At 37.2% G+C, this 60,948-nt stretch overlaps 1 protein-coding gene across 2 annotated transcripts; it reads left to right on the top strand.

Moving 5' to 3' along the window:
- Window positions 1-287: 287 nt before the first annotated feature.
- On the top strand, window positions 288-36,544 carry togaram1.L (TOG array regulator of axonemal microtubules 1 L homeolog). 2 transcript variants are annotated; one of them, XM_018230500.2, is made up of 18 exons: window positions 288-455; window positions 895-2,521; window positions 10,678-10,804; window positions 12,595-12,842; window positions 13,687-13,913; window positions 16,641-16,732; window positions 18,715-18,873; window positions 19,414-19,500; window positions 22,325-22,479; window positions 24,395-24,548; window positions 24,966-25,052; window positions 28,085-28,223; window positions 30,250-30,355; window positions 31,031-31,266; window positions 32,384-32,542; window positions 34,144-34,270; window positions 34,884-34,999; window positions 35,099-36,544. In XM_018230500.2, exons 2-18 carry the CDS (start codon window positions 1,283-1,285, stop codon window positions 35,124-35,126), a joined length of 3,486 nt encoding a protein of 1,161 aa, XP_018085989.1. In that variant the 5' UTR covers window positions 288-455; window positions 895-1,282; the 3' UTR covers window positions 35,127-36,544. The 2 variants fall into 2 exon arrangements, with proteins under 2 accessions (XP_018085989.1, XP_018085990.1); XM_018230501.2 differs by having other exon boundaries at window positions 289-455; window positions 28,088-28,223.
- The last annotated feature ends 24,404 nt before the right edge of the window (window positions 36,545-60,948 follow it).

Here is a 60,948-nt window from a genome sequence, read left to right as displayed (position 1 = left end):
CTACTTCAGTATATTTCACGATGTAATATTATACTTTATCATTTTGGTATTTGAGGTTCTGTGTCGAGGTTCTGTGTCTGGGGTCATGGCTAGCAACCAACACAAATAAAGGATTTTTTTTGGTTCTCTGAGAGATAACAGAAGAAGGAGCTACTAGCAAAAAAAAAACGCTACGGGACGCATATTAGGGCATCCTGCAGCGAAATACCTGTCCTGCATGCGATGCCTTAGCTGCGCAGTATCGTCACTCCCCCAAGATAACTACGTGCCGCGTCACTGCACTAACGTACGTGTAGTCGTGAAGCCACAGTCTCGCGAGATGAGACTTGTGACGTCGGTATTAGCTCTCCGGCTGGAACCAAGGAGCTGGATACTAACAGCAGCGAGTGCTGCAACTGGGGTCCGGGCTGTGTGAAGAAAATTGTGACTATCTGTAAAAGCGGAGCTGTATAATGGTACGTAACTTCGTTTTTTCTAACACGCACTCGCTGTGCTTTTATACCATATACTTTTTATTCTCCTGTAATAACTATAAATTGTATTTGTTTCACTGTGCTGACTTTTTCCCATAGCGAATCAATACACTGATTTTCTGTGTATGCCGTAAATTTTATTTGTGTACGCGTTTTCTTACGTCTATGCTGAACAATAACAGCACTGCTACAGGGACATCATAATATTGCACAACCCTTGAAATACAAATTAATGTATAGAGTAGAAATAAATTCTAAGAATCGAATTCTGCCTCGGACACAAATGCAGTATATAAATATGAATGAGAATATTAATATTCTAGGCTTAGACTAGTAGGAGACATGAGTAGTAATTAGTATAAGCAATGTAGGATTGCTTCATTCCAATGATTCCAATGATTTTAATGTTTTCTTTTCACAGTGTGATTCTCCTTCTGCCAGAAAAGAAATGGATTCTTAATAATCAACTCCAATATAAGGTATAATCTGGAAAAAAAAACTGGCCTGCTCAACTTCCCACAGATCATTCTCAGACTGTAGAGAAGAAAGCATTCATTCTGGACTACTGGACGATGTCTTTCGATTTCTAAATGTGGCAGGACGCTGAAATCGATCCCATTGTCACTACGTAATTAACGGAGTCTGAAATATTTAGCAAATTGCACAGCTGTCAACAAAAGATTATGTAAAATGACAGTGATCAAAGAGGTAGCCGTTTTGGCTGCCTCAACTTTGAATTATATCATGGATCTTTGAGTCTTCCATCAGTTTCAACTATTTCCAGGCCGGATTAGATCTGTTCCAATGATATGGAAGTTCATATGTCACGTGTGGCATCTTTTGCCACTCCTGCGGATATAACACCAATGCATACTGGGTCTGCACGGAGGAGGTCATATACCTTAGACAGTTCTTGTCGGGATATCCATAGCGACATTGTTGGGAAAAGTGGCAATTCTCAAACTAGACCATACTCTCATAAAGAACCTAGTTCAACGGTCAAATCCGCACTTCTAAAGGAAAGTTCACCAAAGGAAAGCAATCTTAACTTTGGAGTCATCCCACAAGAACTTCATTCACGACTTCTTGACATGAAGGATTACAAGTCCAGAACACATGCAGTAGAGGAGCTTAAGCTCCTTATTCAAGATAGTGACTTCAGCGCAATATCACATTCTAATGTAGTTTCACTCATCAACTTTTTATGTACTTTGCTGGATGATAAAAATTTCACTATTGTACTTGTCACATTGGATGTTCTTAATTATTTAGTATTCAACCTTGGCCATGGGGTGAATGACTTTCTCCAACCTGTTATAGCTTCCACGGTCAAACTTCTCGGAGACAGCAAAATAGCTGTAAAGCAAGAATACATGAAAGTGTACATGAGACTCATGAAAGTAGTTGGACCTCAGAAAATATTAAAAATATTACTAGATCATTTAAAACACAAAAATTCCAGGGTAAGAGAAGAAGTGGTTAATATTTGTATTATTTCACTCTTGACCTACCCAAGTGAAGATTTCAATTTAGCATATCTGGCTTGTGAAATTGCTCCATGTTTAATAGATAGCAAGAGAAAAGTTCGCCATGCTGCCTTGGAAGCTTTTGCAGTCCTGGCTGCCACAATGGGCCCTGGAAAATGTAATCTTTTTAAGGCTGTAGATGAAGTAGAGTTGCAAGAAAATGGTGAGGGGCTCATGAATGCTGTCCAGGCCCGATTGGCACGAAAATCTCTACCCAGAATTACTTCACAAGGTTTAGTAGAGTATGCACTTCCTTTTCCTTCTTCAGCTCGTCACAGAGCCACTCCTCATCTGCCTGGAGCTGATACAGATTGGTTATTGACAGGTACTCATATTCACAGTGGACAATATACATCTGGTGATTCCAGTGGGAGAAGCGCGGTACCTCATATTGATCCTGTTCTTCGTAGAATGTTAAGTGCAGGGAAAGGAAAAAACAAGTTCCCTTGGGAAAATCAGCACCCTGGGGGCTCGGATATATTTTCAGGAAATCAGCCTTCCGTTGTTATGGAACCAGATCAGGTATGTTTTTGTTAATATCTCTTGTAAGTCAATCAGTTTAACCTTACCAGATGTTCATGTGCAGTGCATAACGTATTTAAAACTGTAGAAGGCTGTGGGTCAAATTAGCACTTTTTAAATGAATTCCTCATTGTGTGTGTGTGTGTGTGCTATCTTCAGAATCTTAATTTTGTTCTATTTAATCCTTAAATCTTGCTGCATTCTCTGCAAGATTATGTTTCTATTACTATTCTTTTAGCCTAGGTACTTTGTGTCACTTATATTAGCTTTATTCTGTTGAGGCTTTGAAATATTGAATATTGCAAATGAAATTGTCATGCAAATAAACATAATTCACAATTTTGTAGATTTATATAAATGTGCAGTACATTTAATTGGTGGTGATTATATTGGAATAGAGTTTGGCAGAACAAATTTTGTGCCCTGGCAAATTTTAGGCCTAGGGGTGCACTTCCCAGTCGCATGCAGTCCTGATTTTATGTAGTGGTACTTACAAAGCTTCTCATGAACTGGTTATGGATGGAGCCTAGTCATTTAGTTGTATGGAGCTCTTAGATTTCTGATAGATACAACAACTTTTTATGAACTGTGATGGCCTTTAAGGAACCTTTAAATTAACTTTTAGTATGATGCAGAGAGTGATATTCTGAGAAAATTTGCAATTAGTTTTCATTTTATTTGTGGTTTTTGAGATTTAGCTTTTTATTTAGCTCTTCTCCAATTTGCAATTTCAGCAATCTGGTTGCTAGCGTCCAAATTACACCAGCAACCAAGATTTGATATTTATGACAGACTGGAATAGGAGAATTAGCAATAATAATAAATGTGTAGTCTTTCAGAGCATTTGTTTTTTAGGTGGAGTCTGGACCACCATTTGAAAGTTGGAAATAGTCAGAAGAAAAAGACAAATAATTAAAAGGGCTGTTCACCTTCCAAACACAATTTGCTACATTTACTTGATACATTTCTCAGCAGTATCATTGGAATATTAGTAACTATTGTATCAATAAATCATAACATCTGCCTTTAATGAAACGGAGGGATTCATCTCAGGTATGGTAGAGATAAGAAATATATCCACTAAATGTATCAATTTAAAATGGTTACAGAGTAAGTGACCCCCTCCCAGAGTTTCTTTAGAAATAAATGAAACGTTACGCTTCAATATAAGAAAAAAGATAATTGGAAGAAGTCTTTTTTTCTGGTTAACTATCTAAAACCAACTGAACTGGAAAAAAGTTTTAAAGGTGAACAACCCCTTTAAGAAACTATAAATAAAGAAAAAATGAAGGCCAATTGAAAAGTTGCTTAGAATTAGCCATTCTATAACATGCTAAAAGTTAAAACCACCCTTTAGTCTCCTTACCATCTATTTAAATTGACCTGAAGTATCCAGCCAGTGAGGGTGACTGTAGTAAAGAATAAGGGATATCTCATGACCTCCCCTATCCTTTTCAGTAACTGGTGGACTTTGTTGTTGGCAGTCATGTCTCTTCAGGTATCTAATTAGTTCTTCCAACCCTGACATTAACCTGATGTAAAGGAATGGTATTAAGCATTGATGAAGCTGCCCTTCTCCGCTTAGAAACTTAAATAACAAATAATGTGAATGCATCATTAATCCCAGTGCAGCATGCATTGTGCAAAAATGTATGAGGTTTGATCAGTACTTAATAGTATAATGTGTTCTCAAGAATATTAATGTATTTATTTAATGCAGTTAATTTATAAATGTAAAGGAAAGGCCTATTTACTTGGGGTGCCAAAAGTTAGGCACCCCAAGTGATTGTGTGTGTGTGTGTATATATATATATTTTTTTTAAACTTCTTTTTATTGAGTTTAACAACAATGCGTCAACAAAAGAGATACAGATCAAAGGGAAAGAGAGAAAAAGGGAGGGAAAGAGGAAGAGAAGATGAAACAGAGAAGTGAGGAGAGGGGAGGAGTCGAACCGGCAGTATAATCAGATACTATGCATCAATATATACACTCTAGACTTTAAGGGCTGGGACACACTGGGCGATTTGGGGAGATTTAGTCGCCTGGCGACTAATCGCAGCGACTTTTCTCCCCGAATGCGTCCCCTCACTCTGCGCCTGGATAAAAGGAAAAGTCGCCGGCGCTAATCACACGCGGCGATTCGTTTTCCGAAGTCGCCCGAAGTTGCCTCACGAGGAAACTTCGAGCGACTTCGGAAAACGAATCGCCGCGTGTGATTAGCGCAGGCGATTTTTCATTTTAGCCAGGCGCAGAGCGAGGGGAGGCATTCGGGGAAGAATGGTCGTGGAAAGTCGATGCGATTAGTCGCCAGGCAACTAAATCTCCCCAAATCGCCCAGTGTGTCCCTACCCTAAAAGACATGGGTGCTCCTTCCACGTGTTAGCGGCTCTGGTTTGTTCCACTTTAAAACAATTTGTTGTAGCAAAATTCAGTCAGTCCACAACGCCTTTTGTAAGGCCCGCCAGAGCCCGGTCCGGTGGTATTGTCAGGACCATTATCTTAGATATAAATGCGAAGATTTGTGTCCAGTAGGTCACTAGTTTAGGGCAAGACCATATCCAGGGACCCGGGTGGCCGCACTCGCGTGTACAACTGGCATCTCTGGTAGAAGTGATATGGTGTAGGCGCTCAGGAGTCAAATAGGAGCGGTATAGGAATTTCACCTGAATCAGCTTGTCTCTGCTGGCAATCATAGGTTGTGTTAGTAGCCTTAGGATTTCCATATCAGAGGCTTGGATCAGGGCCTGTGGAGAGACCAGTTGCTTTTGTGCTGCTTGCTGGAGTGGGCAGCTCCGGAAATAGGCAGATTGACTGATTTGAAAAGTCGCTTGTATTTGTTCTAGATTCAGTATTTGACCCTCTGGGAACACGTCTTTCACAAATTTGAGGCCTGATTTGGCCCAGATATGGTAGTCGGGGATGTCTGTCATAATAGAGAAGTTCGTGTTACGCCACAGTGGAGCGTGGGGCGAGTACATCTTCAAACCGTTGGGGGTGAAAATATTTTGTGCTGCCTTCCAGCTGTGATAGTGGTTTCCATGGATCTGGTTACCATTGGGTGTGCCTCCCTTCCCCTATATACCAGTAGCTGCAGGGCCTCTCTGGACCCCAGGACGGCCGCTTCCAATGTCACTGCCGAGTTCGAGCAGTCTGACTCAAACCACCATCTAGAGGTGACCAGTACCGGCACCAAATAATAGTGGTATAGATTGGGCAGAGCCGAGCAGAGTCGAACATTGCAAAGTGGTGAAGCTTATCCTTGGGTTCTTATTAGCCCACATAAAGGAACTGATCGCTGAATTCACTTGAGAGAGTAGGTGTATTTCTGAAAGCATATACATTTTATTTTAACCAGTTTGAGTCTGCCATACAGCGAGAGAGGAAGCAAGGCCCATAGTGAAAATGTATTTTTCATGTCAGTCAGAATAGGATCAATATTGAGTTTTCTATACTGAGTGATATCTCATCCCAAGATATGTGAACTTATCCACCCATTGGAGTGGGGAATCTAGGGGTAAATGTTTTTTTGCCTCCAAGTCTATCGCAAACAGGATGGATTTTCTCCAATTCACTTTAAGGCCAGAATATTTACCATTTTCATTGATAACATGATTGTATATACTTACCTTAAAAACTGGGCAAGTGCTCCTATCAGCAGAAAACTGCATCGGTCCCCGGGGTTCTATCAGCGACCGCCATGTAGCTATCCCTTCTGCTTTCTTTCTTCTAATTTCCTGGGGCAGATGCATGCGCAGTAGAATGAAATAGCTGACTTCTTCGTTAAAGTTCAGTGCCTGCTAGAAGAACTCGCCTTGACTGGTGCAGTTTTCAGCTGATAGGAGCACCAGCCCGGGAGTTTTAGGTATGTATTTGCAATCACTTGGTGGTGCCTAACTTTTGGCACCCCCAAGTAAATTCAGCCTTTCCTTCTCTTTTATCGTCACGCCTGTTTTGTATTCTTCTGCAATATAACTGGTTAGGAAAGACCAATGCAAACAAACACAAAAAGTCAGGAGATTACATTTTGGATTGATGACAGAGTATTAGTATAATTAGAGTATTAGGGTATAAGTAAAAGCCTAAAAAAGGTCCACTCTCCATGTCACTGTATGTTAAAGGTTAAGGTATTTTATGCAAAAAGCTGATAAAATGGCATCTCCTTTAACCTGCTGCTGAAGATTTATGAATTGTGAAATATTTAAGTTGACGAACTATCATCTCTATTATGGCCATTCCTAAACTTCCTAAAAACAGAATTTCAACACACTTAAGATGTTTGTCTTAACATAGTATTTAATTTTATATTTCTGTACTCCATTGTAGACAACACATGCTAGAGGGGGTTGGGGTGGGTGGTTTATTAAAACTAAATGCTGAAAAAAGCCAAGCAAACCCAGTACATTACTGTAATAGCCTCCACTTGTAAATGCGAGTTGTATGTAAGTTGGATGTTTGTAACCCGATACTTCCCTGAATTACTATTAGGGTAAACGTCACAAATGTTGGTAGTGTTCTTGCTTTTCCACCTCAAAGGGCTTTGGAATAATGGGTGATGTATAGTTTTTTGCAGACAAACCTTGTCTAGTTAGGAGAGTTGAAAAATGTACGTTTGATAAGAAACAGGCCTGTATAGTTAAAGGGGAATATTGATTCAATTTCCTCAGTGTCAAATCATAATGGGGTATAATGATGTGCAATGAGCATGTTGCAGAGGCAGTAACCATCCTCCGGTTAGTTAATTCTGCAACATGTTAAGACTTGCTGCACTTCATTTTCTTTAGTTTAGTTGTCATCAATTGATAATTCCTTCTGGTTACATATGCACAACCCAGTGAAAGGTTCTAATTTTTGAATATGGAAAGTAGCATTGGCTAGAAAAGAGCAACTAGAAACTTGCCTTGTTGACTACTTGTAAGATTTTGTGCCATAATAATAAAGTGTCTTATATTATATATATATATATATATATATATATATATATATATATATATATATATATATATATATATATATATATATATATATATATATATATATATATATATATATATATATATATATAAAAATATATATATATATATATATATATATATAATATATAAAACAATAGTATGGTGAGTGAGGCTGACCTCCTCCTAAGTATGCTCATTCATCCACACTCACTTGAGGATCCAATGGACTGGTTTAATAGACTTTTCATCGAATATTGGTTGCATAAAACCAGATGTACTGCATTTGGACATATGGGTTACTTAATAGCCAATCACGGCCCTTGTTCCCCTGGAATTTTTTTCATGCCTGTGCTGCTCCTCAACTCTTTTTACAATTGAATGTGGCTCACTTAAAAAAAAATGGGACCTCTGGCTTAAAGGGTAAATAAAGTTATAGCAATTTGTCACCTTGAAATAAACTTTTTCGTGCCGCTGCTATAGGCCTCCGTTCAGTCTGATTTCATAAATGTAAATACTGGCCCTTTGTCTGGGTGCCTAAAGTACAAGCATTTTGCTGATGGCCAAGTAAAAGGTTTGATTCATTTGCATTGGAGTTGTTTGGCTCTCAAAGGTTAACAAACAGTTCCTAGTGGCACACACAAATGTTTGAAATAAAACACCTGCCAGAGCAGTATCAACACAAGCCTTTCTACTTTCTCAAATTACATTGATAAATGTAAAAGAAAAAAAAAACTGTGAACAATGCTAACACTATACAACATTTCATTTTTCACACGTGTAAATGTTTTAATTGTTTTAGGAAGCAAGAGTACATTTATACATGTATTTCTCTTTCTCTCCGCTATAGTTTATCTCCATGAGGCTTATAACATAGTGTGTAAAGCACAGGTGCAGGGACCTTTTGTCCATTTCAGCACATAGTCTTGTCAGTTCCTTTATTCAGTAGGCATGTTCTCGTATCAGCACAGAATTATAGGCATGCCTGAGTATATTTGACACTACCATTCTGTTTGCTGAAGCATTACAGTTTCCCTGTGTGTAACCATGCATGTCTAAACATAGCAGTGACTCCAAGGAACCAGATTGTGACTGCTTTCCTTGCGCTAAAGCCTTTACATTTCTATTACCCACCACATTGTGTTTTATGTATTAATGATTTGCTCTAATTTTAATTTCTTTTAAATTCTGAAGTCAGAATATATAAAGTTTTATAGCACCTTAAGGGTGGTGGCAAACGAGGCTACTGGATGGCCAGCGACAAATCACAGCTTTCCCGCCGGCTACAATCTAAATCGCTGGCGGGATGGCACTCGGATCGCTCCGGCTTTCCGAAGTCGCCCAAAGTTTCCTCATGAGGCAACCTTTAATGACTTCTGAAAACGATGTGTTCCAAGTGCCATGCCGCTGGCGATTTAAATTCTAGCCGATGGGAAGGGCGATTTGTCGCAGAGCGACTAATCTCCCCCAGTAGCCTTGCCTGCCACCACTCTAAAGGGTCGGCAAAAAACATAGGTCCTCTGCTGCTACAATAACCTGCTCTTTTTCTGTATTGAATTGTGGATACCCATCATCAAAGATATTTTGTACAAGCATTAGTTTGCTTCCAGAACCAATGAACTAAGAAGATACACCTTTAGCTGTGTGGCTTTGCTGTCCTACAGGGAATAAATAGTGCAGCCTGACTTCTTTGCTTAAAAAAAAAAAAGAGGTATATTTGAGCTGCTTTAGTTAGACAATGTAATATTACTTTTAAGTATTTCTTTATCTAAAGGATTGAAATAAGTTGTTGACGTTGGAATACATTGACCAACCCAACATTATTAATATACATATTAATTGTAAAATATGTCCTATGTTGCTAACTTATGCCACTTTCATCACATGATAAAACCTGTACAATTTGTAAGAAAAGAAAACTATATTGCTGCTTCTTTAAAAGAATTCAATGTCCTGTGTGAAATCACTTGTCTTAGACCTACGTCCTTTTATGGCTATGGGACCATTTGCGAACTTCCATTGTTTGTACATTTTACTATAAGTCATACCTAGTTTCCTAAATACACACATGTGAGTCTCTGAAATTTGTAATTTTAAATGGTGCTCAGCAATGTTACTAGTTAGAGCAGGTACTTAAAGGGTCAGTTCACCTTTAAATTAACGTTTAACATGATGTCGACCATGATAGTCTAAGAGAATTGGTCTTCATATTTTAATTTATATATAATTAGTTTATAACAATACATTTGTAGTTCGACTGCTTGGGACATTGACTCTCATGTGAAAGCTGGAAAAGAGGCAGGAAAAGTTATGTAATTTAAAAAACCAAAACTATAGAATATAAAAAAGCCCTATTGTAAAATACAAAAATATTGTATTGTAGTAGGGGGGCACATAATTACCTATATTTGAAATTGTGTACATGTGCAAATCATATATTATATAAATGAGACAGACGTTTTTTTTTTTTTAGCATATAAGGTGTGTTGTTGCCAAGAGACAATTGAAGGAAATCTGACGTGGTACTGCAAACAGTCAGTGGTTACTGTGTCTCAGCTCACAGATTTTTTTTTCCCTCTTCTAATCAGATTTACTCATAATTAGATTTATTGAATCTGTAATTTGATGTGTGATTAATCACTGTAGGGGCGATTTTTGAGTTTTCAAAAAAACAAAAAACTAATCTTGTTTGTTTATAGCACCCTAAGTGGATGTGTTGTCAAAATGTTAGATAAATATTTAGTTTTTCCAGCTCATCTTATTTCAGGTCTTCCTGCTAGGTTTTTTTTTTCTTTAATTTAAAAAATTATGAGGTCAAAGCTGCATTCAATTAGCGCATTAATGTTTGTTGTTTTTTTCTTTTTCAACATAACAGCCTGTTGTAAGGCATATGTCCTGCCCTGTACCACCTGCTGTGACTGGCATTTATGTTTTAGATTCACTGCCTGATATCAGCTGTACAAACAATAACAGTAGCTGCTGTCTGTCACTAGAGGTTTTGATCATTTCACTGTGAGGGACATTTGTTCTTGTGTACTGACATCAGGATTCTGTAACCTGCCTACTGTTGCTGGACACTATTCTATTTTTGAGGCAGCTGATGTCTGGATAAGGTTACTTAGAGCTTTAAATCCATTAGTTGCAGAATTAGTATTTTGAGGATTAGACGTGGCCGAGTTCAAATAACTAATTTGTTGTGCTTCCAGCCCTCCTCACAATTTGATACTCGTCATACACCGATAGTGAAAACCCCTACAGCTAAAACCAGAAATTCCTCAAGCAAAACGCTTTCAAGTTCCAACATAAACAAGGAGTATCCAAGTGCAGTCCCAGGTAAGGCATGCCTTTTATTACAATGTTTCTTATGTCTTATGCAATTTGTAAAGCATCTGTAGTGTTTATATAGTGAATAAAGTATCCCCTCTTATAAGGATATTATAAGTTACCGAGGAGTTTCATGACCATATAAAAGCACAAGGCCGAAGGCCGAGTGTTTTTATACAGGTCATGGAACTCCGAGGTAACTTATAATATCCTCATATTTTACAACTGGGGGTACTTTATTTATTATAATACACAAATTTCAATGAGTCATGTGACTGAAATGACATCAGAACTCACCGTTTATAACTGATGACATCAGAACTCACCTTTTATAAGGATATAAGTTACAAGATATTCATGGCTTTTGTGTATTATAACCGCTTACATGAGTGCTGACTGAGGGCGAAGTGTGTTCTCCACACACACATAGGAAAACATTTCTCATTAATTTGAGGGATAATGAAGACCAATAATCAGTATGGGGACCCTGACTTAGATCCTGACTCATAGATTAGATTTGTGTGTGTAAACTCAAATGAAACATTTTTTTATTTCAATCAAATGCCCTTCACAATCAAAAGAACTCGAATCAATTTAGAAATCCTATTGGCCATTTCTGTTCGCAGACTCTGAATTTGTATTCAGCAGGGACTGATGATACAGCCATGAAGCATACAAAAGTTCTGCTTACCACGGCATGAGGACATTAATTATACATTCGTCCTGTCGTATTTCAGTGTAGTGGGAAGTTTGTGTAGCTGGACAGGAATAGAATAAGCAATCGCTGAGGCATTGTCTGCTTGTGTTTTGTACTTCTCTCATATAATTACTGGATACCAACATAATACCGAATTTCCTCTTCCAAATTATAGTTTAGTAGAACAAAGTGAGGGAAAAGAAAAACGGTACTTTTCTAATGAAAGAACAACTTAATTTTCATTTATTATGTTCTAACATGCCTTGAGAAATAGCATGTTTAAAGAGTTTAAAATTTCTTGTTTTAAAGGGCTACCAAGCTCTAAACTCTTTCACCCCTTATTCTTGAACGAGTGGTACATGCACAGCCTGTCTTTACCCTGCCTTGCAAACAAAGATGGAGGCCTAACAAAGATAAAGGATGTGCTAGCGTCAACTGGAAAATCTGCCAGGACTAGATGATCTGCAATCTAAAATGTGACATAAGGCTGTTGGTGAATTGGGAGCATTATAGCCCTAGTACATGGTATTGTAGCTTAGTTTTAAAGTAAAACAACCCCCCGAACAATGTAGGGTTCTATAAAAATATACAGAATAAAACAGCTCATATGTAAAACCCTGCTTTATGTAAATAAACCATATTTAAAATAATATACTTTTTTAGTAGTATGTGCCTTTGGGTAATCCTAAATAGAAAATTGCCATTTTAAAAAAATAAGGGCCACCCCCTGGGATCGTAGGATTCACGGTGCACACAAACAAACCATACATGTTAGGTCACATGAGCCAATTAATAGACAGAATTCTGTCTTTTTCCTCCACGCGTATTCCTGTTACAGAGTTGTAGTATTTCTGGTCTGGTGATCTCTGAGACAGCACAGAGACCATAACAAAATAGTGGGTCAAGGTATAAGATGTAAAAAGGTAAGATTCTTTAATATGTCACTTAATTTCATATAAACAATCTCTTGATTAAGTATTCATTTTGGGGGTAAAGTTTTCCTTTAAGTTGTCTTTTTATTTTCATTAGCAAACATGCAGCTGACGAGCAGTATGTAAGTAAACATCCAAGAAAGGTGACTTTACCTTTATTGCCTTTCTAGCAAACATTAGTTCTACTGTTCCAGTAAAAGCTACCTTGGTGAGAGTGCCATCTGCTCGGAAAGATCTAAACAGATCAAGACCAGTACCGCCAATAACTAAAGGAGCAACATCATTACCCGATATAAGTAATGTCATTTCCAGCAAAGCAAAGAATGGTTCTCAGGAAACTGAGAATATTAACGAAGATGAAAGCATTGGAATTGATCTCTTGGATTTACATACAAAAGATGATGATGACCGTGACGAGGTTTGTACATTCAATTACATTTTTGTTGGTTTAAATCTGCTACATTGTTATACTTTATTAAGTCTTTGAAAGAAACTGAAAAAACCTTCTACAGGTATGGGATCTGTTATCCAAAATGCTCGGGACCTGGGGCTTTCCGGATAATGGATCATCCATAATTTGGATCTTCATACCTTAAGTCTACTATAAAATCATTAAAACAGCGACAGATTTAGCAAGGGTCAAATTTTGAGTTCATGGGAGTTATTTAAAACTTCGACCAGCTGCAGTTTATCAAAAAATTCGAATTTTTCAAACTCGGGTGAATGGGATCGACCCGCACAAAAAACTGGAATCTAATTTTAACAATTCTCTAGTCGAATTTGACAGTTTGGCCATAAAAAAACACAAAAACTCTAATTTGAAATGCGAATTATCACTTCGACTTTCAATAAATCTGCCCCTAAATAAACCCAATAGGCTGGTTCTGCTTCCAATAAGGATTAATTATATCTTAGTTTGAATAGTGTACAAGGTACTGTTTTATTATTCTAGAGAAAAAGGAAATCATTTAAAAAAAAAAGTATATGGAAGAGAGACTTTCCAGAATTTGGAGCATTCTGGATAATGGGTATCCGGATAATGGATCCCATACCTGTATATATTACAATAGCAAGGCACATAATACAGTGTAATGAAAATAACCTGTGACAAGTGCACAAGTGTTTAAACTACTGAACTAATGCAAAAGCAACACTTGTATAAGGTATATACCCCCTACTGTGGATTAAAACACAAGAACGCAGAGCAGGCAGTTTACACAATCATATCTGTTGCTGAATTGTTCTGTCGCTGTTTTTTGTAGATGCTTAGTTCGCTCCGTCATCTGCGGAACAGTGCTGCTAAGAAGCGAGCCAAGATAAGTGGAAGTCTGTCTGACCTTGATAGCCCAGACTCGATGAAAATGGATCTAAACATGGATTCTCCAACTCTGACATCATCTCCTATCAGTGGGACTTACAGTGAGAGTGGAGTTTATAGCCAAGAATCATGGAACTCACCAGTGTCTCCAACTCCACAGCCAAAAAAGATGTGAGTGCAGTCTAAAATGCCATCTTGATTAAAAAATGGATCTCTCTCTCTCCCCCCCCCAAGGCTGTATATGTTTTTTTCCAAGGATGTTCTGTGGGAACATTTATGTTGTTCGGTTGAAATATGAATGAAAAGATGTCTGAAAAACTCACAACATACTTTTAAGTGGAATTAATAAATAAATAGCACAGATAGTCAAGTTATTCATGTAACCGCTTTATGGAAAATATTCCAAGATGCAAAGAGAATTAAACATTGTCCAACAGGCCTCTAATAGCTGCATTTTTTAAAGGGGTAGTTCAACTTACTTGAACCTTGAGTATGTTCTAGAATGGACCGCTCTTAGCAGCTTCAAAATCGGTCTTTTTTTTTTTTTTTTTTACAAATGTGGCCACTGCCACAGCAGCTAAAAAACTATTTCTCTGTGAGTCTACAGTTTAATTGTTATTTTTTTATCCATTGTCTTTTTCTATTCATTATCTCCTATGTGTCTCTTATTTTCACCACTGCCTGGTTGCTAGGATAATCTGGACCCTTGCAACCAGATACCTGTTGTGATTCTGGGGAGCTGCTAAACACGCAGCTAAATAGTTAAAAAAAAAAAAAAAAAAAAAGTGCAAATTGTCTAAAAATATCACTCTCTACAAATCATCATACTAAAAAGTAAATTTTATACAGAGCAACCCCCTTTAATGCTTAGGGGCAGATTTATCAAAGGTCGAGGTGAATTTTCGAATGAAAAAAATAGTCCAAATTCGATTCGAAAAAAAATTGGAAAATTTGGATATCGAAATTTATAGTACTGTCTCTTTAAAAATTCAACTTCGACCATTCGCCATCTAAAACCTGCCAAATTGCTGTTTCAGCCTATGGGGGACCTCCTAGAACCTATATGGAGTTAATTGGTGGAAAATCGTATACGCCAGAATACGGTCCTATTCAATCAAAAATGACCAAAACAAAATTTACTTAATTTCGGTTTGTCTTTTTTAATTCAAATTTCGAAGTTTTTTTTAATTCGAAATTTGACCCTTGATAAATATGCCTCTTGTTATTTTAATTACAGCTCCTTATGGTTTAGCAAGCCATCTTGTTGCAGTTTTCCCCTGACATGCATGATGTTATGCAGTGTTTGGTCTGAGCCTAATATATTATAAATGTGTTGGGTTTTTTTTTTTTTATGAATGTTGTAAAATAATTTTTATAATATAACTTAAGACTGTTTTGGCAAATGAAATACCATACAGGTGTGCTGGTTATGAGTCTATAGACTATGGAAATGTGTACTGAACGGAGGCTTTTACTCATCTTGCAATATGATTATAGTGGGGATATTGTCAAATGTGTATTAAGATCTGAACTAGGGCAATTGTAGGATTTCCAAAAAAGATACACAAACCACCAAATAATTGTTAATGAATTAGCACCCCCAAAATTTCCATCTTATTTATGCCTGTGTTTTCTCTGCGCTGTTCTGAGCACATGAAGTACATTTGCAAGTGTAGTAACGTTTTGTTTGTACTCTGCATTGTGACTCATGTATTTCTTTGCAGTACTTGAATATCCATTTTCACTGCAGAATTTCCCAAGCACAACTAGTTACTCATTTAAGGTGTGTAAACAAGAAGCCATTTAGTACTACTAGATTAAATATTCAACTCTCAAGGCCTTTAAAACAATAATTTACCCTGTTCATAGTGCCCCATTAAAGTATGTTAAGGGGCCTGTTTATTAAACCTTGATTTTTTTTTCTGGTCAAGGTTTTTAGGAAGAAAACTCAAAAAAAAAATCCATGAATTTTTAGAGATTTATCATACCCCAAAAATCTGAATCCAAAAATATGCCACCTCAAACCTGTCAAGGTCATTTACAAGTCAATGGCATATCTGGCTGAAGTTGTTTCTTGTTTTAGTGATCTGCGCTGGATAAACTGAAAAAAATCGAGGTTTTCGTTTGATAATCCAAAAAAGTAGAGTTTTTGCAGCAAAATTTTTATAAAACCGAGTCTTCAGAGCATCAATTGTACGAGATGAATTAATGCTTTTGTTTTGTTGCTCAGTTTTTTTTTTTTTTCGAGAAAAATTATTGATAAATGCGTTCAATTCGTGAAAGGGAGTTTGGTCGGCTTTGTTTTCATAAACAATTAGATTAATTTGAATTTTAGTACATAAACCCCTAAAAGTTGAGACCAAATTACCATTTGCATATATTACTGAAGCATTTAATGGTTATACGGCAAAGAAAGAAGTATTGAACATGTCGACGGTTTTCTCAGTAAATATATTTCTAATCGGTCTATTGACATGAAATTTACATCAGATGTCGGTAACAACCCAAGTAATCCACACATACAAAAAAAAACAAAACAAATAAGTCCATAAATTAAGTTATGTGTATCAAATTGAATGACACAGGGAATAAGTATTGAACACATGAAGAAAAGGAGGTGCAAAAAGCCACAAAACTTGTTGAAATCTGTCAGTATTTAGAAAGCAATTCTGCCCCTTATCAGTGCAAATTAATATCAGCTGGTTTAATCCCATTAGAAATATATTGACTGAGAAAAACCTTGACGTGTTCAATACTTATTTTCACTGCTGTATTAACTGAACTGTATAATTTTGATCTATATGGTTGAGCATGTTGACAGCAGTTAATAAAGATTTCCCATGCAGCAGTGTTGTGTTTCACTATGGTCTTTAGTAACCCGTTCTGTAACATTTGCAGATCTGATGCTGCTAAATCAAAATCACGACCCCCAAGGCTGCCCTCCCCACGCAGTAAGGATGGCTACAAAAAAGGAGACGGCCTCCACCAAGGTGTGTGTTTGTTTTTTTCCTCGTAATGCTGATTTTTTTTTTTTTTAAACGTTCATAAATCTATAGAGAGAATATGTATGTTATGAAAGTTGATGGGTATATTTTTGTTGTGGGCGCCTAACAGGATCTCAACACATGGAATAAACATTGTATATATTTTTTTCTAATCTGTCCTGCCACATTGTTGTAGCTAACGATTAGCAAAGTGAAAGGTGGATAGAAAGATACTCCCATAGACACAAAGTGGATCCTAGAGTTTGATTGGTAATTAATTATAACTCTATGCCATATTTCAGCTTCTGTGGCCTGCTTGAATCATGGGATGTTCAAAAGGATTTATGTTTTATCCTGCTGTATGTTCTATTCATTTAGAATGGGTGTCAAACAAATATAAGTAAATATATATATATAATACACAAAAGCCATGAATATCCTGTAAATTATATCCTTATAAACGGTGAGTTCTGATGTCATCAGTTATAAATGGTGAGTTCTGATGTCATTTCTGTCACATGACTCACTTAAATTTGTGTATTATAATAAATAAAGTACCCCCAGTTGCAAAATATGAGGATATTAGAAGTTACCTCTGAGTTCCTGTATAAAAACACTCGGCCTTCGGTGTTTTTATATGGTCATGAAACTCCTCGGTAACTTATAATATCCTTATATTTTACAAGAGGGGGGTACTTTATTCACTATATAATCTACAGTCTGGTCATTTCCCTATGGGACCAGACTGTAAATTATATCCTTATAAACAGCGCGTTCTGATGTCACAACATGCCGTTTATAACAGGGGTCCCTGGCCGCCGAATTTGACGCATCGCGCCCGAGTTGGATGCTGGCTCGCCCGAGTTGGATGCTGGCTCACCCGATTTGGACACTAGTGATCAGATCTGGATGCCGACCCCCCTCCCAACATTTGACACAAAATGTAGATTATAATGCATACTGTACCCCATACTGAAATTTATAAAGATATTAGAAGTCACCTCTGAGTTATGTGACCTGTATAAAAGCACTCGGCCTTCGGCCTCGTGCTTTTATATGGTCACATAACTTCTCCGTGACATAATATCTTTATAAATTACAGTAGGGGGTACATTATCCACTATATATAAACATAAATTACAGTAGGGGGTACATTATCCACTATATATAAATATATATAAACAGTCCATTTGTCGAAAATACCACACTCGCAGGAATTAAAAAATATTATAGTTTATTACAAAAAATGCACTGACGTTTGAGAAAGGCTGTTGTTACAGCCGAAACATCAGTCAGTTTTTAGTAATAAACTATAATATTTTTTAAGTCCTGTGAGTGCAATATTTTCGACAAAATTGACTGTTCAAATATGCTATAATACTTGCACCCAAGTGATTAATCACCTTTTGTCGTGAGTGCCATTACGACTCCTTGGATGAATATATGTGTGGTACAGTGTTGCCTTTGTGCAAAGAACAAAGAGAAAATTGTAAAACTGGAAACATTTTGGCACTCTCATATATCATGTATAATATACTTATGTCTATTTGATCTTTAAAGGGGCAAATTCATCGTTGCTCTCTAAGTTTAACTGAGTGGTAATAGTTGGTGAAACCTTACCCTAACTTTCATTTAGCAGTGTATTTTTTATGTTGGAATATTCTTCCGAATGTTCTGATTAACTGGCACAGGTATTGACATTCAGGGAAGGTTTGGTAATGTTGCCCCAAAGTATGAGAGTGGGGGCTACACCATGACTCGATTTCATGTACTATATTGGCACTTATCTCCTGTGGAGGGGGTTGCACTTCGAACTAACATCATTGCAAAGTATTGTGTAAGTGACTGCTTATCTAAATGATGTACAGCACTGGTAATTGGACAAATTTTTTAAAAAAAAGCACACAACTAGCAGTTGAGCCTTCAATGATGTTTACTTTCCTAAAACAGTATGCTTTAACATTGATATTATTATTATTATGGTCTAGGAGTCTCTGTGAATGAGAAGCAAGTGAGAATAATTGGACAGCGTCTGAACTACAAAAGTGGTGCTGTGGATGGCGAAGAAGATCTTTTAAAAGATATCTTGTCTGGCCCCATGAAAATTCTCACTAAAGATGTGCAAAAAACACTAAAACCCATGAAAGGTAAATTGATCAGAAAAGTTTCTGGAAAATCACAAAACTTGCCAAATGATTCTTTTATGTTTTTAAGCTACTGTATGTAACCTGTACATCTTTGCCTGAGAAGAATCGCAATGCCTCAAGGTGTTTTCATGATTGGATATACACAAAATTTGTAGGGGTGGTACATAATGAAACAGTGTTTAATTGCATTTATGTCTTTTTTGAAGACATTTCTATGTTAATACACTAAAAGATTTCAGTGATGTACGGCCTTTGCTAGACTTAAATATTCTTACCTGGTTAAAGATGGAATATAAACATAATTATGTTCTAATGATCCAGCAAGTCATTTAAAACCGTGTATGCATTCCTTTATGTTTGTGAGCATCTGTGAAATTAGCCATTCATATTCTGCAGAATTCCATTTTTTGCCTTGATGTTAGAGCATTAAGATAATAAAGTAATATTATTTTGACACAGCTTAATTATAAATGCAATTTTATTTCTAGCAGTGGCTGACAATTATTTACAAGAATGATAATTATTTTTTGTCATGTCTAGGAATCATGGCCTCAACCACCAATTTTCAGCAAGTTAGTGCCTTTCACTGTGATTTGACAGAGGATTCTGTAGCCATAATTGGAAAAGGTATATTGAAATAGTTCACAAGCCTAATCGACAGATGTTTTTGCTAATGCAATGTTGTTATTCAAATTTCTTTGAAGCATCTTTCATAGCCTTTGGTATCTCTGCCTGTCTGTTATAGACATTCATAGTAGTGATGTGTGGGCAGGTCCGAAACCCCCGGGACCCACAGTTCGGGTGGGATCAGGCTGGCTACCACAAAAAAATCTTTGGGCCACGCTCCCTTCTGCTCTCCACCGCCCACGACCTCACACTGCCGGCTTCTGGCTGCCGTTCCCTCATGCTTCTTAACGCAGGAGTAGATTTTATTTAGATTTTTCTTATAGTTTTTGAGAAATACATATGTGCATCCTCAGCCTTACATTTTTCCTTTACTACAACAACTTCAACCATGCTATGTGTTAATAGTGCGTTGCTGACTCATACTGGCATACAGAATCAGATAGTAGTAGAAATCAGTCAGTGGCTGGCAGCCTGCATTTGTTATTTGAAGCAGATAAAAAATTATCAGACTGAGGAACACATATTTTCTTAATGATATAAACAACTGTAAGAACAAATACATTTTGTGAAACTGTGACATCCCCCTTTAAAGGCAGGGACTGTATGCTCTTGATTCCTCCTTAGCAGGCTTACCTTTTCTGTCCTTTGTTTTTGTGAAAAGTAAAGCCTTACATCAAAGTACCGTGTTCATGGTCAAATGATAGACTATGGAGTGTGTAACTTCTGCACCTATAGTGTGTTGTTTTTTTTGGTAATCGGTTCAGCTTAATTTTCAGTAGGGATCAGCTGTAACATACAAACTTGTTCACATTCAGACCCAGTTAAGAGAAATTTAAATATAAATACAGTTCAGATGAGATTTCTGTTAAAATGTTGCTAATGAATTGATACCAACGTTTTTAAGAAAAGTAATAGAAAAGTGTCAGTATTATAAAAGAGTAGGCATGGTATTTTTTGAAATAGTAACCCTCAAACTCCCCCAGCCTAGAAGTAGCTAACTACAGCTGACACTCCTTAATGTCTACAGTACCAAAGAGCTGGCTACTGGTTTCATTTCTACTCTAGCGTATGGAAGGACTACTTTGCCCCTAGTCCCAATCATCTCAGAAGTACTGCTGGGCTGGGGTTCACTTAGAGGGGCTTTTTTTCAGAGCCACATTCCTGTAGCTATTCATAGAAACATATCTGCATCCCTTTAAGAATGCTGAATGACCTTTCAACAGATATTTAAAGGAAAACTATACCCCCAAAATGAATACTTAAGCAACAGATAGTTTATATCAAATTGAATGACATATTAAAGAATCTTACCAAACTGGAATATATATTTACATAAATATTGCCCTTTTACATCTCTTGCCTTGAACCACCATTTCGTGACTCTATCTGTGCTGCCTCAGAGATCACCTGACCAGAAATACTACAACACTAACTGTAACAGGAAGAAGTGAGGAAGCAAAAGGCAGAACTCTGTCTGTTAATTGGCTCATGTGACCTTACATGTGGTTTGTATGTGTGCACAGTGAATCTTACGATCTCAGGGGGCGGCCCTTATTTTTTAAAATGGCAATTTTCTATTTATGATTACCCAATGGCACATACTACTAGAAAAGTATATTATTATGATAATGGTTCATTTACATGAAGCAGGGTTTTACACATGAGCTGTTTTACTCTGTATCTTTTCATAGAGACCTACATTGTTTGGGGGGTATAGTTTTCCTTTAAGATGTTTCTAAAACATTTGGGATAATGATTAATTGAACTGGTGAAGACATTGCCGTCAAGCATATAAGAGTTTTGAATGGATCAAGCCAATGTAATGATAGTCTGCTTACAAACCTTCTTGTGACAAGAACTCTGAAATAAGCAAATCTCTAGGAAGTTGTGTAACTGCAAGACAGATGTGGCATGAAAGAACTTTCATATTTCACCAGCTAAAACCTGTCTACCATGGCCCTCAGCCATTCTTCCTGGGTGTTCTGTGTCACCTTCTTTTGTCTGTTCTAGCAAATGTTGCAGCTTAGCAGGCACACATTGCAGCTACATAAGGCATCTGTATGTCTCTACTCTCAAAACTGTCTTAAAATATAGCGTGCATTTCAGTTAGAGAAGCATTTCAATTATCCCCATTATAAATTACCCCATATTTAGTCACAGACAACTAGTTGTTGGAGAGTGTGATATAAAATTAGTTGTAAAGAGCAACCTTTGATACTTCTGCAGCTAAGAAATACAGAGAAGTACTGAGTAGTTTGATAAAACTTTTATAATGGTTACCATTAGCAATAAAAACATCTATGCTTCATGTGTTAAGGGGCTCTATTGAGGTTTTTCTATAGGTCACAGCTAACCCACCCAAAGAAACCTATAGGTCTAAGCTAGCCAACCCAAAGATGTTCTGCATGGACAGCATTTATATAATGGTGTGAAAACTGCTGAAGTGCATTGTAGAGATCAGGATGATTGTTTGGTCATCTTTTGTTCTGAAAGCATTATGTTTTTCTACAAAAATAATTTGTGTCTGTACTATTTATATCACACTTCTGTATTATTTAATATACCTGTATGTTCATTATTCCTGCTCACCTGCATTAGGTTTTCTGCTAGGAGACACCTTTGGGGGTCTCAGCAGGCCCGAACTGGCAATCTGTGGATTCTGGCAAATGCCAGAGGGGCTGTTGTAAGATGCCATAGTCACTATTTATTGGGCCAGTTGGGCTGCTTGAGACTCTGTATATGTCTTTTTTTGTATCCCAGGTATCTGGACCTGGACTTGGCTGTATAAATAAACACTAATAATATATATGTCTTTTTTATAAAGGTGTCTTTGAAACACCCCCACCTCCTTACCAATCACACAGCCAGTCTTCCTTCTCAACCACTGATGATCTCCCTCCTGCCAAGCAGGACATTCAACCTCCAGCAGGCATATATGGGAGAGCAGTCCAGCAGAATAGTCCTGCTGTTGAAAGTGAGGTAAGGACTCTCTGTTTCGCAGTGCTCCTTGATTGTAAAACAAACTCTACCTTTAATGGGTTTTGCTACAAAAACCTTACTTTTTATCATGTTTACATAAAAATGTATTGTTAAAGGAGAACTAAAGCCTAAAAATTAATATGGCTAGAAATGCACCAGCCTAAAATTTCAGCTTCTCAATAGCAGCAATGGTCCAGTACTTCAAATTTGTTACAGGGGGTCACTATCTTGGAAAGTGTCTGCAACACTTGCATGCTTACTGGGCTCTGAGCAGCTATTGAGAAGCCAAGCTTAGGGGTCGTCACAAATTATCAAGCAGAAAATGAGGTTGGTCTGTCAAATAAGCTGATGCTACAAGGCAGATTTTTTAATTCTGATGCTAGTTGCACTAGTTTTTGTGCTGCCATGTAGTAATTATCTGTATTCCTCACTAATCAGCCTTATATTGTGACATTTACATTCTATTTGTACTGTATATTTTAAGTAGGTCCCCAAGTTCAGTTACTAACAGCAGCACAGAGCATGTGCAGTGAATCAGCAGAAAAGAAGATGGAGAGCAACTTGGGCATTTTTCGAGACACAGATCTTAACTGCTAAAAGGCTGTGGTCGCCTTTGGCTGGTACAGAAGCCCAAAACATAATAATGTACAACATTTCTAGCCTACTTCTTTAGTTAAACTTTAGTTCTCCTTTAAAGCTCAAAAAAAGCCAGATTCACAAATATGTTTGCCACCCCTGGGGTAACCTAGTTTTTTTTAACCAAGGCCAATGCTTCTTTTTGGGTGGAAAAGGACTATCCTATGCATCAAACTAATTGAGCACCATGCTACTATATTTATTAATATACATATTTGTTGTTCCTTATATAAGTAGAAGCTAAAAAATAGTATCCCTCATCCGTGCAACTAGTAAAAAAAACTATTTTTGGAAGCTTGCTTGATTTTCAAGTGACTGGAAATGTCCAACTGCCAAACAGCTTGATTGAGCTAGGCTGAATTTTAGGTTGAATGACTAAACAATCAACAAATCAAAAATTAAAAAAATTATTTAAAACCTGTTTTCAAGAAAAATTTTAAAGGGAAAGTCTACTGCAAAATAATAATTTGCCTAATAAAAGAAAACATAATTCTTAGCAACTTCCCAATATACATTACTTAAACATATTCTGTGCTTTTAAAGTTATTCGTATAAACTTTTTTTTTTTTTTTTTAATTTTCAAAATATTGAAAGTCGCATTTGCTTAACTCCTGGTTGTTACTTTTTAAACAAAAGTTGCAAAAGAACAGAACGACAAACACTGCTTTCAGTTGCAATAGATATACAAATAACTCAAAAACCATAGAACATTTGTAATGAATGTATATTGCAAAGTTGCTTAGAATTATGTTTTCTTTTATTAGGCAAAAATGTATTTTGGATATTGGCATTCACTTTAAAATATGCCACATTGTGCCTTTATGCTTTTTTTCACCATTTTATTGATATGTCCACTAAAGGGCACTTTTAATTATTGACTGTGAATGGGATTTCCTCATCAGAAAAACATGAATGCTCCCAACAAAGTGATGACAAATGTGAGGATAAATAATGGTTTTTATTTGGAATAGTTATAGCAAAAAGTTCCAAAGCAATGAATTACAAAGCATTTTCAAACAATGTGTGCTTATAAATAGGATTTGTTGGCCCTTAGATTTTTCCCTAAGCCCCTTGCCTTGCACTGGATTCTTTTTTCACTCACGTTCTTGCAGAGTTAAGTGAATCCCAGTGTCTAGTCCACATTTGAGTATTCAAAGAAAGAGTTAGATTTAATTCAATATTTGACAACATTTTGTGAGGGGTTATGGATTAGGCGTCTCCCTTCTTAGCAGAACTGAGTAGTAAAATATCATTATTTTTATTTTATTTGTGTTTCTAGGTAAAAGTAACAATATCCAAATCAGCCAGAGAAAAGATGAGACAGAGGAGAGAAAATAGCCTGAAAGAACTTGAATCCAAGGATCCTGAAAAGAGGGAGCAAATTCCAAGACAAAGACTTTCTCAGACTGAACCTAATTGGGTCTTCATGGAATGTAAGTTTTATTTACAAAGTAAAGTTTTTAAAGCATTATAGGATAGATGCTTTCCTATGGAAATCTGGACAGCCCTCTGAAAACTGGAACAGGCGGCAACCCTAATATTGTTGTCATAACCCCTTTTTAGAATGTAAAAAATTATTTCCAGTTTCTTACACTTTAACTTCCCTTTAAATCATTTTAGCAGTTCATGAAACAGAATATTTATAGCATTTTATTTCATTGTTTATTGTTTTAATCATTTTTTGTATGTTCGTTCCTTCTGTTTGTTAAGACTTTTGGTAAGGGAGTGTTTCCCGTGTATTCATTTGTTGATTGTTAAACCAGAGAGATATCTTTGAACCTTGTTAACATTTGTTATGCCAGTTATACGAGTTATGTAAAACAAACATTTTTGTATGGTAAACTTTACAGCACGGAAACCTGCATCTAACAGTCTTGAGAGCTTTGAAATTAGCCCACCATCCTTGAAAAGAACTTCAAGTCTGAAGAGAACGTCAGGTAAAAACACGATAAAGCCATGTTATTTTACACTATGATTAAACAAACTTTTGTGCGCGTTGCTTTGTCTGTTGCAACATAGTTATTTGTTCTGCATTAAAATTTAGATCTTGCAGTAACCACTGGCTTTACAGTACATCCAGCACTATCGTATACATTAGCCCATTCCCAGATTTAGTTGTGATTGATCAGCTGTCACACAGGAGGGTTTTGTTTTTAATATATGTAGGTACCTGAGGTCTATCCCCATAAAGCTGTTTAGAAAATAAGGCTCAGATCTCAGTCATAAATGCTGATTAAAGAACATTTTACTATATATTTAGGACATGTAACCCATAGAAAAAGAAGAATATCTCTTAAAAACTACACAAGATTAGGATTATTATTATTTTTTTTTTTTAACATAGAAATTATGCTTGTAATGTAATATAGCCAGTGTACTAGATTTCTGAGACGTCTATTGGGGTCATAAGACAAAGGGTATTTTATGTCTTTTATGTAATTTGTTAAGCATGGATTTCTCTTATTTATGACCATAATTTGTAGAAATTCATGTGCATTAACTTGCTGGTTGTCTTCAGTACCGTTAATAGAAAAAACAGCTTGAGGTGTTTCTAAACATTTATTAAATACTGTATCGGTGAAATGAGCCAGTAGTTTCCATGGTAACGAGGACACTGGGTAAAGGAAAGGACTGTGACAGCCCTGGAATCCTTAATGACTGCATAACTGCAACAGCCATTAGGGAAAGAACAAGAAAAGTATGTATTATTATGACCTTCACTGAAGTGGTCCGAGAGGGCTAAAATGCAGTGACTATTGTACACTATCAATAGACAGAGCTGAATGAGTAGGCAGTATGTGTGAAATAAATTGTACTTATATATAATCTCAGAATGCTAGAAAGATGCTGGAAATTGTGTTTCAGATATTAATAGTGCATTGATTTTGCACACGTATGCAGCCTGTTTTTGTTTAATTATTTATTTTTAGGTCACACCAATTGCACAATTATGTGGTCTAGATTTGGGGTTTTTGTTTACAAAGACAGTGCTCATAGTGCATGAATACAATAAGGGTAAGGTCACACTGGGAGATTCAGGGAAATTTAGTTGCCCGGCGTCTAATCGCCTCTTCTTTGCAGCGACTAATCTCCCCAAACTGCTTCCCCCTGTCTTCCGCCTGCTAGAATGAAGAATCGGCATGGCACTCCCGGTGCCTCATTTTCTGAAGTCACCCAAAGTTTCCTCGTGAGGCAGCTTCGGGCGACTTGGGAAAATGAATCGACGCGAGTGCCATGCCGCAGGCGATTCTTCATTCTAGCAGGTGGAAGACAGGGGGAAGCAGTTCGGGGAGATTAGTCGCCCCAAAGAAGAGGCGATTAGTCGCCGGCGACTAAATCTCCCCAAATCTCCCAGTGTGACCTTACCCTAAAACTGATTTGTTTAGGCTTACAAATGTTATTTAGTCTATGCATATCACAATCATATGGCCACTTGTGTAATGTGCCCCGTTTGGACTGTGGTCAACAACTGTAATGATAAGGATCAAGCTGAATGACCACTACCAGCTCTGTAACTGGATTGCTGTTCCACTCAGAAGACTCACTGACTTTCTCCCATATGGATAGCAAAAGGATCTCCATAAGATTCCAAACGTGGTGGTGATCTGAAGGATTGCAGGACTTTGCAATTTATAAACTGCTACACATTGCCCACTATTCACTGCATTGTTCCTGTTGCAGTTAGCCTTCCAGTTCGGGTAGCTGCTTGTTCAGCTTGATTTCTTCTAATTAAGATTATTGCCTGCAGTGCAAAATTGGGAATGTTACACATATGCCCATATGATTTTGATTTAGTTTTTTTTAAGTAATGGCTTAAACTGTCCCCATAACCATTCAAAGGAAAATCTATTATAGTACCAAACTTGGCCTAAAAGGGTCATTGTAGGTCAGTATAGGAGACACGCGCTTCCCCACTCATCAGCCATCCGAATTTAATACCCAAATAATGGAGAAAATCTTCTCAAACTAGCAACTTTTCTACACACCCTATGAGTCAAATGCTTAGTACAGTAGAAGTATGATTTCCAAGATTATTACAGGATATATGTGCGCATTTAAATGTTACATTTTTGTGTCCATATTAAAAGATCTTCTGTTAATAGGCAGCTAAACTATCAGTACAAGAAGCCATTGTTCTATTAATATGGACCCCCGTATCCTGAACAACAGTATACAAATGTAAAATACCTTTACACCTGATTCAGCAGTATAGACTTGGAAAATATTAAAATAAATACTATAATTGCCTTCACTTCAGTTATGAGACCATATAAGGCTTAAGTAGCATAACTCCATGATATAGTACATAACCCATAGAAGAGAAATCAATTAAATGGTGTTCACCATAACGCCTCTGTCTGTAAGTGAAGTCTAAAATGAAGCCCCTGGAGGTTGGACACTGGCTCCCAGGGCCCTAAATGAACATTTGCTGTGTCAATGTTTATTTGAAAATGAATGAGAAATGTTAAAGAAAAATGGACCAACTAATGGTCCAAGAACTCTGTGATATTTAATACATTTTTATCACAAATCTGTAATCTTGATATTAGCAACGAATGTCCTTACCAAATTTGGACCTCAGACAGGGCCCATAAACCACAATTAAAACCAAAACCCCCCACTGCCTTAGTAGTATTAATTAGGGGAGTCTCTGATAAATGAGAGCTTTTACATATCAATTACATGTGATTACATATCAGTTTGTATAAATATGTAACTTGTACAGAAAACTGCTCTGCATTAATTTAAAAGTGCATAAACTAATTAGAAATATGTATCAATTAGAAATATTGGGAGGTTTTGTATCTTCAAACATGCCCTTTTCTTTGTACGAAAGATCCCCACTGTCTGCATTATCTCATCATTTAGCAGTGCTAAAAGAAGTCTGGATACCCTGTAGCTATACACTCATAAATTAATGCTGTCAGGGAACACTTTCCATTGTCTAATACTATGAATATTATTCCAGCAGCACAAGGAAGCCCATTCAAGGAGAGAAAGTCTATTAGCCGTACTTCTGAGGTTATCAATCCCTTTGGACTGAGAGAACTACCCAGGCCAGAGAATTCTGTTGCTGAAGCATTTAGACTCTTGGCTGATGATGATTGGTGAGAACAGTCATAATTCCATTTTAGCAACTAAAACTACATAATAGTGTCACATACAAACAGGTCAGGCAGAAAACTACTGTAAACGGCATTATTTCCAACAATGTTGTAAAGTCTGTAAATATCTATGTTGTAAGTAGAATCCATATATGGCAGGTTCCCACCGAGTAAGGGGGCTATTTATTAAATCGATTTCTTTTTCTTTTTTTTTTTTTTTTTTGGTCGAGTTTTTAAAGGGAAAAACTGAAATCCGAAGATACTGCAGATAAAAAATGTCAAGGTCATGTAGCAGTCAATGGCAGATGTCCATGAACATGTTTCTTAACGTTGTGATCTGTGCTTCTTTTTGTATGATAATCTGAAAAAGTAAAAAAAAAATCAATCGACTCGGGCATCAAATGCGGAAAATTCTTACGATTCAAATTCTTGCACGATTTTGTTCAGACTTTTCCCGTACTGACTTTTTCAAGATGATTTTTTGACGTGTTAAATTTGTAGATGGGAGTTAGATCAGCTTTGTTTTAATAAAAAAATTAGATAATATTGCGTTTTAGTAAATACCCACCTAAAGCTGGCCATAGATGTTGAGATTTTTAAAAGATCAGATCCTGATCGTGAGACCACGATCTTCTCAGAACGAATTTACCATCAACTAAAAAGACCAATTTGCCAGGAAAACAAAGGGGAGCTGCCTGCTTGACCCTGCAAACATAGATAGATTGCACTGGGACCGACAGATTTTTTGACCTGGCCGATCAATTTCCAGACAGATGTCGGCCGAAAAATCGTAAGATGTACGATCGTTCGAATACCACTAACCGCACGATAATTTCGAAGGATTGGTCGGGCTTCCCTAAAATCGGTCGTTCGGCAAGAAGAATCGTCGCGTCTATGGGGAGCTTAAGGGTCAAGACTGCAAAAATTACTATTATTTAAGCCGGCAAGAACAGGTTTTAAAATAAAGGCAGTTTTCTTCCATATACAACCGAAATAGTTATAGTAAGGTTCTGCTTTTTTTTTTAAATTGATGCAACAAAGTTATGTATTATTTAATCACTTTAGGCTTTGAAATTAAATCACTGGGAATATCCTCTCCTCTGGGGCACATTTAAAGTCTGTGAAGGCTGGTCATTTTAGCCAAACCTAACCCGTTGCTATGGTCAACTGAAAGTGTCATTTTTGTTCAATATTGATGTCGTTTTTCTCAAATGTAAATATGCAAATTAGAATAAAGTTCAGGATTCAGCAGAATCTTTTGTGGAGAATACGGTATTTGACTGAATACATGATTTTAGCATTTGGTGTATCATACATAAGTAGGTATAAACAGTGGCCAAATGCAACCAAGAACCTTTTCCTGAACATAGAGATTGTTTTGTTTAGCCATGATTCATAGCTCATGCATAGTTGCTCTGAGCCCTTGCACATAAGAGCATTCCTGCACAATAAAAGTACTTCTTCTCTACACCAAGATGCGTAACAATAACAACAGCAGACCCAGTGACTGCTGTGACCCAGTAGGACACTGACTGATAAGCAATGTCAATGTATGTTTATGAATAATATTCCCCAAAGTTTAGGTTGTTGGGCTCAGTAGCCTATAGTTACTCTATTGCCTACACTCTACATTTTGGACATTCTGGATTACTCCCTGGCATTGCTGAAATGTCTAGAGCAGTACTCCTATATTTGTTCTCCGAATAGTTGGGTGCCTTTTTTTGTTTGTTCGTCTGTGTCAGTAGCATCTATCTACGGTTAAGGACAATAATATTATATTGCTGTAGGATTTCCAACCTCATTATTGAAGCTCTTTAAAATATGTCAAATTTTATTAGGCTTTGACAGACAAATCAGCATAATTAATCAAACTTGGTGTCTCATACATTGGTGATCCATCTCTGTTAAAGTGTATAGCCTCGTGACTTGTTTTCCTTAGGCATGCAGAATAATTGAATTTTACCAGTCATTCATGATCATTAAAAAATCTCTCTCATATTTATTCACGTCTTTATCTTTATATACATAGGGAAAAGAAGATTGAGGGGCTGGGTTTGGTTCGATCCCTGACTGTATTTCACTCTGATCTTTTGACTGAAAGGCTTCATGACCTAAAAATTGCAGTTATTCAAGAGGTAATGTTTTGCGTAATGGCAAGGAAAATAAAGCAAATTAAGGGGTAAAAGAACCCAATCCCCCCCCTTTTATATATATATATATATATATATATTTTTTTTTACATCAGATGATTGTTGGGCTTAGTTTTACACAAACATACAACATTCATCAGATTTATAGGTAACTATCAGTCTTGCCTCTGACTTCTCTTTTACAGTGTTGAAGTGATGAATTCTGGGACATGAAGTTCCTTTGCTGGAGGGTTTGAATGACTCGGTCAGCCTAAGGGGGAAGGGGGGGTGGAATAGTCACTGTAAATATAGCACAGGCCTATACATAAGGAGTTATAGACACACACCACTTGCTTCTGAATAACCTATCACAAGAAATGTGTGCTTTATACAATTTGTGATGGTATTTGGAACAATGAGGCATATTCCCTGAGGAATTAAAGCCTTTTATGTCAACTATTTTTTTCCTATTAAACATAATTAATTAACATATATTTTTAACATAAAGAATTAAGATTAAATCAGCACCATTTTCTTTAATCAAATCTACCCAAACAAACCTTATACAACCGGATTAAAACATGTCTTTTTATTTCTGAAATTAAAAGAATTTAAATGTACAAGAAGTCCTTTGTTATTTCTGTTATAACTTTATAAAAACAGAACATTGATGTTCCTTAGGTAAAGAACCTGCGCTCCGGTGTATCCAGAGTAGCTATTGTTTGTTTAGGAGACATGTTTTCCAGCCTAAAGAAGAACATGGATCATGAATTGGACAACAGTGTCCGGGTACTTTTGCACAAATCTGGAGACTCCAACGTCTTTATCCGAGAAGATGTAGACAAAACGCTTCATGCCATGGTGCAGAATGTGACACCAGCACGTGCTCTTGCTTCCCTTATAAATGGAGGATTGAGGTATTCATGCTTTATACTTTTTCATATTAAAGATTTCACTTTCAAGGTCTGAATGAGTTACATTTTAATAACTAGCTTTTAGCAGGATGTTAGCAGGTATTCTATATTGGTCTATGTTTTGTTTTTGTTTGGTTTTTGTCCACATAATTTTTTTTTGCTCCTTTATGTTAAATTATAAAACGTCTGTCTTTTTGCTAGGGTTGCAGTCCTTGAAAAATGTTTCTAATATAGTTAGCCAAATGTAATGTATAAAGACTGGAGTGACTAGATGTCTAACAGAGACTTGAAGGGGGGCCACATGGCTCATATCTGTTGCTTTTGAATCTGAGCTGAATGCTGAAGATAAATTGCAAACTCACTGAACAGAAATGTACCATGTGGCCCCCCTTCAAGTCACTGACTAGCTCAGAGTTATAGAGCTGAAAAGCAGGAAGTAGTGTTCTGGCTATTATGTTACACATCTGGTCACTCCAGCCTTTATATATAAAATTTTTGGCATTCTTTCCTCTTAATTTTTTAATAGATTAAGGGATAAAATAAAGGTTTAGTGGCCGTTTAATACGATCTTCTAAACTATGACTTGATTACTGTTTTGAAGTCAAGCATAATTTTTCTCCTCCTTCACGTGTCTGTTGATTGCAAGACATTGTGTCAATTAGTGTCTTAGCTGATCACACACACACACACACACACACACACACACACACACACACACACACACACACACGTTATATTGTTTTAATAGTGAATGTAGTCAAAACCAGCAGTCATAGAAGAGAAAGATACTGCTTGTTTTCTCCTAGGGTCTGGCCACATTACGGGTGACTTGTAAAAAAAAAAAAAGCGCTCTGTGGGCCTGCCCCCAGGTGATTTACATTTTAGCCAGCGGAAGGCAGATTGGGGAGATTAGTCGCCGCGAAAAAGAGATGATTTGTCGCTTGGCGACTAATCTCCCTGAATCTGCCCGTGTCGCCAGACCCTAACTGTTACTTTTACTTTAAAATTTGCCTTTTGTGTTTTGGAGTAAAGCTATTATGTTTATATTATCAAGACACTATTGCCTATTTTACATATGTATATTGGAGGCATAATGAACTATTGTCCTATCCTTTTGCAGCCACTTGAACAATGCTGTTAGAAAATGTGCAGCACAACATATGTCCGACTTGGTGGAAAAAATGGGCCCAGGGCGCATCTTATCTGGGGTCAGGGACATCACAGATCGGGCTCTTGCAGCCATTGCCAAATTTGCACAGGATGGTTCACAGGAAACCAGGTGAGCATTTATTTGAAATTGTCTTTGTGTTGTGGAGAGGGAAAAGAGTGCACTGGGTTACATGCAGATCTGTGATCATTCTTGCATGTGTGTATACATCATACATCTAATAATGCTTTTAGAATAGCTCTAAGGACATTTCTGTTTGCATTGTAAGTAAGGTGTTACAAGTGTTCATTCATCACCAAGGTAAAATAGAAACCATTCAGAGCAAAAACCTTTGTTGTGGTTTATTCCAGCAGGTTCACCTAGTTTTCATCTTTGTATTTTGAAATCCTGCTAGCAATAGTTACATTGTATCTATTAGTTGAGGGTGAGCTTCAAAGGCAGCTTCTGTGTAGTAACATCAAAAGAGAGAATTTGCAGCTTTCCTTCCTCTACCACACACTGAAAATGGATACAGTTGGATATGTAATTTAATAAGAGATTAATTCTCAAACTATTTGTGGCATTATCCTAAATTTATATCTGTGTACCCCAAATGTATTTTGTCCTTGGCAATAGGACATACAAACATGGGCTGTGGTGGCAGTATGACCACAGGGATATTTTCCTGGTGGCAAACCACTGCACACCATTGGGTGTTATCTTCTGAAATTGCACACACACGCTCAGTTAAAGTAACTGATTTTAATAGACAAACAAAAGTAATTCCAACGTTTCAATCACCTCATAGTGATCTTCCTCAGGGAAAAAAAACGAGTGTACCGTAAGCAGTGCAAACCTAAACGCAACAAAAAAAGGGGTTGGTTGTACTATACCTCTCAGACCATTGCTGTATCAATAAAAAAAAAAAAAAAATTATGTAGTATATTTATGTGGGGGCATAATCCAGTGGAAAAGCTACCTATCTTAAAGCATGCTTCTTCATCCCCTGACACACACTGACATTTAAAGTGATACTGACACTAAAAAATAGAAAATATTTTCAAAATATTAATCTACATTAAAAGTTGCCTATGGGTCAGGCTGTTTGTTTTTCACTAACGAAAGAATACGATGTGGCTGATGGCGGAGCGCTTCCCTTGCACGCCAGCTCCTGCTAAGCCGCAGCTCTCGCGATAGATTGCCTCCTTCTAGTCGGCTTCCACTTCACGCTTCTGTTACCGTTACAAAGCGCTGTTCAAAGCATTCACGGAGTCTGGCAAGTTAGTATCAATATGTTGGCTTTATTGAGCGCTTTAAAATTGCTAGGGAGGGGGATTGACATACTAACTTGCCAGACTCCGTGAATGCTTTGAACAGCGCTCTGTAACGGTAACAGAAGCGTGTTTGTTTTTCACTGTGAGTTCTGATTTTGTAAGTAATTTTGTAAGGTTCCTAAACCTGACTGTTTTGCCAACCTGACTGTCTCTTCTCAGCCTGTCAGTTAGCATTTCTAATGCACAAATAGGGCAGTCCCATCCTAGAGGAACATGGGGGTTAGAAAAGTAATGTAAAAGCATCACACAAATACTTTTATGCCAAAATTATAAACAGCAGTCAAAAACAATGTTATGACAAATACAAAAAAGGTTATTTTCTCGTGTCCGTATCTCTCTTTAAATGTGCGTTTTTTACAGCACACGGTTCTTACATTAACATACACAATGTCCTTGCAGATACTTTGGAAGAAAGATGCTTCATTTCTTGATGTCACATCCAGATTTTGACAGAATGTTGGAAAAGTATATTCCAGACCGAGACTTATCTTACATGAAGGATTTGATGAAAAATATACAGCAAAAGGTAAGTATTTAGGTAACTCTTTTTCCTCGGGCAACTAAAGCCCAAAATAAGAAATGTGTATGTTTTAATGGTCTTCGGAGATGGGGCTCTTTCCTTTAGCCAGCAGCCCTATGCAACTTAAATTAGCCCCCATCCCCCCCAAACTTAGCTCCTATTATCTTCCTATGGAACTGTTTTCTACACGTTTTCTTTGGCACAGGAGTGTGCCATTTATTGGCATGCATGAACTTTGCATGTGCTAGTTGTAGTTGGGGGCTGAGGGCTACAATAGTATAACAATCATCCATCCATGAATGTAATGCTAAATCATACACCAGTTGATCAATTATGCATAGAAATTGGCTCATGTGTGGCCATATATTTTCTTTGAATAACTTGGTGGTGGTATTAATAAATACATTGATTATGATGATCAGCCTTTCACTTGAATTAGGCAGTTTATTCTCAAATCTGAAATATTGTATATGTTCCTTTAGTCCCACCACATTCCACACCCTAGTAGATCGTTCAGTCAATCAAAGGACAAACCACCAACCATGCAGCGATTTATTTAGGGGCCACTGTCTAGGGTTCCCGTGGGTGCTTTCTATAACTCTCTGTATGCTATTTATAGGGAGTAGGAGAGATCCAAGATACCACTTCAGCCCGAGGAAGGCGTTCTTATCATGGAAGCGTGAGCAGCCTTAGAGCCTCATCCATGTCACAGAATGTAAATATTTCTCCTGAGAGGTGGGTGGAACAATTTTTTCTTTAACCATGCAATATTTCTGTAGCAGTATTATGTTACTTTTGGTTCATTAGTGACAACCGTATTCTTTTGTTTTCCAGTGGTACCCGTAAAGATGCAAAGCCATGATGAATATGGACTCTGCAGACGCTAGCTAATATAAAGGAGATGAAGGGAATTGGCTTAATACCGATCAGATCTTTCACCATTAAATGACAACTCCTGCTTATACTTTCTCAGTTGTTATCAAAACCAGACAAGTATTATATTTAATTAATTGCAGATTATATGGACATTGACATTAGGCTCAACTGTGGTGTATATACCATGGCTGATTGATAATTGCTCACAGCATTCCCATTGTTCTCTGTGGGAATCAACTCATGGTAATCAAAAAGCGACACATACCATATAGCACTTTAATTTTTTAAGAAAGTTCATAGGCGTATGGGAGCTGGGTAAACTGTACATTGCTAGTGAATAACTTTATTATTTGATTTGGCCATAGAACATGGTAATTCTAGGGAAAAATGCTTTTAAAGAGAAACACATCTTAAAACTAACCTCTTGTAGGCTGCTTTGTGTTTTTGCCTTTCTATTTTTCCTCTCTCCAATCTTTTATTTAATATACTGTTCCAGAGTGAAAAATTCCAAAAACCCAGACAGTAGGTATATTAAGAAGCTGCATTTTCATTTTGTATTTCTTTTTATGTAGCCATTCACCTTCTTAACTGCTGTTTAAACCATTACCTGGTTACTTGGCTCAGTAGGGCCTTAGCAAGTAGAATCCTATTACATTTCTAAACTTCAGAGCTTTCGAGCAAAAAATTAAATAGTTCAAATAATAAAATAGTTCATATACATAAATTACACCAATAGCATTATTCTACTATTGTACAATAGTACAATAATAAAAAATAGTACAACTTACTAAAACTTGAGGTTGGTGTACATCCTCATTTGAGACTTAGGCTTCTTGCAAGTGTTTCCTAATTAAGCACAGTACAGTTATGCAAAAACAACCAATTTGCAATGTAAACATGTTGCATATCTTTCATATACAGATAGAACAAAAAAAGTGACTATTTTCTTTATAATTCCACTGTCTCAGTATATTAAAATGTTTGTATAAATTTGGGGAAAAGTATGGAAATAATAGAAAAAGGCCTTACTATTTTTAAATAATTAGAAAGGTACATACTGACACCAGCAATTTCTTACAGGAGAATTACAGGTAGGAGCAAGCATTTAGGGTAAATCTGAGGGTGATCTAATAAATCCGAGAAACCCTTACATTCCCATTTCCCCAGAGCACCTCCCATTGAATTTAATTGGAAACGCATGTATAGCATATGACTAGTGGGTTCAATTGTGGGAGACAAATGTGTGTGTTTCTTCACTGGTGTAATAATTGGCCATGGTGTATTTAAAGGAGAACTAAACCCTAAAATTAATATGGCTAAAAATGCCATATTTTATATACTGAACTTATTGCACCAGCCTCAAATTCAGTTTCTCAATAGCAGCAATGATCCAGGATTTGTCACAGGGGGTCACCATCTTGGAAAGTGTCTGTGGGCTCTGAGCAACTGTTGAGAAGCTAAGTTTAGGTTTGTCACTAATTATCAAGCAGAAAATGAGGTTGGCCTGTAATGTTAGCTAATTCCGCAGGGCTGATTATTAAATTCTGATGCTGGTTGCCTTATATTGGGACATTTATTTTCTATGTGTACTGTATATTTTGAGTCAGTCTCTAAGCTCAGTAAGTGACAGTAGCACAGAGCATGTGCAGTGAATCAGCAGAAAATAAGATGGGGAGCTACAGGGGCATCTTTGGAGACACAGATTGTGCTTGCTAATGGGTTGTGGATGCATTGGGTTGGTACAGAAGCCCAAAACATAATGTACAACATATCTAGCCGACTTCTTTAGTTAGGCTTTAGTTCTCCTTTAATGACCAATTGGGATATTTTATGACGTGTTATTTTTGGAGTATGAACTAAACCGTTGTTTTGTTTTTTTTTAATCCAAATGGTAAAAATTATAGAAAAGTTATAGTCTAACAGCAATTTTTAAACTTTTTTATGTTTCGTTTTGAACAAAGGCATAAAATGTTTTTGTTTTCTGTTTGATTTGTTACATGTTTTGTGAAATGATGATTATTTACATGTAGCAAAAGGTAATAACCAGTGATTATATTTAAAATAAGGGCAATTAAAAGCAATTGGAGAAGCTTTTATCAATACCATGACAGTTCACAAGTATGGTCAGTGCTAAAAAAAATAGCTAAAAGAGAAAAAGCGCACATAGGACAATATTGTTTTGTGTTGTAAATCTGATGAGAGCAATCCAGCCACATTAGGGTTAAAAGCTGTTCAGATAAAAAGTTAATTGGATCCAACCGAGGCGCACACGTGAATCAAGCTCCCCTTTTGGGTATGTTCTTACAGTCAATGTTCAGCATGTAATTTGTTTAGTGGAGATAAAAGAGAAGATAATATTTATACTATAATTCCATTTAAAGGGGATGTAAAGGCAACAAAATAAAATCCCATTTTTACTTTCTTTAATGATAAAAGAAACCTATCTTCAGTATACTTTAATGAAAAAATGTGTACCGTTTTTATAAGAAACCTGACTGTATGCAGTGAAATTCACCCTTTGTTTTACTTGCTCTGACAACTGCTGCGCAGAGAAACGATCATAAGACCCCCACCTTACTTCCCAGAACTCAAGCAGCTTTGTTTGTTTCCCTGTAACAATTGTGCAAATTTGTATCCACAGACCCAGTGCAATCTTTATATTCTGATTATTAATCAGTCTTGCTGTATCTACTTCTGGCAGATATTTGACTTGTGCTGTTTTGATAATTTATGACAAACCCTAAGCTTAACCTCCCAACTGAAGCCCAGACCACACTGAGCATGTGCATAGTATTGCAAAGATGTTAAACACTGAGCATGTGCATAGTATTGCAAAGATGTTAAACAAAGTTACAAGATGACGGCCCCCTGCACCAACTTTAAATTATAAATCATTTGTTTAATTAGGCCTCTGGTGCCGTAAGTTCATGTTTATATTTAGTATACAAAATACAGCATTTCTAACATTATTCTATTTTAGACTTTAGTTGCCCTTTAATAAATATTTTAAAAACAATCATAGAACTCCAATTTCCTACTCACAAACAGTTTAGCATCAAGAGCGCATCACATTCCAGGGTAAAAGTTCAGACTCTCTGGTCCGCTTTATCAAGTCTTGGAAACACAAAGGAAAAGAGAATGTAGCACCAATTGCTACTCCCTGAACACCACCAGATCTCCAAACAGCAGATCCTTCTGAGGAGTCCAAACTTTTACCCTGGAATGTGATGCGCTCTTGATGCTGAACTGTTTGTGAGTAGGCAATTGGCATTCTGTGATTGTTTATAAATATATTTATTAAATGGAATTATACTATTATCTTCTCTTTTATCTCCACTTCATGTACTGAGTAATGAATGGACTGTTGAGCACAAAACAAATGTGATATGAATTGCATGCTGAACATTGACTGTAAGTACATACCCAAAGGGAAGCTTGATTCGCATGTGCACCTCTGTTGCATCCAATTAGCTTTTTATGCGGACACCTTTTAATCCTATTGTGGCTGGATTGCTCTCACCAGATTTTCAACACAAAACAATATTGCCCCATGTGCGCTTCCTTCTCTCGTCTCTTATTTTAAAAATATTGTCATTACAAAGAAAAAAAAAAAAGATGTTTTTCTTGACCAAACTGGCTTTGCATTGGCCTGTATATGGGCAGTAAACAAATGCCAGTAATAACAACTGCTCTCCGATGAGTCAGATTTGTTCCCTGCATGTGGATGACTGAGTTTGCCAAATAACTACTATTTTGTTGACTGGGACAAGCAAGCTGACCTTATGTGCATGGTTGCTTTAGTCCTGTGGGCAACACATCTCCAAAAACACCTCTGCCTTGGTATCTCTGACACTAAAACATATGAATCATGTAGTCTCCGAAGACAATTCTGGTGATTATACAATTCATAGATTTAGGTACATATGTTTTTATCCATTCTTCTGTTTACGTGATATTTGTGCTTGTTTCAGATGCATGTGACCAGTTCTAATCCTCTTGAAAGCAGATGGTCCAGTAGTCATACTGTATATTGAGCAGAGCAGGTGCCACATATAGGTGCCTAGCTACCAGTTTTCTTCCACTTATTACACAGCGGGGCCACTAACCCTGCTGATTTCACAAGAATCAGAACTCTGCTGTAACATGCACCTGAGACAACTAGCACATAAATGGTAAATAAAGAATTGTTTTTTAACATTTCCTTTACTTCATTGAAGTCCATTGTTATTTGGTGACTAGGTAGCCTGTGCTTATTTAGGTAGATGCATGCAAGTGAAAGGTGAGCCACTTTGTGCTGCTACTGATATGAAGCTTGTAGTGCTTGGCTGCTTCTCCATGTATCCCTCTTAAGGTGGCCATACACGGGCCGAAAGTCGGCCAGATCTCGATCGGATGGGGTTAAAAATCCCGTCGGATCGCGGCCGCATCTGTTCGTTGATGCGGTCCCGCGATCCGACCGCCCGTTTGCGAACGTGAAGGATCCGATCGTTGGGCCCTAGGGCCCACGATCGGATCAGCCCGATATTGCCCACCTCAAGGTGGGCATATCGGAGGGAGATCCGCTAGTTTGGCGACATCGCCAAACGAGCGGATCTATCCGTGTATGGCCACCTTCAGTCCATTGCTTATCTGGCTAATTTTTTGCCTTATAGATTAGCCATTTCAGGATTGGACTTTTTGTTTCATTCCTACTACCTTGACAGCAAGTTGAAAGTACGAATTATGTAAGTTATTGGTTTTATTATTATAATATGTATAATCTTTGGGTTTATAATTATAAACCCAAGTTCACACTGAGATTTAAAATCGTCCATTACCCAATAAATAGTGCCAGTTTTATGGTGTCTTACGGCAGCCTAATGAACGTTCAGATTTTATTCTTTGTTCGACAAACATTTGGATATCAATCATTGGTTTTAATGCAGTGATCTAAAACTAACGTTTCAGATTTAAATTGCAGGATTAAAGTAGGAAAAATTACTAATGAGATGATGTTTTGGCCATTAATTGACAGACAGCAATCGTACGAAACGTATGTCCAGTAAATAGTAGTGACAGTCGCCCTTGGATATCTTCAGATAGCTAAAACATGCACAGATCTTATTGCTACAACCAGTCCAACTGACTTAATGTCTGATTGCCATGACATTATTTGTAGCCTACATATAATCCGAAAAACATACAACACTTTGTTTTTACAATCTGCATGTCTATGGCCATCTTAAATCGGATAGTGTGGGCCTAACTAATATATCCTGGTCCAGTCAGCAGCTGGCAGTTGGTTAAGCCAGTTTGCTGTCACTGTTAGACAAATCACTGCTACTTTTCAGTGCCACAAAAATAATTTCTCTCTGGCCTTTGCCTAACACTACAATACAAAAGTGCTTTCAGTTTCAACCCTTATGTGGCCAGACTAGCTTTGGCTGTTTCCTGCAAAAAATGCCCCAGCCATATCCTATTTCCTATATAGTTTTTTTTACTATGCTGCTAACACCAGCTGTTCTATTAATACACTTTATATTGGCGTTCTGCTCTTTTGTGACCTTGCCAAGTATGATGCATTGATTTACGGAAGTGTCGATGGACTTAGACACCGTTATACCAGTGAGGCCCTGTATTGCACCCCAGGCTATATGATAAAGCCGTTGAATAATGTGAATTCAATGTGTAGGTGTACACACCATGCCCTTTTCTTTTCCCAGTGCCATCCACTGGCACAGCAGTTAATATGTAAGTGTATCTGGTGATTAATGGGGTGCCTGTGCTGACAGATATTTAGAAATTGCTCTGATTACATAAATGTGCCATTTTCATTAATACTCTCCATAGTTTTTGAATAATAGAATTAAAAAAAAACCAGCTTGACACCCACAGACTGAAAATCTCATATCAAATCGGTGTGTCTCACCAAGAATAGTAGGTTTTTCTTACTTCTTCATGGTACACCTTTGCAGTCCTTAGATTGTATTTTCATTATTTATTCAAACCTCTATCTGTTTGGCATGTTGGTATCTTTTGACTGTCTGCGACATTTACAGGATCTTTATTTCAACAGGGAAACTTAAGGGGAGTGGATTTCTGTCTGTACAGAAACTATTGTTGCCTTGTGTTGTCTATGTATGTATGTATGTATATATGTACATGTATGAAATGATATCTGAATATTGTGAAATCATGCTAAGATTTGTTATTTTTGTGATCCTCTAATATGCCCATTAGGTATGAATAATATGTGACACTACAGTTGTTGCTGAACTAGCACCCAAATTGCTTTTAGAGGCTGCTAGCAGTTCTGCAACAACTGTTGTGCCACACTTCACAGGTACAATGAGTTTATTGTGATAAATATATTGCGTTTTGGAGAAGAAGATTTGTAAATGGTGTGACCAGGACAGAGTATTTTTGAGATTTTTTTTTTTTTACACTATATTTTTTTTAACTTTTTGTTTCTGGTTATGTCTGGTCCTTATGAAATGCTTACTTGACATTAATCAGAGAGATTTATCACATTGTGTATGTATGTATGTATCAATTATATATTTTTAATGATCTATATTAAAAAATATTTTTTGTGATTTATTTCAATGAATTTCTAAAATAACAAGGTAATTGTCAAATATTCAGCTTCTTGTGATGAAAAAGCTAAACAGAAGTTCAGTAATATGCAGCTGTGTCTATTTTAGGCAATGGATATTCAGCATAGAGAGGACTTTGTGGCTGGGGGGGCCCAGGGGATGGTGTGGGGGACCCCTGAGGCTGCAGACCCAGTGGGCCCTGGGCCCTCCCAGTCTGACGCTGCAGTCTATTGATAAGGTTTCCTCTTCAGAGCCAGAAACATTTTAAGCACAAGGCAAATTCAATCTTGTAGAATCACTCACAGTAAAAACACGTGTCCAAGGTGCTCCAGCCCCAGGCCCTCGGCTCAAGGGATCGGACAATCCGTATAAAAAGAATAAATGTTGGTGCAGGGCACACTGGTAATTCACGTATAGATCATACCAAAGGTTTGTAGATAAAAAAAAATTGATACTTTATTTAAACAATCATCTCTTGCCTGACGCATTTCGTGTCACTAGGACACTTAATCATAGGCTTGAGCATTTACAAACATAGATCAGTATTTAAAGGCTGAGCCGCCAAAAGGAAAGAGAAGAACACACATGACAAATCTAGTCTAGATTTAAAGGCATCATGTGCCCAATTGCAAAAATAAGAAAATCAAGGACAAAGAATGCATAAAAACAGCATAAAAACAAAAACATAATTAACGGTGATTGTACAAACGGTTGTAGAAAAGAATGTCGAGTAGAATATTCATATATAAATAGATAAATAGTAGATCTAGAAAAAATATATGAAAAGCATTTTGTTTTTCTGTAAAAATATGTAAGAATCCAAAGAATATAAGTATAGTATATGAATATATATATCTTATTGTAAATATTTAAAAAATATATATAAAGATATACGGTAAATATGAAAGTATATAAATTATCAAACTTCTTTCTTTCTCATTTCTTTTTATACATATGCATTTACTGCTAATGTTTAAGCGTTATAAAGGGTTAATATCGTTATATAGAGACCATTATATAGAAACACTCCATTCTATCAGGGGAAGGATATAGAGGGAGGGATGGAAAGAAAATATGTCAACAGATATAACCAATCCCATAAGTAGTATGAATGTAGATAGAAATACAGTACTTATGAATGTACCAAGATATATATGTGTTTATATTTCTAATAATAATAGCAAGGTACATCGAAATCTGAGTTCATGCCTTTGAGTAACGTGGTATCAAGGGTGAATATCCAGAATGCTTCACGTTTAAGGGGCAGATTTACTAAGGGTCGAATTTCGAAGTTAAAAAAACGTCAAAATTTGACCCTCGAATTGAAATCCCTCGGATTTTCCCCATATTCAATCGACCGAACGATTTTTAGCAATCGATCGTATTTTATTCGACCAAAAAAAAAAAACTGTGCTCTGGAAGGTCCCCATAGGCTAACATTGCACTTCGGTATCTTTAATTTGGCGAATTATGAAGTCGAAGTTTTTTTTTAAAGAGACAGTACTTCGATTATCAAATGGTCGAATAGTCGAACGATTTTTACTTTGAATCGTTCGAATCGAAGTCGAATATAGCTTATTCAATGGTTGAAGTACCCAAAAATTTACTTCGAAATTCTAACTTTTTGTAATTCGAACCATTCACTCGAGCTTAGTAAATCTGCCCCTTAGTATTTTTTGTAATATATCCCCACCTCTATAGGGAGCTGTAACTCGCTCAATTCCTTGTATTTGGAAATTATTAATATTTCGATCTGTACAAGACAAAAAGTGCTTTGATACATTTGTGGGTTTCTCATTCTGAATATCAGAAATATGTTTTCTGATTCTTTCTCTCAAGCTTCGTGAGGTCTGTCCCACGTATTGCATATTGCAATTCTCTTCACAGCCATCATGTCTGTTTCCATTGTTAGGAATAAACACAAGCATGCAGAAATATCAGGGATGATATGCTTTACTAAACGTTTGCAGGAGTATACAGTAAAGTGAATATAACTCCTACTTCACAAAATCCTTACAAATATATTTTTCATGTTGGTTAGTAAAATGTTTTTTTCTCTTAGGAGAGGATCGCCGCTTTAGGTTTTAAAAGTGATTTTAGAAAGAAAAACATTGTAAGTGCAATATATTTTTTTTATTAAAGTTTTATAAAATGCTCTCTGCACATATCACTCTTTGTTGTCCAGAGGAAGGATTCGAGGAACAACTTATACTCTTGACATATGAAACAAATTCTGGCCTTCTGTGAGTACAATCAACTACCAGAAACTGGGTTAAAATCGTGTGGGTACCTACCTACTTTTAAAAAACTCTTTTCTTTACTAATCAGCACAGTGCGCTATATATTACTGTGTTTTAAGTATACATGAAATAAGTCCACTTGCATCAAAGTTCTGAGGTTAACACTGTTAATGTGTGAATGCAATCACATGGAGGTGTAATTTTATCAAGAACGCTGCACTATATATTTCTATTAGTTTTTTTTCTCCATTTCCCCTTTTTTTGAGGTATAATCAGTAGCACCTTGTGGAACATCTGAATTTTATCGGAGGTTGGACAGAACCTTTTTCGTTACTGAACTGGAGAGCACGCTTGGTTTGGGACTTTAATATTTCATTTTTGGTTTTTACGAGGGCCTGTAACTCTATTTCTAAGAGATGCTTTATTCAAAAATGATAGGTTGGTTATTTGCAAGGTCATTTTTGTATCTGTCCTGTTTGGGGGAGGGGGGCATTATGTCACTGGATGTCTGGGAAATTTGTTTTCTTTCAGAACGGCATGTGAAATCGATGCTTCCATAGTATGGGGCAGATTTTAGAGGTTTCTGAAACTACGGCTAAACTCACAAACTCAAACTACGAATGACATGACATTTATTAAAAAACCTGAATTTAAAAAGTATATATTAGAAAATTACTCTGAACGATGTGCTAAAAAATATGAATACCTTGAAAACCTCTAAAAATTTGAGAACCAAATTATGGAAAGACCCCTTGTCTGGAAACCACCAAGTCCTGAGCATTCTGGATAACATGCCTATAAAAATACCTGTATAAAGAGAGAAGAAATATAAAAAAAGCCAGTGCTAATAAAATGACCTGTTTTTTTTTTTCTCACCCAAATCTGTATCGCCCTTTGCACAAGTGCTACAAAGTCTTTCAGAATGTCATGTAGCATTCCAGCCCAAAAAGAAATGGTGAGGGAGTGATTTAATATCAAGCAGCATCCCTGACACAAGCAGAAAGGCTAGTGATTGTAAATCTACATTGTTTCAGTAAGAAAAAGTAGCTCAAAAACAGCACAATCCCATTCTTATTGTATTCAATATTTTCCTTTTATTTTTTAGTTACAAAGTTGATGATGGTTTTACCAACATTTGCTATTCCTACAGAAAGTTGATTTCCATGAAAAGTATCCATGTCCTTTCATTTGTTATACTTGTTATAGAAATAAATCCTGTTTTCCTCCAGATTATGCAAACATTTTAATATGAATCAGTCTGCAGCTGTATTTTCTTTAGCTGGAAATGACTAAGGTAACACATTGGGGAATGAAACAAAGAAGGACGCCTTTATATACAGATGGTGTGTGTTCTATATGAGCATTCGAGTATTAAGTCGGTTACAGGACACTAACGTATAATTGCAAAACTGGAGATGAAAAAACATAATGCTGTTACATTTAATATTCTGTTCTCTAATCAAGTGAAGGCAGCATTTGTATGGCGAATAGGGAAAAAAATTGCTTTGGCATTCCTTGTTAGTATTCATGCAAATATAAACACAGAACAGAATACTGGAGTTGACAATAGGCTTTTTTTTTTGTTTAAGAAAAAGAGTAGAAAAACTGATGTCTTTTGACTCATACAGTCAGATACACAATGAGTGACAGCTAGAAGAACCCAGCTGTTGTCGGCACAACCAATTCACAAACACCAGGGAAAGTGAAGAATGTCGGAAACATCAGAAAAACTGAAACAAAGAACAAAACAAAGAGGTGAATTTGTTAAAACTTCAATGTAATACTGAGAATATAATGTTGAATATTAATAGGGATGCTCAGAGAAACAAATATTGGAAAATCAATGTGTAAACTGTAATATACTAAGTTATGTACATAATTAAAATTCTCTTGCTGAACACGGGAGAATGGACAGATAACACCACCTTTTTTTCATGGATGTCCAACTAAACACTATTTCATGCTTTGCAGCTCTATAAACTGCCAGTCAGTAACCAATCCATGACTTAAAAGAGGCCACACTGGACAGAACTCTTCAGTTTGCTTATAAATCTGACCTGTATGATGAAGATCAAAAGCAAACTTAATGAATGGTTATGTCCCATGTGGCCCTCATTCAAATCGCTGACTAAATGTCACGGTCGGCACCCAACACCAGAACGAATGCCAAGCACCCTGGTCTTGGCTCGTGCTTCACCTGTACTGTGACCGTCTTTGGCCTCGGGAGGAGCCCTCAGCTACTTGGATGCCACCAGGACATAAATGAGAGGTGCAAGGCTAGAGGTTCTTGATAGGCAGAGGGGCACGACTGTTAGCTAGAGTCTTTTAGGCCGAAGGTCGCGGTACAAGACGTTAGGCAAATAGAGTAGTCAGATCGGGTCGGGGCAGGCAGAGAATAAACGTAGTCAGGCAAGCAAGGGTCAAACCGGGAGGTCAATCAGAGGGGTTAAGCAGAAGAGGTAGTAGGTATTCAGGCAAGGGTCAGGATCCAGAGGTCAGATTAGTCAAAAGCTAGGCAGGGGTCCCAACAGGAATCAGATACAGAATAATCAGAAGCTCTAAAGCACAGAAGCACCAGGAACAACATCCTATAACGGGCAATGTGCAGAAATGCTTTGAGGCTTTAAATACTTTCAAATTTCGCACCACTGCGCGATGACGGCACACACCAGCGTGCATGCGCAAACAAACCAGGAAGCCCTAACGATTAGGAAGCCCTAATCATTACTCTTTTGTGGCACAGAGGAGCGGCAGCGTGGCGGGCATCCCCGCCAAGGAGGCTGCAGGCGTCTCTACAGACCTCCACCAGGGTGAGTTATCACACTAACTAAGGTTATAGAGCTGCAAATGAGGAAGTTGGATTCTGGCTATTATGTTAAACATCCGTTTACTCCAGCCTTTATAGATTACATTTTCGGCTGACTATCTATATTAGAAACATACAGCCTATCTATTTACCCAGTTTGATTTTTACACTGAACTGTTCCTTTAAAGGAGTCAAGAGGATGAGTTGTCCCCAAGCCAAGTGTTCTGTATATCTTCATGTCATTTGGTGAGTTGCAAATTGAATGTGTCAGAACATGACTCACAACAACCACAACTGGACCTCTCGGTTTTTTAATCAAGGAGAAAGTAAGAAGTTGTAGGATAAAAGGATTTATGTATAATAATAGTTTACAGACATGGCAACAAGTTGCTATACCCTTGTGTGTGTTTATATAGCTTTCCAGCTTCTACTAGGGAAAGTAGTCTTCTGTGTTTGCCTATTGTTCAAATGCAGTTACAGCCAATTTCACTTCCTATACAAGTTAGACCCTAGTATGTGTTATATTGGCAGTTAAGATGGCCATACACAGCTTCTTATTCGACCCTTTCAAACCAAGTCTGCAGCTTATCTGACCCTGAATGGGTCTGCCCGACTGATATCTATCCAAGAATTAGGCAGATATTGAGAATCCAGGTTTAAATATTCAATTGGGGTGAGGACCAGAGCAGCTTCTCCTTATACTACTCACATGACATCCTGCATTTACAGTCAGCCCAATATTGCTAGTGTCAAGTTGGTTTTATTGGGGAAAGATCTGCTTGTTTGCCAACCTCGCTGAAATAGTGGGTTCTTTCAATGTATGGCCAACTTAAAAATGCAGGGGGTACACGTCTCCCACAATTATGCAAACAGGCAAAGAGTTTCCAGCCTATAATCAGCCATATGGGGATTTAGCTTTACACATAGCAATTTTATAACAGTAACATTGCAACTGAAAACTGTTTTTTTTTTATTTTTTTATTTTTTAAAGAATGAAGGTTGCTCACAAAGTATGAATTCCTTGTTAAACATTATACTGTGTAATTTGCATTGAGCAATTCCCTTTGTGTTTTTGGGAGAATTAATAAGTACCACTGCTATATATACTTTTAGCTTTGGAATTCTCCCACATACCTATTAATATAATATAGTGACTGGGTAGACACTGGGGCAAAGGACTGGGAACTGCAGGGTAGACATTAGGGCAAAGGACTATAAGCAAAGGGCAACTCTAAGGGCCCATTTAATATAGCTTGTGCTTCTTGGCCCCCCGTTCTGATGTGTACATGAGATTTTGGGATGACGCAAAGCTTGTTTTAATAACACTGCCCACAAAATGGTGCTTGCCTGCTTGCCATTATTGTAAATTCCAAGACTGAAGGAAACTAGATTTGAATCATTTAGATAATGTAAGTAAAGTTTTATTTGCTTGAAAAACACAATAGAAAAGAATTTGGAATTATTTCTTAGGGTAACAGGTCCCCTATAATGAAAGGCTGCCTTGGTTTAATAATTACACAGGGTTTTGTGCTGAAAAAAGCACCACAATCTTCATATGTTTGACTGAACGGGCTTTTGCAGGCTGCTGAAGATTTTCTTTGTACGTTTGCCAACATAGGCTTTTGTAATGAAAATTGCCAGTCTTTTTCAGTCAGTCTTTTCTTTTGGTACAAAACCCTGTGTGAATAATAAATTAAAAATCAAAAGTAAGGGAGGGCACGCCAGGCTAGAAAAGCTTGCCCATATTTATTTTTTACAAACTTGTTTTTAAGGTGCTAAAATCAAATAATCCCCCCAAAATGACAGGATTCAAATAGAAAAAGAAATCCGGCCCACCCTTCGTCTCCTTAGGGGAGACAGGTTCATCTCTTCCAGGATTACATTTCATTCAAAGAACTTTAAACACTATTAATAACCTTTATTATTTTGATAGAAAATATCCAGATCAGTCTTTGAGCACAGACATTTTACATGTAGCACTAGCCGGAGGATTGGATTCAATGATGGAATGAAATGTGTCATCTTATATGTTTGCAGCCAGCAGGTGTCACTGTTACATCAATATTCATAATAGGCAAGGAACGTTGAAGCCTAGATTAGCTTGTCTTATTACATTGCTGCAGACGTTTTTTTAGGTAAATTATTGATAATCATGTGATCAATGAATATTGTTTGGACAATTGATAATGCCAGTTTGCAACAAAGTACCCTGCTGTTCTGTTTGCTTCAAATCCTTCCTCAAAGAGCGGGTCAAATTCTTGCTGTTCCACATATGGCTGAATTGCACATTGGATCTGGCCGAGGGTCACAGAATTACAGTGCATCATGGAGAAGCTACATAAGGCTGCTGGGGTCTCCACAGGCATTCTAAATGTTAAGAGCCCTCTCCCATCTTTCTGTGTATTCAGAATGGGTGGGATAACACTTAAAATGTGAAAAGCAGTCTTCAGTTAGAATATCATCCATACTTTTTTTTGCTAATCTTTCTTTTCAGTCATTTTCTGCAGTCTTTTTCACAGTCTGTAATGCAATCCATTGCGTAGTTGTTATGACCTGTGTGTATCAGTTGAAATCCCAAATTAGAGAGCTGATAATTGCAAAGTGTAATGTAACAAGGCAACATTTACACCTACTGATGAGCTGTGATATTGGAAAATATATCTACAGAACTATGGAAGAGTTTAAAGATCATATATACAAACTCATATAACACTGTACAATTTGTAAGAGTGCTTGTCTGAGTTTTAACCCTGCAAATATCATGAATTTATAACAGAAGCACCCTTTGCTGTTTTGTCTGGGCAGGGGTTGAAGAACAGCAACAACTTAATTTTGTCATATAAAAAGCATCTCCTGACATGTTTCTGTTCAGTGCTATTGCTCTGTGTGAAAGAAGCTGTAACGCTGAGTAGTAGAGCATCAGGATACCCTTCCTGCATCAGTAGCTTAAAGGGATACTGTCAGGGAAATTTTTTTTTTCCAAAATGAATCAGTTAATAGTGCTGCTCCAGCAGAATTCTGCACTGAAATCCATTTCTCAAAAGAGCAAACAGATTTTTTTATATTCAATTTTGAAATCTGAAATGGGGCTAGACATATTGTCAATTTCCCAGCTGCCCCAAGTCATGTGACTTGTGCTCTGATAAACTTCAATCACTCTTTACTGCTGTACTGCAAGTTGGAGTGATATCACTCCCTTTCCCCCCCCCAGCAGCCAAACAAAAGAACAATGGGAAGGTAACCAGATAGCAGCTCCCTAACAAAAGATAACAGCTGCCTGGTAGATCTAAGAACAGCACTCAATAGTAAAAACCTATGTTACATTGAGAAGGAAAAACAGCAGCCTGCCAGAAAGCATTTCTCTCCTAAAGTGCAGGCACAAGTCACATGACCAGGGGCAGCTGGGAAATTGACAAAATGTCTAGCCCCGTGTCAGATTTCAAAATTGAATATAAAAAAAATCTGTTTGCTCTTTTGAGAATTGGATTTCTGTGCAGAATTTTGGTGGAGTAGCACTATTAACTGATGCGTTTTGAAAAAAACATGTTTTCCGATGACCGGATCCCTTTAATTTTGCTGCTTTGTCTTTGTGGGGGTCAGACAAGTCCAGCTAAGTGGGCCTTTGTTACTGTTTAGACAGCTAAGGGGGGTCCTTAGCATAGCTCGGAGTTAAGTTCCTCTTCCTGTGTCAAAGTATGCCCTTTGATTGGCCATAAGGTGCCACATACTCTGGTTCCTTTTCTGGTACTCTAACATGAGCAGGCAAGTGGGAGTAGAGTAGAACTTACTGTATGTATCATCACACATAGTAATTGGTAGTATATACTTTGTCATAGATCACTCAATGAGTGATAGATAAGAATAGGGCTAGCTATGCAGCCTGGAGCTCCACCGAGGAGAATTAGATGGATTAGATGGTTATGTAATTAAAGGCACTAAGTTTACCCAGGAGCAGTAACCAATAGCAACCAATCAGCAGGTAGAATTTACTGGTCACCTGTTTAAAAGCAAGCATCTTATTGTTTGCTATGGGTTATTGCTCCTGTGCAAAGTTAGTGCATTTTATTACATATGGGGGTTAGAGTCATAGGTGTTCTATTAGCCTGAAAAGAATTTCTATACCCACTGCATTCAGGCACATCAACTGCACAAGTCACTGCATGGATGGATAAACACTTACTTTTATTGATTTCTATTAAAGTCAAAATGAGCCTCCATTGTGAGATCCATCTCTATCTGATCTGTACAGTAATACCAAGTTGCTGTATGTAGTCACAGATGTAACTACAGAGGAAGCAGACCCTGTGGCTGCAGGGGGGGCCCAGTAGGCATAAGAGGCCCCACGAGGCCCAAATAAAGAGCAATTTCAACTTATTTGGGTAAAACAGGACAACCACTGGATATGTTGGGGGCCCTAAAATTAATTTGCTCTGGGGCCCAGTATAATCTATTTGCATCACTGTATGTAGTACCAAAGTTCTGGCTGGACATTTTGGATTGCAAACTTTTTTCTTGAATCATGCTGATACTGAATTTTAAGCTGGAGGGTGCATCACATTCTGTTGATGGAATTGACTATGGCACAACTGGAAAAGAAACAGTGCCTTAAGTTACTGCTTTTAGAATAATTATTATTAATTCAAGCCCCACTTTGTGGTCTAAGCTTTGGTCAGGGCTCCTTGCCTTTGAACAGGTTACATGTGAACTGACCTCCGTGTTTTTGCATTAACCAAAATGTCAGCCTAGCTGGCCTCCGGTCTTATCCAAGAGACAAAATTAGTATATAACTTCAACTGTTCTTAAGGTAGGACCTTCCATGCATTGTTGTGAACCCCTCCATCTGCATCAACAGTAAGACTCGAGCATCCATTCAAATAGTACAATTTGCTCTTCGAAAACACGACTTTATCAAATTGTCCCTGGGAAAACTCAACTTTATCGGATGAAAACCCAGTCTTTATAAGATTATCAAGTGCAGATCTCGCCATTACACCCTCGACATTGACTTCTACATGACTTTGACAGGTTTGAGATGGAGTATTTTTGGATTCAGATTTCTAGCAGCTTTGGGGTACAAGTATAATAAATCTCTAAAAAGGATTCCCCCTTTAAAAACTCAACCAGATAAATTTGACATTTAATAAATGGGCCCCTATGTGTCTGCACCTATTTGTCTGGGCCTGTATTAAGGAGATGCATAAGTAACCCAAAAAGGCACAAGGGCACTGAGATGGGACATATCTGTTTTTTAAATATATGTATATATTTCACACTGACCACAAAAGCTGTTTTTGTCACTAATTAGGTGTTTAGCCTCTGGTCAATTCAACACTCTTCTTCATATGAAATATTTAAGACTCTGCAAACATTTCAAACTTGAATAATAACAGTGAAATACTTCCTAAAACAGTAAAATCTCTTGTTGCTCTTGAGTCTTATTTACATTGCTGACCTTAATGTGCAGCTATTCACCATTAAAGTACGTCATGGGTTAAAATTTGCAGCTTTGCACTTGTCAAAATTTAAGCACATTTCTGAGAGTCCCATTAGTATTTAGATTACAGCCTCTCATTGATTTTTAGATTCACCAGTCTCAGAGACTTCAGTAGAGTTTGCCTAATAAAATTCAGCAATTTTCCATTAAAACCCTATTTCATGGCCCTTAATTCTGATATTGGTTTATAGAGGTTAGCCAACAGGCTCATTTACATGCATTACAGTTTGATCCAGGTCAATGGTATGGAAATGGTCCTGTATATGCCCCCTACCACTAATGCATTTGCTACTTTGGCTATTATGGAGCAGTTTGTTCCCTATATGTTAAACATACACACATATAAAGGCATGCACATAGCCCGTTTCCACCTATATGAATATATGTGCACATATGCGCTAATGTTTTATATTTTATCATAAGAGAAAAGGTTTAAGATATATGACAATTTTGTCAATCTTTGTTAACTGGATTTATAGAGTTGCCTATTCATTTCCTCTTTTCAGAGCATATTGTAACATTCACACTTAGTAATACTGTAATAACGTGTTGACAGAGTGTGGGAAAGAAGCATAATTCAGAATAGTCCCTTAATTATGTCAAAAGAGTGCAGATGGCTTCATGATTTAGGAATAGTAACACTAAAACCCGTACATGAAAGAGCAGGATATATTGTGAATATGTGGGTGGGTGTCTGTTAAAATTTTCCATTTCTTTATAAGGGAAACAAAACTTTGCCTTCTGTACAATGACATAAAGATTACTTATAGATCGTTTCTAAGCGCTCATCTAAGCAAGTGTTTTGTTTACCTCTTACTGCTTTGCACCATTGCTCCATTGTTTCCAGCAACATTTTTACATGGAATTTGCTGTAAACCAACTGACAATCATGGTAAAGGTTATCTAGAATACCTGGTATCTGGGGTTTTCCAGAAAAGGGGTCTTTCCATGAATTGGATCCCGTACTTTATATACTAAAAAACTATTTAAACATTAAATGAACCCAGCAAGATTGTTTTGCCTCCAATAAGGATTAATTATATCTTAGCTGGAATCAAAAACACATGCTCAGGACCTGGGATTTTCTGGATAACAGACCTTTCTGTAATTTGGATCTTCATGCCTTAAGGTGCAGATTTATCATAGGTCATCGAATGAAAAAAAATTCGAATTTCAAGATATTTTTTGTGTACTTCGACTAGGGAATAGTCCAAATTCAATATGAATTTGAAGAAAATTCGAATATCGAAATTTATCATGTAATAGTTACATAGTTAGTTACATAGTTAAATTGGGTTGAAAAAAGACAAAGTCCATCAAGTTCAACCCCTCCAAATGAAAACCCAGCATCCATTCCACAACCTCGCTGTCCTGACTGTGAAGAACCCTCTACGTTGCTTCAAATAAAAGTTCTTTTCTTCTAGTCTAAAGGGGAGGCCTCTGGTACGGTGATCCACTTCATGGGTAAAAAGGTCCCCTGCTATTTGTCTATAATGTCCTCTAATGTACTTGTAAAGTGTAATCATGTCCCCTCGCAAGCGCCTTTTTTCCAGAGAAAACAACCCCAACCTTGACAGTCTACCCTCATAATTTAAGTCTTCCGTCCCTCTAACCAATTTAGTTGCACGTCTCTGCACTCTCTCCAGCTCATTTATATCCCTCTTAAGGACTGGAGTCCAAAACTGAACTGCATACTCCAGATGAGGCCTTACCAGGGACCTATAAAGAGGCATAATTATGTTTTCATCCCTTGAGTTAATGCCCTTTTTTATGCAAGACAGAACTTTATTTGCTTTAGTAGCCACAGAATGACACTGCCCAGAATTAGACAACGTGTTATCTACAAAGACCCCTAGATCCCTTTCATTTAAGGAAACTCCCAACACATTGCCATTTAGTGTATAACTTGCATTTATATTATTTTTGCCAAAGTGCATAACCTTGCATTTATCAACATTGAACCTCATTTTCCAGTTTGCTGCCCAGTTTTCCAGTTTAGACAAATCACATTGCAAAGTGGCAGCATCCTGCATGGAACCTATAGTTCTGCACAATTTAGTATCATCTGCAAAAATAGAAACAGTACTTTCAATGCCCACCTCCAGGTCATTAATAAACAAGTTGAAAGCAAATGACCTAGTACAGAGCCCTGCGGTACTCCACTAACAACACTGGTCCAATTAGAAAATGTTCCATTTACCACCACTCTTTGTAGTCTATCTTTTAGCCAGTTCTCTATCCAGGTACAAATACTATGTTCCAGGCCAACATTCCTTAATTTAACCAGTAACCTTTTGTGTGGCACTGTATCAAATGCTTTAGCAAAGTCTAAGTAAATCACATCCACTGCCATCCCAGAATCGAGGTCTCTACTTACATTCTCATAAAAAGAAATTAAGTTAGTCTGGCAAGATCTATTACGCATAAAACCATGCTGGCACAAACTCATAGTATTATGATTTGCTATGAAGTCCAGTATCTTATCCTTTATTAACCCTTCGAAAAGCTTTCCTACCACTGACGTCAGACTAACTGGCCTATAGTTTTGAGGCTGAGAACGGGATCCTTTTTTGAATAGAGGCACCACATTAGCAATTCGCCAGTCTCTCGGCACTATGCCAGATCTCAATGAATCCTGAAAAATTAAGTAAAGAGGTTTGGCAATCACAGAGCTAAACTCGCTAATTATCCTGGGATGAATACCATCTGGCCCTGGACCTTTGTTAATCTTAACATGTTCAAGTCTCTTTTGAATTTCTTCATGTGTGAACCATGCATCATATATTACTAGAATTGGGACTGTTAAGAAGGAAACCTTCACTTACTGGTTCCTCATTTGTGTAGACAGATGAAAAATATGAGTTCAGAATCTGCGCTTTTATTTTGTTTTCATCAACCAGGTGATCCCCCTCTGATAGTAAGGGTCCCACCCCTTCCTGCTTCATTTTTTTACTATTAACTTATTTAAAAAATAATTTTGGATTTTTTTTACTGCTTGCTGCAATATCCTTTTCTTCCTTCAATGTCTCTTTAAAAATTCGACTTCGACCAATCACCATCTAAAACCTGCCGAATTTTTGTTTTAGCATATGGGGGACCTCCTAGAACCCATTTGGAGTCAATTGGTGGAGTCTGAAAAATCAAAGTTTTTTTGGGAAAAACTCTGAATCGAATTCGATCGAATGCGCTATTACTTTGATTCGTACGATTGGAATTCGGCCGAATACGAACCTATTCAATCAAAAACAGACCTTTTTTTGGGAAAAACTTTGAATCAAATTCGATTGAATGCGCTATTACTTTGATTTGTACGATTTGAATTCGTCGGAATACGAACCTATTCGATCAAAAACGGACCTATTCGACCAAGAAAACCTTCATCTTAGGGGCATATTTATCAACGGTTGAAGTTCGAAGTTAAAAAAAACTTCAAACTTCGAATTCAAAAAGAGCGACCGCATAGAGGTCAAAGGTTTTTGGTGGTCGATTGGTCCGTATTCGAATTGTACGATCGAAGGAATAGCGCATTCAATCTACTTCGATCCGAAGGTTTCGCCCCAAAAAACTTCGATCTCTCAGACTCCACCAATTGCCTCCATACATGGTCAATTGGTCGAAGCTGAAGTTTTAAAGAGACCGTACATGATAAATGTCCATATTCGAATTTCGAATTTTTTTTCAACTTCGAATCGAAGTTGGACTATTCCCTAGTCGAAGTACCCAAAATTACTTTGAAATTCGAAGTTTTTTACTTTGAAAATTCACTTCGACCTTTGATAAATCTGCCCCTAAATTGGGTCAATTTGAATTTCGAAGTTTTTTCAATTCGACACTTGATAAATATGCCCCTAAATCTACTATAAAATCATGTAAACATTAAATAAACCCAACAGGCTGATTTAGTTTCCAATAAGGATTAATTATATCTTAGTTTGGTTCATGTACAAAGTACTGTTTTATCAATAAAGATAAAAATGAAATCATTTTTAAGAATTTGCATTATTTGGATAAAATGGAGTCTATGGGAGACAACTTTTCTGTAATTCGGAGCTTTCTGGATAACAGGGAAATTACAGAGGATTATTACAGAGATAAAGAAAATACTTTTTCAATATTGTAATTATTTGCTTAAAATGGACTCCATTGGATACAGCCTTTCCATAATTTGAAGCTTTCTCAATAACTGGTCATCAAATAACTGATCCTATACCTGTACATGATTATTGGTCAGAATCAGATGGCCATGATATACATTCCAATAATCAAAACTTGCTTTTGTATGCAGTGACTTGTATGGTATTGTATATTGGATAGGTGTATGGCTATCTTAATGGGGATCTAAACCTCCCAAAAAATAATTGATTCTGAACACTTCTTTACAACCATTTTCTATATTCAGATTTTTCTGAGATATTTTTTGAGTGCTAATACTGATTGTATTACCTGAAAATACATAGACAGAGTTGCTGACATGAGTACTAACACTGAGAAATACTGAGAAATACTCAGCTGGGAAGGGGCAAACCCCTTAGGGCTCTTACTCGCGAGTGGTTGTAGCTGCGCTCCAATGCGTTCCATTTTTTCTGCGTTCAGCCGCAGGGGAGTGCAGGAGTTGACGCATTACATTTTTTCCAATGGGGCTGTACACACACATGCGTGTGTAGATGCCGAACGCAGGAAAAATGCAGCATGTTGCGTCTCAACCTGCGTTCGGCGCCTACACGCACCTGTGTGAGTACAGTCCTATTGGAAAAAATGTAATGCGTCTATTCCTGCACTCCCCTGCGGCTAAACGCAGAAAAAATGGAACGCATTGGAGCGCAGCTACAACCGCTCGTGATTAAGAGCCCTTATGATCATGGTTTCAGGGATCTGAAAGCAGATCTGGAGACAAATCTGTACTACACACCTTATTCAAGTACCATTTGATCCAAGTGAGGATTAAGTAGCCATTAACAATGGAGAATTTTATATAGGGGGTTGCATGCTGCCCAACTACACCCACATTGGTTCAGAAACACTGGGGCTGTGCAGGAGATAAAACAGCTTTTTAAATTTCCAGTGCGCCAATCCCCATTGCTCCGGTAAAAATTTGCGTGAAGGGAGGGGACAGCCACAATGCAAATCCGGCCCTTCTGATACCTTCTCTAGCCAACAAAATTTACCAGTATGTTAGGCAAGTTAAAGGTGAAGACACATGAAGCTACTAGTAGCAACTACTTGTCACGGCTACAAAACACCAGAAAATTCCGGGTCATAGACAATGTTGAGAATTGCTAAAACACACGTAGGTACAATTATTAGTAAATTATCAACATTGTCTATTTTTGTAGCTGTGAGAAGTAGCTGCTACTAGTATCTCTTTGTGTCTTCACCCTAAGTTTACTGTTATTAACATGTATTTTTACAGCGCCAACATATTTACCATCCTCTAGATCAGTAAAAGACAGCCCTCTCTACTATAATTATTTTTACGAAGATGTTATTGAATCTTATCAGGGGTGTATTTATATATAGGCACCCAAGGGCCTGTGCCTATGCTTTTGGGAGGCGGCCCTCAGGTGCCTATATAACTGAATACATTTTTAAAAGAAAAATAAACTCCCCCCAGCCACTGCAGAATACCGGGTGGGACGGTGGGGTTGAGGGGTACAGGCACAGGTGCATGACAGACCAGAAATTACGTAGAAAGGAAGTGATGTCATGTGCATCCATGTGCGTGATGTCACATCCATAGATTTGGGGGTGCTGTATGGTACGGTACCTAGGGTTGCAATGGACTTAAATACAACCCTGAGTCTCATAATATCTTCTTTAATTTTTTATAGAAAGTAACTGTAGTTTTAGAGTTAACACTACAATTCCAAGTGAACACATCAATGAGAAAGCCCTGTGCCCAATAGGGTAAACACTATAACACGAAAACACATCCAATGCCTAGTTCATTATCATATAAAATAGTAATTATTAAACATTGCACTTTGCAGAATGTATGATTGCATCGAAGGCTTTTAATTTGACTGGGAAGCACAAGTAGTTAGCTGTGCAATTTACCTTGGTATTAATTGATTTGTAACAGCAGCAGACTTTGTAAGTAGATCCATCAGAAAGCTAAGTGGCTGCTTTGTTTGTAAATGAAAATATCTCATTCTTCTTTCTGCAAAAAAGGACTAAATATAAATATAATGCATTTGGTAGCCTAGATTACTTTGATAGGACACTAATGTAAAAAATCTATTCTTTCTTAGGACAGAAAGTGGTGGATCTCACCAAAAATGAGCAGCGTTAGCCTGACAAGAAGCCCATTTTTGGCCAGACAGCTGATTTTGAACATACCATCTGGACACGTATGTCAGTTTAGTTTGACACACTAGGCTTGCAGTATCTGCCCATTTGGATACCCGAAATTATTGGCCAAATGTATGATCACCTCTAGGGAGCATTCCCTGATTTTTTATTTGAGATTGTTAGCAGGTAGGCTATCGTTAAACATAAAACCATTATACATGGATAGTGTTATGATCTGCCCAGTCTAAAACTGGGAACCCGGGCTGCTGGCTGCTTCTCCAGGTTGAGCAAAAGAAAGTAGTGGAAGTTAAGAATTATAAATAATGGTGATGACATGCTTTTGCCTTCCTCGGCTCACACCTGATCCAATTGTTGGTAAATTAAAGGGCTTTTTAAGCTTGTCCCTTCCTTGCTGGATCATTAAACCAAACTACTTGTTGTGTTTAAGTTAACACTATCCTAAGAATCCTGTCTGAGTATCGAAATGTCTCATATTTGGGGACAGATTTATCAAAGGTTGAAGGTCGAAGTTAAAAAAAACTTGGAACTTCGAATTCGAAAAGAACAATCGAATGGAGGTCGAAGTTGTTTTGGGGGCGAAGTGGGCCGAATCGGCCTACTTCGAATAGTACGATCGTACTTCGATTCAGAGTTTTTTTTAACTTCGACCTTCGATCTCCCAAACTCCCCCAATTGCCTCCATACAGGTTGTAGGAGGTCCCCCATAGGCTAAAACAGCCCTTCGGCAGCTTTTAGGTGGCGAATGGTCGAAGTCGAAGTTTTAAAGAGACAGTAATTCAAAGAAATTCGACCTTCGGATTTGGAAGTTTTTCCAAATTCGAATAGAAGTATGACTATTCCCATGTCGAAGTACACAAAAAATAGCTAGAAATTCTAAGTTTTTCACTTCGAAACTTCACCTTGACCTTTGATAAATCTGCCTAAGTGTGTGTATTCCTCCCCTGTGCCATGATTGTTGCTGCTGATTTCATGGTATGACCCTTCTCAGTCTCGTGGACCTTGTTTTTCTGCCATTGCCTTGATTTAATACCTGCATTTGGACTTTTTAGCCTGCATTCTTGACTTACGCTTGTTAATTGTTACTTTGAATCACTTATTAAAGTCTTTATTTAATTTGGTTACCTAGCACATCGACTCCTCACAGCCAGTACTATAGCTGTGATTAATCCTGATAGCAATCCTGAAACATATCTATTTATCTTTATATCTATTTATCTTTATATCTGTCTATATATTTACAAGTATTTTTTTATCTATAAGATTACATAAATTGAGATATACATATGTGCTGACACAAAGCAGCTGTTATTATCAGCTCTGAATATAGCATACATTTTTCCTTAACATTAAATGCAAATTAAACTCTTTGGGGAGTAATAAAAGTTGCAAAGTTTTGTAATTACTGTAATCGGAATAAAGTTACCGGGTCCTCAACCTAATGGGGTTTTCTAATCTGCCTAATAGATATCTGGACAATTTTTCAGAACCTTAAGAAAGGTGGCGTTGTACAACTGTATCTCATTAACAAGTGTTCCATTTATACTGTCATTTTTATTTTTTTGTGTTGTTAATACAGCCAAATGTGTGTCAAAAATAATGAATGGAGTGAATAAACATAGTAAAAAAATTTAAATTTCAAGGAATAGATCCCCATATATCTTTGATAAAAAAATACTGTATCTACAGATCTGGTTGTAGTATTATAACTTGGAAAAACAGACAGAAATGGAGATCCTGTATGCTCACCTATATCAATATATAAAAGAAATGCTCCACCCTTTAAAGGGATCCTGCCATCGGAAAATATGTTTTTTCAAAACACACCAGTTAATAGTGCTACTCCAGCAGAATTCTGCACTGAAATCCATTTCTCAAAAGAGCAAACGCATTTTTTTATATTCAATTTTGAAATCTGACATAGGGCTACACATTTTGTCAATTTCCCAGCTGCCCCTGGTCATGTGACTTGTGCCTGCACTTTAGGAGAGAAATGCTTTCTGGCAGGCTGCTGTTTTTCCTTCTCAATGTAACTGAATGTGTCTCAGTGGGACATGGGTTTTTACTATTGAGTGTTGTTCTTAGATCTACCAGGGAGCTGTTATCTTGTGTTAGGGAGCTGTTATCTGGTTACCTTCCCATTGTTCTTTTGTTTGGCTGCTGGGGGGGGGGAAGGGAGGGGGGTGATATCACTCCAACTTGCAGTACAGCAGTAAAGAGTGATTGAAGTTTATGAGAGCACAAGTCACATGACTTGGGGCAGCTGGGAAATTGACAATATGTCTAGCCCCATGTCAGATTTCAAAACTGAATATAAAAAAAATCTGTTGAGAAATGGATTTCAGTGCAGAATTCTGCTGGAGCAGCACTATTAACTGATGAGTTTT

The sequence above is a fragment of the Xenopus laevis genome, chromosome 8L (genome assembly GCF_017654675.1).
Source record: "Xenopus laevis strain J_2021 chromosome 8L, Xenopus_laevis_v10.1, whole genome shotgun sequence".
Classification (NCBI taxonomy): Eukaryota; Metazoa; Chordata; class Amphibia; order Anura; family Pipidae; genus Xenopus; species Xenopus laevis.
Note: the sequence above shows the minus strand (reverse complement) of the source record. Positions and strands in the feature narration are given on the sequence as shown.

What these genes read in the sequence shown, in the direction of transcription:
- togaram1.L (XM_018230500.2), top strand. Translation starts at nt 1,283, where the DNA reads ATGGAAGTTCATATGTCACGTGTGGCATCTTTTGCCACTCCTGCGGAT. An exon ending in GTATCCAAGTGCAGTCCCAG is followed by an intron (nt 10,805 to 12,594) that starts GTAAGGCATGCC and finishes TTGCCTTTCTAG; the next exon opens with CAAACATTAGTTCTACTGTT. An exon ending in AGGAGACGGCCTCCACCAAG is followed by an intron (nt 16,733 to 18,714) that starts GTGTGTGTTTGT and finishes ATTATGGTCTAG; the next exon opens with GAGTCTCTGTGAATGAGAAG.